Source organism: Manis pentadactyla, chromosome 14, assembly GCF_030020395.1.
Source record: "Manis pentadactyla isolate mManPen7 chromosome 14, mManPen7.hap1, whole genome shotgun sequence".
Lineage (NCBI taxonomy): Eukaryota > Metazoa > Chordata > Mammalia > Pholidota > Manidae > Manis > Manis pentadactyla.
In genome coordinates, this window is record NC_080032.1 from 84,047,536 (window position 1) to 84,106,208 (window position 58,673).

Below are 58,673 nucleotides of genomic sequence, written 5' to 3' on the forward strand. Positions count from 1 at the left end.
GGTGAAGCAAATTATGGCATCTCTACCCAATGGAATATGATATTCAATCATATGTTTATTAAGTGTTCTAAATTGTTTTGGAAAATGCTTATGCCCTGATGTCATGTTATAAAAATGGGTTATACTGTGTTTATAATATTGAGGATTTATAATGTTCTATGTGCCTTACATGTATTCATTTACTTACTGCTCAAATAACCCTACAAAGTAGGTCACTAATATTATTCCACATTACAGCTAAGGACACTGACTTACAGTAATAATAAGTAAGATTATTATCATCCCAGATTACTGCAGTTAGAAAGTGAAGGGGCCAGAATTCAAACCTAAATTATCTGACACTGTTAACCACTATGCTTTGTTGCCTCATATGTAGTATTTTAGCTTCAAGTGAAATATATGGAATTTCCTTATTTCTGTATATATTTGTAGAAAAAGAACAAGAAAAAAACATACCAAAACATTTAATGACTACTACCTCTGGGTAATGGGATTATGAATGGTTATTTACTTTATTTTTCTTACTTTTCTCCATTTGAAAAATTTTCTAAAATGGGTGTATGTTATGCAGATCATCAGAGATAATCCTTTCAAGGAACTACAGATACTATTGGGACATTCTGCCTACATTCTAGTGCCAAGAAAATAAGATTTTAAAAAATCCTTTGATCCCAGAAGAGCATTACCAAAATTCTTTCATCTCCAACACACTATAAAATCATTTTATGGAAGGCGGAATTATTAGTATTAGTATTACTATTCTGTGTGCATATGTTAAGCACACAAACATAAAAAAATGACAAATATTTTTAGAGTACCTGGTAGAGCTTACAAAGTTCATTCACATAGTTGTTCACTTAATAAACCAGCATACTTCTGCAGTTCACACCCTTCCAACTATTAATATTACTCAAGATGATTGAAACATGCCCTTTGTTAATTGGAACTGAACGCTGCCCAATTCTTCCAGGGCTTGTTTTACAACATTCACTGAGGAAGGTGACCTTGAACCTACGTTTGCAGACCCCAGGCAGCATGTGTTTAAAAGAGCTGAACTGTGTTGAGTTGAATCTTGTCCTTCCCTGGCTGCGGTCCTCATTTTAACAGTGTTCTTTTCGAAGCTTTATTACGCAACCATGAAAATACTGAGCTGATGGTGAAATAAGTCAGGTGGAGGAAGACAAATGCCATATGATTTCACTTATTTGTGGAATATAAATACACAGCAAAACAGAATGAACAAAACAGCAGTAGATTCATAGACATTGAGAAGGGACTGGTGGTTACTGGTGGGGAGGGGGTAGGGTGAGTGGGTGGACAGGGCGAGGGGGATAAAGAGGCACAAAAATTCTCAATCATAATGTAGTTTGGTCACGGGGACAGTGGTACAGCATGGAGAATACAGCCAGTGATTCTGTAACATCTTCCTATGTGGACGGAGAGAAGCATACTAGTGACGGTGAGGATTTGATAATATGGGGAACTGTTGAACCACTGTGTTGTACACTTGAAACTAAAATAAGACTATATATCAATCAAAAAGAAAAAGAAAATACTGAGCTTAAGCCTGCTGATGGGAAGCAAGTAATGTGCTCATTGTTTAAAGAATTCATGCCTTCATGTCAACAGGGTGAGTTTGCACAGTTGAACCATAAAGTTTATGCTTATTCAACATAGTACTGGAGGTCCTAGCCATGGCAATCAGACAACACAGAAATACAAGGCATCCAGATTGGTAAGGAAGAAGTCAAATTGTCATTGTTTGCAGATGACATGATACTATACATAAAAAAACCCTAAATAATCCACTCCAAAACTACTATAACTAATATCTGAATTCAGCAAAGCAGCAGGATACAAAATTAATGCACAGAAATCTGTTGCTTTCCTATGCACTAATGATGAACTAGCAGAAAGAGAAATCAGGAAAACAATTCCATTCACAATTGCAACAAAAAGAATAAAATACCTAGGAAATAACCTAACCAAGGAAGTGAAAGACCTATACCCTGAAAACTACAATACACTCTTAAGAGAAATTAAAGAGGACACTAATAAATGGAAATTCATCCCATGCTCTTGGCTAAGAAGAATGAATATTGTCGAAATGGCCATCTTGCCTAAAGCAATCTACAGATTCAATGCAATCCCTATCAAAATATCAACAGCATTCTTCAACAAACTGGAACAAATAGTCCTAAAATTCATATGGAACCACAAAAGACCCCAAATAGCCAAAGCAATCCTGAGAAGGAAGAATAAAGCGGAGGGGGTGGATCTCACTTCCCAACTTCAAGCTCTACTACAAAGCCACAGTAATCAAGACAATTTGGTACTGGCACAAGAACAGACCCACAGACCAGTGGAACAGAATAGAGTCCAGATATCAACCCAAGCATATGTGGTCAATTTATATATGATAAAGGAGCCATGGACATACAATGGGGGAAATGACAGCCTCCTCAGCAGCTGGTATTGGCAAAACTGGCAGCTACATGTAAGAGAATGAAACTAGATTATTGTCTAACCCCATACACAAAAGTAAACCCAAAATGGATCAGAGACCTGAGTGTAAGTCATGAAACCATAAAACTCTTAGAAAAAAACATAGGCAAAAATCTCTTGGACATAAATATGAGCAACTTCTTCATGAACATATCTCCCCAGGCAAGGGAAACAAAAGCAAAAATGAACAAGTAGGACTATATCAAACTAAAAAGCTTCTGAACAGCAAAGGACAACATCAGTAGAACAGAAAGGCATCCTACAGTATGGGAGAATATATTCATAAATGACATATCTGATAAAGGGTGGACATCCAAAATATATAAAGAGCTCACGCACCTCAACAAACAAAAAGCAAATAAGCCAATTAATAAACGGGCAGAGAAGCTGAACAGGTACTTCTCCAAAGAAGAAATTCAGATGACCAATAGGCACATGAAAAGATGCTCCACATCACTAATCATCAAAGAAATGCAAATTAAAACCACAATGAGATATCACCTCACACCAGTAAGGATCGCCACCATCCAAAAGACAAACAACAACAAATGTTGGTGAGGATGTGGAGAAAGGGGAACCCTCCTACACTGCTGGTGGGAATGTAAATTAGTTAAACCATTGTGGAAAGCAGTATGAAGGTTCCTCAAAAAACTAAAAATAGAAACACCATTTGACCCAGGAATTCCACTCCTAGGAATTTACCCTAAGAATTCAGCAGCCCAGTTTCAAAAAGACATATGCACCCCTATGTTTATGGCAGCACTATTTACAATAGCCAAGATATGGAAGCAACCTAAGTGTCCAGCAGTAGATGAATGGATAAAGAAGAGGTGGTACATGTACACAATGGAATATTATTCAGCCATAAGAAGAAAACAAATCCTACCATTTGCAACAACATGGATGGAGCTAGAGGGTATTATGCTCAGTGAAATAAGCCAGGCAGATAGAGCCAAGTACCAAATATTTCACTCATCTGTGGAGTATAAGAACAAAGGAAAAACTGAAGGAACAAAACAGCAGCAGAAACATGGAACCCAAGAATGGACTCACAGTTACCAAAGGGAAAGGGACTGGGGAGGATGGGTGGGAAGGGAGGGATAAGGGGAATAAGGGGCATTATGATTAGCACACATAATATAGGTGTGGTGGCACAGGGAAGGCAGTAGAGCACAGAGAAGACAACTAGTGACTCTATAGCATCTCACTACGTTGATGGAGAGTGACTGTAATGGGGTATGTGGTGGGGACTTGGTGATGGGGGAATCTAGTAACCACAATGTTGCTCATGTAATTGTATATTAATGATACCAAAATAAAAATAAAAGTAAAAGAAAGTACACAGGAGAGTTAATGGAGCTCTGAGAGTCAACAACAACAAGAGTGAAACGTCCACATCCTGCTGGAGGTGCCTCCTGACACGCAGGACCAGCCCTCCCAGACCAGCCTGACCCAGTTCTCCGCAGTAAGCCCACCTGCCCAGGTGAAGGTAAAAGAAGAGCAGCGGATTACAGAGGGAATGCAGGCAGGCGGAGGATATGAGCTCATGAGGCATCTGTTCACTAGAATCAAGCCAAACCACAGCCCAAAGGATGCAAGCACCATGCGCTCTCCTCAGCCCCCAGAACCCACAGTCTGCTAACTCAGGGTGCACGGGGGGGATTCCTGCACTAAGAAATCCCGAGATGTGCTTTCTCCCCAGTGTGCGCACAGTGTCTTTCTCCCACCTTCCACAGTGCCCTGACCATTTGGCTGTAATCACTAGTTTATGTAAGTTCCCACCTAGAACATGAGATCTTCAAGGGCAAGGACTAGATCTAGTTCTCTGCATCTCTTAAGTGCATCTCTTAAGTGCCTAGATAGCACAATGTATTCTGTGTTTATCAAGTGAATAAATGGATGCCTTACATCTCAAAAAAATAAAGTAAATGAATAAATAGATAGATAGATAAAAAAAAGAGAGAATGGCTGTCAGACTGGATTAAAAAATGATCGTTTTCAGAATAAAACTAAGACACTATTTGCCTTTTTCACTTGGTTGACATTTTGCACTTATTGTGAAAAAGCAATGGTGGGGAAAACTGCTGGCTCCTTAGCCCAAGTCAAGGTAGTAGCACCAAGCTGCTTACAAATAGCCATTGTGCTCTTTCTTCACTGTCAGGCACTCACAAAAAAAGAGTTGGTTTTTCACTCAGGAATGCCCTTGATATTATTAATTTTATGAATCTAAATCTTAAGTACACTTCTTTTTAATACAGAGGATTCTTAGCAGTCTGCTACTCTGTCCTATTTTCATACAAATCACCTTTCAGGATTTTAATAAATGGTCAGTTCATTTTAGCTTGAATGCTGCTAGGGATAGAGAATATGTTCCTTAAAATAGTTTACTGGCAGTCATCTGTTCCTACTGTCACATCTCTGACCAGCTTCTGAGCACCCCCAGAGAACAGGTCCTGGATTGTCTGCAAAGCAAACTGTGCCATCTCTGACCGTGCCAGGTGCTACATTCTAATACCTTGGAAACTATTTGGTTAACAAAGCTGGAGATTTCATCAAAGTTATAAATGAGATGATACCAAAAAAGCCAGGAGTTTACCAAGTTAAAGATAATCAAATTCACAGTTTGTGGGTGTATACATCTTGTTTAATCTTATAATAAACCCATAAAAATTAATAAGCTACTACGGCTCACTACATAATTTCCATACACACATATATTTGAACACAGTCCCTAAGTTTATTTTCAGAAACTATAATGTGCACATCATTAATGCTAAGAACTATGGGAAATACAACTAGATATACAAAAATAACAGCCCCTAAGAAGCTGAGAGTTTGTACATTTCCTATAGACACAATAAGCTTGGGAATGACATGGAAAAACCTAGCCAATCTAATCCCTTAGCAAAAGTATAAAAGCTGAACAAGCCCAAATTTGAACTGGACAAACTAACGAAGGTAACTTTTACTCTGTCCATCACTCTTTGACTAAGAAGCGAACTGACTTTGCTTTTCTGACCAGTAACCACCGTGGCATGAAAGAACGAGCAACTTACAGGACAAAGAAACAAACAAAAAAGGAGCCAAGAATAAAATAGCTGATGCTCCGTTTAGAGTGGCATGATGTAAAAGTGCCAGGCATGTTTAGTATTAGTCACAACCCCAGGAACCAAAATTGTATCTGATGGTCTTTAAGGTTAAATTCTAGGAAAGAATGTTTCTGACAAAGTTGCATTTTTACATTCCAACTAATTGTCAAGGTTATTCAAGGCAAAAGCCAACTTGACCAAGTTCTCTGGTAGATCTTACTCATAAAGTGTGTCCCCCCATCAAAAAAAGGCAGACTCCGAGACACACATTCATGGCAAATGAGCGGTGGGTATTTTTATTGTTTATTTAGTGTTGGATGTACCAAAAAGCACAAAAGATGTCTCAAGCCTCTGGTGGCCAACACCAGTCATCTGTATCCCGGTGTTCAGCTTTCATAATAAGTCATTTACAAATGCTCTTCTCACTTCATTAAGTGTTCTATATTGTTTTTAAGCCTGCTCAGTATACAGGAAGACTATCATGTAGAAGTGTCCATTTTAAAAAGCAAAATGATGCGGGAGAATGCAGTCCAAGCTCCACAAGTGTTTAGTCTGATTTTTTTTTTCTTTTTTTTTTTTAATTTTTTATTAAGGTATTATTCATATAGACTCTTATGAAGGTTTCACACACACATTAGGATTTTTTTTTTCCTGGATAATTATTTTTTATTGAAGGGTAGTTGACACACAGTATTACATTAGTTCCAGGTGTACAACACAGTGATTCAACATTTATATACATGATCATTCTAGGTACCAGCTATCACCATACCAAGTTGTTACAATATTTTGACTATATTCCTTATGCTATACATTACATCCCGGTTACTTATTTATTTTACAATTGGAAGTGTGTATATATATATTTTGTGTGTGTGTGTGAGGGCATCTCTCATATTTATTGATCAAATGGTTGTTAACGACAATAAAATTCTGTATAGGGGAGTCAATGCTCAATGCACAATCATTAATCCACCCCAAGCCTAATTTTCGTCAGTCTCCAATCTTCTGAGGCATAACAAACAAGTTCTTACATGTAGAACAAATTCTTACATAGTGAATAAGTTACATGGTGAACAGTACAAGGGCAGTCATCACAGAAACCTTCGGTTTTGCTCATGCATTATGAACTATACACAGTCAGTTCAAATATGAATACTCATTTGATTTTTATACTTGATTTATAGTCTGATTTTTCTTTTCTCTCCGGTCTAAAGGCTTTGTTTGTACCAGTGAACTCTCTGGGCTGCAGAGGTGCTAAGTTTCAAGGTGGATGAATAATAACATCGTTGCTTCAAACACCTAAAACTGGAATTGCAGGAAGGTGCTCAGAGGCCGCTCATCCCGGTAGCACCCCCATGTGCACGGGTGGCTATTTATTGCCTACACACTGGTCCCTGTCACTTCTTCCACTAGGGAGTCATGAAAGGCCGCGGGGGACAGTCAAGCAGCAGCTGAGCAGTCACAGGACCATTTGCCCAGTGACATTTTCTAAACCAGTTTCCTTATTACTGAGAGACCCTTCTCATCCCCTTCCGTTTTCATGTTTTCCTAACTGTGGAGAACACAACTTTGGGCAGGCCAGAGGGTCCAGGGGGCTCAGGCCTTCAGAGTTTCGGGACTCCTGCATCTCAGCCAGTTCCTGCTCCACAGTCTGTTATGGGAAAGAAGGACAGACGAGACCTGGGGAGGCAAACGTTAGAGCTGGAAAACCACCTTTGCTAAGAAAAAGAATCCTTCTAGCTCTTTAGTTTGTTTGTTTGTTTGTTTTTGGTATCGTTGATATACATTTATATGAGCAACACTGTGGTTACTAGATTCCCCCCATTATCAAGTCCCCACCATTCAGTTTGGTTTTTGACATAACTTTAAAAGAACACAGCACAAGTTTATTGGGGGAAAACCAGCGGTCACCAAAAGGCAGTAAGAAAAAGAAATCCACCAGCCAGAGCTGGCTAACATCTCAGCGTATGTCCCGCCAGCCTCCCACTCTCTCGTGTGTTTTATTGTTTTTTCAAAATATGAGATCATTCCTCAAAGATTATTTTGTCTGGCTTTTCCCCACTCAATATCATGAACATCTTTTCTCATCAATAAATTAATCTTTACAAATGTGTACATATGGCTCTAGCACAATTTATTCAAAGACTATCCCATCACTGAACATTCAAATCTTTGTCTTTTCCTTTTTTTTTAATATTAAAAATAGCAAGTCAGCAAACATCCTTTAGCCAAAACTTTTTTTTTTTTTGGTAATTTTTTAGACAAAATTCTTAAGGCCAAATTTACCATTTTAAACATTAAAATATACAAATGTACAACCATCACCACTGATTTCAGAATATTCCTATCACCCCCAAAAGAAACCCCATACTATTAGCAATCACTCCCAATCCTCCCCTTCCCCCACCCCCTTCCCTGGCAGCTGCTAATCTACTTTCTGTCTGTGCTGATATACCCAGACTAGACATTTTATGTAACTGGAATCATGCTATATGTGCCTCCTGTGTCTGGCTTCTCTCACTTGGCAAAATGTTTTCAAGACTCACCCATGTTGTGACCTGTATCAGTACTTCATTCCTTTTCATGGCTGAATTTTCTTTATCCATTTATCAGCTGATGGGCATTTGGGTTGTTTCTACCTTTTGACTATTGTGAATAGTAATGCTATGAACATCTTTGGTTGTATGAGTTTTTTTACGAGTGTATGTCTTCAATTCTCTTGGATGGATACTTGTGAGGAAACGTCAAGCTGCTTTCCACAGTGGCTCTGCCATTTTCCATTCCTACCAGCACCGTATAAGGATTCAAATCTCTCCATATCCTCACAAACACTTATTATTTTACTTTCTAAAAATGATATAGCTATCCTAGTAGGAGTGAGGTGGTATCTCATTACGTTTTGATTTGCATTTCCCTAATGACTAATGAAGTTGAACATCTTTTCATGTGCTTACTGGCCCTTTGTGTATATTCTTTGAAAAAAATGTCTATTCAAATCCTTTGCCCATTTTTTAAGCGGTTGTCTTTTTATTGTTGGTTATACGGCTCCTTATGCATTCTGGACACTATGCCCTTATCAGATTTATTATTTGCAAATATTTTTTCCCATTCTGTGGGTCGTCCTTTCACCTTGGCAGTGTCTAATTAATTAAAATCTTGAAGAGTCTAATTAATCTAAATTAATCTGTATTAAAATTAAGAACATCCCTGTTAACTAACTCCACTGGGGAATCCTTTCACAATACATATACATGTAGGTATAAAATCTTTGTATTGCGCACTTTAAATATCTTGCAATTTTATTTGTCAATTATATGCCCATAAAGGTGGGAAAAAATAATCCCAACCTAGTTGTGTGTTTGAAAGTACTGGGAACTAGTACGAAAATTCAACAGTTCTCAGGTCTCAGTTCATCAAAACCTAGAGCTGACCAAATCAGGCATACCTTTATACACCACCCAAAACTAAAATAAAATTAAGAACGTGTTTAAAAGATACCATTAAGAGATCTAAAAGGCAACCTACAAAAATGGGTAAAAATATTTGCAACATATATATGTAGACACACATGCACACATGCCTCCAAAGGCCACATAACCAGAATACACATAAATATGTATTCTTACAAATCACTAAGAAAAAGGGATTATCAGGTAGAAAAAGAAAAAAGACGTTGCAGACATTTCATCCAAGGATAAAAGAACAGCCAATAAACACATGAAAAGGTACCTAACTGATCAGTCGTCAGGGATGTATGGATGAAAGCTAAAATGTGACCAGGGTGACTAAAATAAAGAGATGCTACATACCAATTTTTGGCAAGCATACGGACCAACAGGAATTTTCATACACTGCTGGTAGAGTACAAAATGGTATGAACACTTAGGAAAATCCTGTGCCAATATCTCTTAAAACTGAACATATGCATATCCTATGATATAATAATTCCACTGCAAATATACACCCAACAGAAATACGTCCAAATGTTCACTAGAAGACATGCACTAGAATATTCATCAAAGCTACCCAAATATCTATGAAAAAATGACAGTCCGTTCACATGATGGAATATTATACAATAAAGAAAATGATCTAACCTATACACAGCAATATAGATGAATCTCACAAGCAAGATTTAGGAAAACAAGCCAGACAGGAAAGACTACATGCTATACAATTCCATGTACATAAAGTACAAAACCAGGGAAAACTAATCTATATTGTTAGAAATCAGGGGAAGTAGTGACTGGGAAGAAACATGTAGGGTCTTCTGGAAAACTGTTAATGCTGAGCTTCTTAATCTGGACGCAAGTTACATGGCTGTGCTCAGTTACTAAAATCCATCTGGCCGTACGTTTATGATAGTGCCCTTTATATAGTACACTTTGATGAAAAATTTGAAAATAAATGTACCCAGGGAAGCTTTAATTTTTGGTGGTGAAGTTTGTTTCTTTTATTTATAAATACTTTAAAATTATTTCTTAGTTTCACAGAAACAAAATTATTATAAACTTCAAAAACAAAAGTATGATAAAAATTCAAATCATTTCTACTTGCAGAATTTTTGGAATTGTCATCAAAATTAGTTCTTCTCAGCTGGCCTCTTTGAACCTCTTTTCTCATCTGTAAAATGAGGACAACAGTAGAATTTATTAAAAACTCTAGTTTTAAAGTAGAGCAGTTTTTAAAAGCCAGTGTGATTTTTAAAGTGCTTAGTACAGTGCCTGGCACAAAATGCTCAGTAAATGGTAACTTAATATCTTCCTCTAAGCCAGTGCAACCGGTTAGAAGCACCTAAGTATCCTGTACTTAGCCCTGTCTTAGCATTTCTTACTATTCTGCAAGACTGCACAGCACCTGAGAGCAGGTTAGTATGTGTAATTCACCATAACATTCCCAGTGTCTGGTACGGAATAAAAACAGTATTTATTAAATAGGTGATTAAATAAATGCATTTCTAACAATTGACAACATCTAACATTTGTTTTCCCTGAAACAAGTTTTCTTGGTTTCTACCATCCACGAAAAATTTCTCCCAAAATATTCTGACGTGATTCTATTTCAAGAGAACCTCTTTCTACTGTTTCCTCATATTATTACCTGTCATGTCAGAGCAGCTATGGGACTTCATTTTTAGAACTGCTACATCTAAATACCTGATTTGCTACCTTCCACTCTCAACTTCCCTCAAAAAGCCTCCCAACTAAATTTATCTGTCCTGGCCCGTTTCCGAGCCCTCGATAGTTTGGCAAATGTAGAGACTTATCCTTGTAATAGACCAGTTTGGTAGTTTCTACTAATTTCTGTAGAGTTTCAACATGATTAAGAAAAAATAATTCGGGGCTAAGAATTGTGGGTGTCCAACTGAATGGGAAGCAGAGGAAAAAAACTAGAAGTCCCCAGGTAAAGCCAGGACTTTTTTCTTTTCCACCAGTGACAGGGAACACTTAATAACGTTGCTCTTGAGGAAGCATATCCCGTTCTGGAAACTACACCGCGCTGCGCGATACAGGCAGGGAGAGGAGACCTCACACGGTGAGAGGGCAAACAACCGCTTGATAGCATGTAATATAAGACAGCTCTGGTAACTGTCATTCCTCCCTACCCTTCAAATCTAGGAAATGTCTGCAAACCCACTTTCTCTAGTGTTCCACTGAAATATTTTCAAGTCCAAGAGATCAAACATCCCCTTCACCCAACCGTTTATCACTGTGGTCTGTAGAACAATGACCTTCAATATTTTTAAATAGAACTTATTGACATGTAACAGATGTGGAGAAAAGTACACAGCTCTCTCCAAACCTTTTTGATTCTCTCCAATTAGTAAAAAAATGAGTATGGGCCCCCTAATATGTGTCTTTTTATGTATTATGCACATGTAGTACTATGCTAATACTATATATGTGAAAACAAAAAACAGAAAAATATCAAAGTTCTCTTCACAGGAAAAGAAGTTTTGTAACTGTATGATGACTGACGTCAGACTGATTGTGGTGGTCATTTTACAGTATATGCAAATATGGAATCATTTTGCTATGCCTCTGAAACTAACATAATGTTACATGTCAGTTATATCTCAATTTTTAAAAAGGAGAAAAAAATAAGCAGAAATAGGAGTTCCATTTTTTATTTCGTATACCTCAATGCACCAGCCTTTCACAGTCCTTTGGAAACCTCAGCTGTACAGACAGAGGCAACAGGCTGCATTCACAACCAGACCAAGGAGGCTTGGTAACCTTTGCCCTCAATACTGTGACATCAACTTAATCTCTGAATATACAATGAACAGTCATCCTAGCTGTCCTAAAACTGTAGAACTATGGCCACAGTATTTATGAGAGCTAGGAATTGAGTCCCACAATAGCATGTGTTTACCCACAGTGGCAGTCTTCTGGGATAAGGGTATTTGGAGAACACAGGTATATTTCCATTCTTCTCTGTGATAACTTAGTCAACTGCAGAAAATGGTTAAGAGTTGGCCTTCAGTTCCTATTAAAGATTAAATTGTGTTGGTCCAAAGGAAATAGAAATAGATTCTCTAACCATTTAAAATGCAGTGATTATTATTAATACAATTATTAAATGCATTAATGTGACATTGACAGTAACCGCACTAGAGGCAGTGAGGATTTAATAATATGGGTAACTTGAACCACTGTGTTGTAAACTTGAAACCAATGTAAGATTGTGTATCAACGATACTTCAATAAAAAAATACATTTAAAAAATGTATTAATATAACCATTGAAAAGCTTGCTTTTAAGTTAAAATAACTAGTTATGACTGTGGACGAAGAATGCATTAGCTCCAGTTTTAGCTCTACACCTCTGACCATTAGGAAATTTTTATCTGTAAAATGAGGGTGCTAACCTGGGTGATCCTAAAACTTAAACTATTCCGAGTATTGTGCGTGTGACTAGCACCACCTCGTGGACATCCGTATAGTAACAGATGAAGAGGGAAGCCACACGGGCAGGATAGAAAAGCTGCTGGTTAAAATGGGAAGGGGCACGAGGCTTAGTTCTTGCAGTTCTAGATGGCGGCCTCTCAATAATTCACTTGCTGGGAATATATGAAACGGCTTTAGTTCTTCAGCAGCAGATGAAAATCATTTTTAACTATGACAGATTTCTTCCTTTCAACAATTGACCGACTGACATACCCAGCATGCTCTAGAAACAGCCAAAGTCCTTCCGGCATCCCTCATCACTGGCTTATTTGGAAAAGCAAGAAAACGTGAGAAAGACAACTTAAGTCTGTCTCACAGGAAGTTTAAGCAGCTGAGCCTCAGGCTGCTGGAGCCAGAAGCAGCCCCAGATCACGCATTCGGGGGGCCCTGTCATCAGCACCGGCTTAGGCGGGGGAGGAGCCGGCATGTCTGCTAACTGAATGACGCCCCCTCGGGGCTGTTGGGGCAGGCCGGGCGCGGCAGGTCGTGGGCCTGGCTTCAACCCCCTGGAGACCTGGGCCTTGAGGCTAAGGGTATGCAGTTGTATTTCAGCACGGTTTATGAATTGGTTCCGTAGTACTGATAAGAGCAGAGCCAAGTTTTACCCTTCAAAAGCCACCCGGAGCGCCTGCCGCGGCCATTTGTGCAGCTCAGACGCCCCTTCCCAGGGGCTGGGGCTCGGGTGCTGGCCAAGGGTGACCGTCTCGTGGTGAACCCATTTTCTCCGCCCAGCACTGCTACCTAAGAAAGCTTTAGGGTTTTTCTTTTGTGGAGGAGGTGGGTGTCCTGATGGGCACTGTTTAAGACCTGTGTTCAGGTGACTATAGATAATGAAAAAAGTACCATTCCTACTCTATCCAGCTAGACCTCAGTGCCAGAGATTAAGAGAAAATGATGACACAGACCTATCACAGTGTACCCATCACAGGCCAGGTCCTCTATGAGGCATTCTCTCACTTTATTCTTACTACAAATGTTTGCGTTATTTCCTCCAGTTTGGAAAGGAGGAAATGGGCCCAGAGAAAACGCGTCAGAGCTCATAAAGCTGTTAGGTACCAAGACCAAGATCTGAACTGAATGAAGCCTTCTAATTCCACTGTTTATTCACCTATGCCCTGGTGAAACCATTACGTTCATGAGCCGAACATGACCCCGGCACCCTATCCACACCTTTACCTCTCTGCACGAGAGCCACGGAGTAGTTAAAGCCAAACGCCAGTAAATGGCAAGAATGCGCACCACAGCCTTAGGGAGCTAGGATTTGCAGACTTGATTACATTCCTCAAGTGTTAAGGGACTTTTCAGAACACTCAGCAGGGCCTTAGACATACATAGACCCTTAACGAGTACAATTGTTTAAAATTCTGACAGCAGCACTCCCCAAATTATTCATTTAACAAAAGGGAGAAAAATGTACTTTAAAACAGAAAGATCCGGTAGATCTTAAGCAAATGATTGATCCCATGGTGGAGCCACTTGGCGTCATGTGCCTCCTGACGGGAAGCAGGAAGAGGCACCGCACAGCCTGTGTTCTATTCTTGCCAGGAAGTGTGATCCAAGACTACGAAGAAATCCACCAGAAAGAAATCCTGGATATGGGACCTTCCACAGCCGGCTTGGATACTTCAAAAGGTCCCATGCCATGGGAAGAAATAAAAAGCCGAGGACTCTTCCAGATGAAAACAGACATAACCAAACGTAGGCATGAAGCTCGACTGGCTCATGGGTGAGGGAAAGACATTTTCAGACACTTTGGTACAATGGGGGCGATTTACTGCATACACATCTGTCGTACAAGATGTCACTGAGTTATCGTGAATTGCCCTAGATGTGGCAATAGCATTGTAGTTTTATGTAGAATATCCTCATTTCTAGGAGACTGAATGTTGTGAAGTATTCAGGGATGAAGTGTCATTGTGCCACAATTTACTTTCAAATGATTCAGCAAAACAAATTAGATAATGGACCTGTGCTAAAATATTAAAAGTTGGTAGACCTAGGGGATGGCTATACTATTACACTTCCAACTTTTCTGTATGTTTCCATATTTCAATTAAAAATTTTTCTACTCATATTTTTAGATTATTGAAATTAAGACTATTAGAATTAATTCTTCTATGAACATAATCTCTGAAGACGTGAAGTTGTCATCAGTCAATATGTATTATGCTCCTACTTACATACTGACCACTGTGCTAGACTCTGGCCTATAGTGAACCAGACATAGTTCCTATTTTCATAGGACCCACTTAGCATATAACTGTGTGGGAGGCAGGGGGAAGGGGGCTGGGTGATTGATGGAAGCTTCCCCAAGTGGTGCCTAAGATAAAACCTGGAGGATGAACTATGTGAGGGTCTGGACGTTCTCGGTGAGAAAGCCATCAGTGATCCCTGGAGTGGTGGGGGCAGAATCAACACTGGAGGGATTGCAAAGGTGGTCGGAAGCAAAGTAATGTAACACTTGTTACATTAAAACAAAAACAAAAAACAAAAGACCTAATTGTTCAGGCTCCTATTTTAACTCTCCTGGTGACTTGCTGAAGAAACTTGAGATTTTTGAGTCTTAACTTTTGAGATTTAAGTATAAACAATAAACCACCACTCTTCCTTGCAGTTACAAAAAAAAAAAAAAAACGGTATCTGGGCAGTGTTAAAGCTAATGTAAACTATAGAAATACAGAGAACTGAAGTTCTAAAACAGAGTAAATTATTTTTCCCCCTTTCAGGCACTGAGACAAAGGGCAGGCTTTGCCAAAATCTTTTCAGGCTTCCTAAACCAAAGATTAAGCTTTTCTACACTGAAGCCTGCAATTTAAGTATGGCCAGGCCACCCTCCTCAACATACAACAAGCAGTTTCTAACGGAGGTGCCAGATATTTGAAACCTAAAGCATTCTCATGATCACAATGAGTAACCAAAACCCCACAGCTCGAGAAATTGTTAGAACCCTCAGATCCCTTTATTTGAGAACTTGAGAGCCTGTGAAATGATCTTTGACCCAATTTGGCTTTCTCCACCCCTTCCAGGTCACTGAGTATCACACAAAAACCATCGCCAGAGCACCACAATGCTTCATCTGGATAATCAGGAAAAACTGTTCCACGGACAGAATCAAGAGGCTCCCTGGGATCTTCTCTTCACTGCAGAGCAGACGGCGTTCTGTCTTTATTGCCTGGCAAGCTACCTTCATTTTTATATCCAGTTGTTCCACTAAACCTCTAGGAGACTATTTTCTCCACCGAAAGGTGATATACAATATGGACAACATAAAAATTAAAAAAACAAAAGGGTAGAACTTGCCCCTCATTTTCAGAAGAGACCCAGGTAATCATTTCCAAAGGCGTTAAGACAGCCTGACACCTAGAGCGGGGACAGGGTCGTTTGCCCAACAAAGGCTTTGGAGTCAGAAAAGCTAACTTCACTTACGTTACACGGCCAACTCCACTTACCTGTGAACAGCTTGGGTTTTTTCTTACTTTGCAGTTCTTTAAAAGATGTTTCAAAGTACCCAGCCCACAGTAGGTGCTTCATCACAGTGGGAGCGATTTTTCTTTTTACTTGCTACACAAAATGCTGGTGATGTAGGATAGAGGCCCAATTTCAAGTGACTCAATCAACAGAAAAATGAGATGCTGTGGCGGACAACTCTCAAGTTGTCTATCGTGATTCCCAAATACAGCTCTTGGAGCCCGTTGTGTACTCCTCTCCACTTGAGCATGGGCAGGACCTGAGAAAACTTGCCTTACCAGCAGACTGGCCCTGGAGACCAGCTGGCTTGATGCAGCAAGAGGCTGTGTTAAGGGGACCCCGGGAGGCAAAGAACTGAGGGGCACCTAGCCAGAAAGTCTGAGCTCTCTCTCCCAAAGCCATAGGAGATAAATTCTGCCAACCACCTGAGTGAGTCTGGGAGAGTATTCCCTTCACCTGGTGAGGATGCAACCCAGCTGACACTCTCCTGCAGCCTTGTGAGACCCTGAGCAAAGGACGGCTATGCTGTGCAAGACAGAAACAAATTTAAGCCACTGAATACATAGCAATAGGTAATTTAGGTGCTGTGATCCCCCCACTAGCCCAGGTTGGCAAGGTAATTTCATAGGAACTCAACCAGGTGCTGGCACTATCACCTGGGCTAACCAAAGCTGATTTAAGACCCAATAGCAGTATACGAAGTCCCACCCACAGGATCTACCTTTCCCAGGCAATAAGCAACCTGCTTTAAAAACTTTCACCTGGAGTACACCTCTCCATGCCTCATCATTCTGTGAAGTCAATGATTCTGTAAATTAAACTGTTACAGAAGTCTGGAGGCTCACAAAGGCCAGCTGCCTCAAATGGCTAGTAAGGGCTGAGCCAGGAATTAAGAGTGCCCAGGTCTGACCCCCGACCCCAAAAGCCATCTTTCCCTGTAACCGAGTTTTATAGTTTTTCTCACATTTCAGTGTTGCTTCCCACTATGCCCATAGAGAATAATAAAAACAACACATCAGACATGAAAACACTGGACACATTGTCCCTCATTGTTACAATCATCTTACCCACTATGTTAACTGCTGTATCAGTTAAAATGTCTTTCATTTTGAAGTCTATTTCTAAGGATTTTTTTTTCCTTCAGGGCTTCTTATACAATACTAAGGGCTTAAACTGAGTGTCTGCGAAGGCCTTCAAAACACTCTTTATTCTTATCTAAGAATGTCTTTCAAACAAAGCCACAGAACAGCTTCTTTTATTTTCTAATAAGACTAAATTTATTCAATACCCTAGTAAAAGTTTTGATTATATAAGTATCCAACAGTATAAAAAGTACAAAACAGATTTGTAGATTTCTAATATATTAATACAAAGTGCATGACTACATACAGTACATCCTACAGGCAGAGAGAGGTGGAAGGGGAAAAAGAAGACTGTGGTTGAGGTCTAGTAATAAATAAATAAATACAGAAGTAGAGATGATCCATATTATAGTATATTCTACCACCAATACTGCAGCCAAAATGTACAAAAAAATTTTTTAAACCTTTTCAAAAGAACTCAGGAGGAAGATGGTAATGGCTGGGACTCTTGGCATACACCTCAACGGCTGTGGGAGAGCCGGCCCGACTCACTGTGTAGTCTGTGCATATGGTGGCTTGTAGTTTTTTCCGAAAGAAGAAAATATAAAATTTTAAGTTTCAGATTAAGAACTATAAAACTACAGGGTGCCCATAGAAAGTGGCTCACTCCTTATTAGTTATACCATCCAATTTTTTTAATCCAGTTTCAAAAATAAGCATTGAGTCACGTTATTTGTAAGGCAGGCTGATCCTCCCTCATGAAATCTGAATTGGGGATATACTGTTCCTGAACTTTTAGAAAAGAGGCAATGAGGGCACTCTGGTTTGGGTTCAAGTAAGAGACTCTTAGTGATGACTTCAGTCTCGTAGAGCTCCGCGACCAGGATTTATCACCTAGTATCTCAGCATCAGGACAAAGCCTGACTAAAAGAAGCCAAACCAAAAGCAACCCACTCAGCATTCACACACACCTCTTTTCTTTTAGTAGAATTAAACTTTACTATAGTGAAAAAAACCCCAAAACCCTAATAGGCTAAAACAAGTCAAACAACCACTCTACACAGATAAAACCTTCACAAAGGTCAACTGAAGTAATCCAGAACTAAAACTGAATTGTGCAGATTTTCAATGAAGTCACCGGTCATGTAACACAATCGAGTCAATTATTTACACACTCAACAAGCCCTCTAAGAAATGTGCCCCAAGAAGCATTCACCTTTTCACTTGTGCCATCCTGAAAATTTGCACACCGTGTTTCTCAGATAACATTTTTATTTTAATAGTGTGTTCTCTACCATGTGGTGATGCTTTGGTACTGTTCACTTAGGACTGCTCATCCTGAAGGCCTGACACTTCCCCAAGAGGAACTCTGACTCTGCTGTAGAAGTTTCATATAAAGTCTTTATCAAATATCAGTACGGAGGGAGGTGACACAGGATGCAACATATACAGTCAAGTTACCTCTCTGTATGTTTAAAAATTACTCCTTCAAGGTTTTTGCAAGAGAGCTTAGTCTGTCCTGCTTTTAATATTCAGTAGTACAGGTTTGAATCATCAGAACCTAGGCAAGACCTTATTATTTCAAAATTATTAACAACTACCTCTAGGGGCAAGTCCATGTTACCGAGTTATGGCGAATTTATTACCATGAAGGAAAACAAGTATAGCCAGCCATTTTTTTTAAAATGCCCCAACCACTGCTTCTCAATATAGAAAGACTAAAACTACGTAAGTTATCATACAACAAATCCCATCTCTGTCCCCTGAAATTCCCCTAGTTTCAAATCATTAGAAGGGGATTAAAAAAAAAAAAAGACTTAAAGAGCACTTTACAGCAGCATTCAGCTTTCCTATGAAATACTCAGCATCTTAAATATTATGTACACTTTTTTTCTTTTAGTAAGCTAGACACTGGCTTCAGAGTTTGTGGAACTGGAAGAGAAATAACCCATTCAAAACTATTCTAGAAATTGTCTTTTGGCAGAATAGCAGGTAATCCAGGTTAAAAATATCAGGATTTGTTGCTCTGTTTCCTTTCCAAAATGTAGATGGTTTTCTGGTTCCCCTTCTGCAAACACCTCAGTCACCACTCCTGGGTGGAGATGGGCAGAGGCTCTGGGCCCTGCTCCTCTGGCTTCTCGGCAGCTGCCTTCTTATTGCTGCAGCAAGGCTTGAAGAGATGTGTGTCGATGAGGACTTCCCCAAAACGGCCTTTATAGATGATCCCACAACATATTTTCTGTCTAAAAGAAAAAAATGGAGAGGGCACAAAATAAATTAACATGCAGGAAAACAGGAATACAAAAGAAAAAGAAACAAATCTACATTCATCACCATAAATCTGACACAATCGAAAGGTTCCACTTCCACAATCTCAGCACATTCCAAACGAACGGGCTCCTTAGAGGGACCCCAATTAGCTAGGGAGTAAGAATTACCCAGGTGCTTTAAATCTCACACTGGAATCTCATTAAGCATTAAGAGGAAGAAGGCTTCTGGAACACAGTGGTTCCAGAGGCTGCTCCTAAAGTTGTAAACTGTTCCCTCCAAAAATCACCAAGTCTCAAAGAAAACCAGCCATAATCAACAGGCTGATTCAGCTAATGGTTTATTTTAATACTAAGTAGATAAAAATATATTCATGTATTAGCAAATATACATTAAAATTATGCATTAGAAAGTGACAACATACATGGATCACATGGATACACATGGTATAAAAATGGTCTCTCCCTATGAAGTCCCCCTGCACGCCCTTCTCCAATTCCACCCCATCTCATTCTCTCCTTAATATTAGGTATGCACCTTCATTTACCGCATGCACAGTATTCCACCAGGGGAACACACGATTTATCCATCCACGCTCCTTTGGAGGGGGAAATTTCTACTACTACATACACTCTGTACATATCACTGTGTCCAAAGGTTCTTTCTAGGTTGTTGCCATGATACAGAAATGGGAACATGTTTATCTTCACTCGAAAATGCCAATTACTTATCAATGTGGTCCTCTTCTATTCCAGTTTTACTAAAAGATTTTAAACCCTGAGATGAAACATTAAAATTTATCAAGTATCTTCAATGTACCACTCAGATGACAGCATTTTTTCCCCTCCTTTAGAAACTGTCAGTGTGGCTAACTGTATTATTTCATTTTCTAATGCTTAAACGAATCTTACATCCTGAGAATAAATTTAATCTGGTCATGATATACTGCTTCTTTGTCAAGTTACATTAGCTTCATAAAAGCCTTGGGGCCTGTGCCCTCTCATCCGTAATCTGAAATGGCCAGTCCAAGATTCATTTGTTTCTGGAATGTTTGCTAGCACTTGCCTATTTGGGCCTGGGATTTTTTGAGGGAACACTTTTGGCCAGAGAATCAATTTCTTCATTATGAGACTTCAGGTTTTCTGTTTTTTTCTTGAGCCAGTTTTGGTTAACTGTCTTCTTCTACTAATTATCTATTTTACCTGTATGTTCAAATTTATTGGCACACAGATGTTTATAATATCCTATTGTCTTCTAAATTTCTGCAACATCTATAGCTAAATCTCTTTTCTTACCTTAGATGCTCATGCATACATGACCGTACCTTTTCCTTGACCCAGTGTTTCCCTCTAGTATATTTTTTTTGGTCATGTCTTTTTCAAAAAAACAACTCTTGGCTTTACTGATCCTATCCACTGTGAACTGATTTTCTACTCAACTTATTTCAACTCAGTTCTGAGGATTTCCTTGCTTTTACTTTTTTTTAATACTGGGCTTCATTCACCTTTAAACTGGATATGTATCACTTCATTTATTTTTAGTGTTTCTTTTCTAAGAAGCATTAAAGACATCAACTTTTCCTCTGCTTCTCTGATTTCATATCTCATGTTTTGAATTATAGTATGTTTTGGTTATTTTTTTACTTATAAAGACTTCCTGACTTATACATATTCCCCTTGGATACATGGTTTCTTAATTTATAAACACATGGAGGTTTTCTATTATCATTTTGTTTTACTACTTACATTTGTAAACTCTCTGCCCTTCCCTTCTCCATAGGTTTTACACTTTTATTTTTATTCAATAATTACATAGTTCATCAAATTCAATTTATTTATTCTCAACAATGCAAACTCCTATCATTTCTATTACCTTAACTTACATTACTGTAGTTATATATTTCTTTTTTTTTTAACACCCACAACTACGGTCACTTTAAACTATCCGCGTTCATTTAAATTTACCTAAATATTTGCTGGTTTACTTATCTTTTTCAGAATTTTAATCTGGGGGTCTCTTTTCCCAATTGAATCCCTGAAGAATTTTCATTACTGAGGGTCAGCTTGGCAGCCAACTCTGAATTTTTTTTTCTAGTCAAAAGTCTTATGCCCTCTGTTCACAGGGTATTTTTGCTCCACATATATAATTCTAGGTTGACAGCTATTATCTCTTGGCCCATTCAAGATATTAATGTCTTTTCTGGCTTCCTTTGTTCATGCTACAAACTTAGCTTTGAGTTTGTTGTTCCTTTGAAAATAATGTCTATTTTCCCACTGCTTAAAGATCTACGTTGTCTTTCAAGTTCTATAGTTTTAATTCTATGTGTCAGTTTTCTTCACCCGTAAGATAACTGCTTACTATGTTGCTCATAATTTGTTAGTCTTCTTGGATCTGTGAACTAGAAAATCCTTAACCACTTTCTCTGAGTATTTTCTCTTTCCTAGTCCATTATCTTTTTTTTTTTTTACTTTGAGGTCCCATATTCACTTAGCATTTGGTCTCTGGTTATTCCTTATTAATTGCCCACTTATCAATGCATTTTCAAAAACTTAAAAAATACATATTTCTAGACATTTTACTTTTCTCAGTGGGAGAGGTAGTGGGAATGAATACCCAGTCTATTCCACTGTAAGAAATTTAGGTTCCCTAATATGACTTTTTTTAAATCAACAGGAAAGGCATACAAAAACCCAACTCTCAGCTCAATTCTTGCTTAATCCAACTCTAACCACGTGTACTATCAGCTGTTTACCAAATGCCATTTCATTGCTAAGTGGGAAACCGTTGCCTACAATTTAGGTTTGCTGGTTAGAAAGAGGTTTTCTGTTCTTTTACCTTTTCCAGTATGTGAGATCTAAAAAGGAAAAAACGGGCGTTCTGTTAGAGCCAGAAGCCATCTCTGTATCTGAGCCATCATCTGACTGGTTACTGTAACAAGGAGACTGAGCGGGAGAGGCACTTGAGGTGGTACTATGAGCATCAGAATCTGCAAGAGAAAAAAATGTGTAATTTCATTATATACAACTAAGCCTCAGCGTAAGAAAACTGAGTTAGTAAAAAGAAGAAAAAGGAAGGATGTGTTTTCTATTCACTACAATAATTTGAAGGCATCTGTATTAAAATGTTTCCAAAAGAAAACGACCTAAGCTTCCAGGAAGATGAGAGTATAGACACGCTTCTCCCCATTCCTCCTAATACGTACAACTAAAAACTCCAGGCATTACATAAAACAAACCTAAAGACTCTAAAAGCTGCCAACAGACAGGGAGCTCAAGACCCAGGGAAGAACACAATGGTGAGTCCCCTAGTTTTTCTTCTAACCTTGTAAATCCCAGGCGGCAGCACCCCAGTGGGTGCCAACCAAAAAAAAAAGAGGACCGATGCCTGCTCTCTCCATGAAGGCCCAGGAGGGGACAGCCCAGGAAGACAGGGACTCGGACTAGAGAGAGCCAACCCACTCCGGCCTAATGCCACAAACAAAACAGGCCCCTACCCCAAACCACCCTGGCAAAGACCAAGGGCAGAGCCTAGATTTCCCTCCTCGAGAGACTGCTGTGAGGCCCCCCAACACCTCCACTGGGATGGTATCAGAGGGGCCCTCCAGAGAAGCAGGACCTCCGGCATGGCCCAAGAGGAATGGGAGCAGCCCACCCAGTGGGGCCTCACCCCCATCCCCACCCCCAGCAGGGAGGAGCTACTCCCATCTCAGACGAAGAGTGGGAAACCTGACTTCTCCGACAGTAACAAGGGGGTGCCCTGCCTCCACCCCCCCGGCTGGAGAAGCGTCAAAAAGCCAGTTACAACAGAAATTTAAATGAGACCCAGAGTCTCATAACATAATTAAATGTCTAGGTTTCACTCAATCAAAAACTACATCATATCTGTAACCCAGATCTCAAAAGTGAATGAAGAGGCAAATAGATATTAACTTATCTGCCATAAAGTAGTCACGACAGAAGTACTTCAGTGAGCCATCATGAACACACTTGAAACAAATGAAAACACTGCCTCAGTAAATAGGTCTCAGTAAAAAAGGAAAAAAAAAATTGAAGTAGAACTGAAATTTTAAAGAAAAAATACAATAAATGAAATACAAAGTCAGTGAATGGGCTCAACAGCACAATGAAGGGACAGAGGCAACAATGAGTGAACTGCAAGAAAGAACAACAGAAACCATCCAGCCTGAATGACAGAGAAAACAATTGAATAGAGCCTTGGAGATCTGTGGGACTGTAACAGAACACCTACATTCGTGTCACTGCAGGCCTGGAAGGACAGAAGAAAGAGGGCAAGGGTGAGAAAGTACTGGAAGAAATAGGATGGCCGAAAACTTGCCAAGTTTGACAAGAGACAGAAACCTATAGATTCAAGAAGCTGAGCAAACCCCAAAGAGGATACACCCACAGAAATCAGTGCCAGGACACGTCATAACTCACCTTCTGAAAACTGAGGACACCAAAACCTTGGGAGCAACTAAAAGAAAAACGGCACCTTACCTCTAGGGGAAAACCATAGATCCTGGTTCAGTTAAGGAATAAAGACAATTCTTCAAATACAACTTGAACATCATCTAGGATATTTACCCTCAAAAGACTTCATATAAATTTACAAGGCTGCATGCAATTACTGTGCTTTATGGCTATATATCATACTATTGTTCCACAGCAACAGCAATATCATAAATAGTGGTTGAGCCTACCACACATCTTACCTTTAGCTAAAGACTTCCCCCTCCCAGGATAGGTGGCTACAGCAATCCTCCGATTCAGCAAACCAACCAAATATTAAGTATCTACTAGACATCAAATCCCATGTCATATCCTTCATGGGAAGAAACAGACTAAAGAAAACCTAAACAGAGCTCACAAGTGTTTTGTAGTAACAGAAGTTTATATAAAACAGCATAAAATCAGGTATACCTAAGAAAGTACCATGAGTGTTTTTAATACATTCACTTTGTTCCAATGTATGAATAGCTTAACTTCATAAGAAACAAACAAAATCCTCAAAGACTTGTATGCTTTAAAGGAATAGTCTACTGGAATGTTTAAAAGACTTTTCAGCTCTAAGCTGAAAGCTCACTACCCTAAGAAGCGCTTCATATCTGTGATCCACTTGAAAATGCTGTTACTCGACCATTTTCTACTTATAAAAATAGCAATTTCACATAGTTTAATCCAATACCTGGAATACTAGGATACAACTAACTATACAAATGCAGTTAGGGGGAAAAAACTCTTCTAGAATATAGATTCAGAAATCCCTCAAGGATCTGCAATTTTTTTAATCTTAAAAATAAGGTAGGATCTGGGAAGGCACAAAGAGGTATTAGATAGTACAGGGTAGACAGGGAGGATAATCAAAGTTATGCAAGCAGAACACACTAGGCACAGGAACGGACCGACTCAGCCCAAATATTCTTTGCCTAAAATAGGATCTCCAAAGACTTGCTAGATATTTTCAAATTTATTTTACAGCAACCAGAAATCATCGTGGATTTCAGAAAGAAGGATGACAAGAAGAATGGCTAACAGTTACACTGAAATGTTTTGTTTTACAAAACCCTTTTTTACTTGATTATCCCCATTTCTCTGATTAGGAAATTGTGGTTAAATGTTAAGTGACATCAGAGTCACATATCTGTAAGTGTCAGGAACTGTATCAAATCCAGATCTTCATTCAAGCTCCAGGTCCACTGCCTTTCTAGTACACCACAAAGGAAAGAACATCTCAAAAAAGAGGAATACAGGTCAGGTAAGTGCAGAATACATGGAAGCAAATAATTCACCAGAGGCAGGGAAATCATTTATGGGTGATGTATACAAATTCTAATTATCTCAAAACTATTATGTCATACACAGACACTAGCAGTTCACAACACACCTGAGAAAACCCGGTTACAGAGTCTCCCAAACCCACACACCTTTTCAAAGGGACTTATTTTTAGTGTTCATCCCCTCCACAATACAGCTTTATCAGAAAAATCTTAAATTACACTGGACATATTCCCTTAGATAAGGCAAAAATTAGATTATCACTTTCCCTATAAGTAAAGGGAGGAGGCTAAGAACATACATGAATAATCAATTCCTCTAACCTTCCAGTGGTAGAAGAAAAAATTACTATTTCCCAAATGTTCGTGAAAGCATCTAGTGAGAATGGAGGGTAAGTTAAAGTTGGTCTTTTCCTTTGTCTCCCCTGTGATATGTCGTTAAGAAAGGACATATATAATTTTATTTTACTATAAATATACTCAAAATATTTTAGCCGAAGATTACATATATCCTCAGAGTAGTAACTAGGACTAGTAACACCCGCTTACGAGGAGAGCACAACATTAGCAGAAGACCTGGGAGGACTTCAGAGACCTGGGCATTATATTTTCTACCCCAGCTACTGCAGAGCAAGCACAGGGCTCCAACTCAGACAAACTCAAGGTCAAATTCACGCTTCCACTCATTAAGACACCTGGGTCAAGGTTAAATCAACACTCCCTACTTCCTATCCTAATATTGAGGTAATTATGTATGTACAGTACTCAGTACATATACCAGAATGCTCAAGATGATAGGGCTTCTTTCCTCACTGTACCTATCAGTCAATTTAACTTTCCTTTTCCATTATTCTAAAACAAATATTGACTGAAGGTATTTTGTCTACACAGATTTTTTTTTAATCCTGAAAATTCCAATACAGGACCCATATCTACAACCCGTATCTATAGTTCTGGAAAAAGTTCTGGAAACAGTTTATTCCTAACCCATGTGGCCACAAAATCTGACCTGACCTGAACTATACAATTAGGTAGCAAAACCTGACTAGCCTGTAGACGTGAATACATACATTTTTGCTACAGAAACACTAATGTGTTTGATTTAATAGTGCTGCCTCAGACACCCCCTTCCTGCCTCCCTGGGGGAGGAGGAGTGATACAAATGTTATGTAATAATATTACATGCCCTGCATTTCCTTTTAAAATTTGAAATCTCATTCCCAGATACAGAAGTTACCACTAAGGTGCCCTCCCACCTCAACAACTTCCTATAAAGAGTCCGTGGACCTGATATTAGTCATTCCTTTCTCATTCCATCATCCCTCACAACACATACTGCCCGCTAAACCTGAAAAGTCCCGAGGCTGGCTTTACTGGAATATAGGTGTGATATGACATCTAAAGCTATTTACGAGAAAATCTGGGCTTTGCTCTCAGATTATCTACTAATTATGTATGCACTGTTCTGCACATCTCCAAGCCTCAATATCCTTAAGCATAAAATCAAGTGAACAAGCTTGACAAATTCATCTAGAAAATGAAAATTTGAATTTATTAAATTATTAAGTAAATGATTTAATTTTAAAAATCAATAAAGAAAGGAATCAGAGTGGTCAAAGTGGTCTCATCAGTTTGAAGAAATGGCCAGCTAGTGAAAGTCCTTTTATTCCATCAAAATCAGATAGCGTTCCAAGATTTCATAATAATAAAATAGTATCTCTACCAAGTCAATATTGCATTCCAACACTTTATAAAAGCAGTAAAAGAAAAAATGATCCCTACATACCAAATGCCCCACCCAGACAAAAATAAAAACAAAAGTACTCATCAGTATCAAACTTACTGTGACGTTTAAATTCCTTCTGCAGTTTACTGATCTGGTTGCTTTTTATCCTGTTTCCAGACAGAGTTTTCACTTTCTTTGGTTTCAATGTAGTCTTCAGACTGGGTCCTGCCCTCGCATCTACCACCTGGAAGAAAACACTGAATATTTAATACCATTTAAAAAATGACACCTCTGTATTCCTGCTCAACAAATGCCTATTTAAAGGAGTCAAATTTGAGAACCAGTTTTCTATTCAAGAATGTTTGACAGCCATGTGCACTTTTAATCACCACATGGTGTTAAAGAATAGTTTACCTAGTGTTTTTTTTTTTTCTTCAAGTAGTCAATGCCAAGAGACTGCTGGGCAAAAAAATTTGAAGAGATTGATGTATGGTGAGACCCAAGTAGGTTAAGAAATATGAAGCCAAACAACAACTAAAGTTTCTCCAGGATCATGTTTTGCAATTTTCCAAAAAGCTTTCATACACTTTTTATTTTACCTTCACTACAAACCATAAGGAGGCTATTTTTTGTTACTTTAAATTTTATGATGAAGGAAAATGAGAAATTAGGCATTTTGCCTGATTTCACCAGGCTAGGAAGTGGCCCTGGGTGGGCAGGGAAGGGGACAAGACACAAATCAAGGTTTTTAGATCTATGCTTTATGCTCTTTCACCACATAACCTTAATCTAAGGTCATTTACACGATGGCAATGGCATGTTCTCCCACAGTCTAGCCCTGTGTGGTCCCATTCTCATGCATTCATTCCCATTTCCTGTTTGCAGATTTCTACCCTTATGTAAAAAGGTTGCCATCACCTTCAAAACCACAATTTGGATTTTTCTCCAGATAATGTATTAATTACAGAAAAACTCACTTTTTTAAATGTTAACAGATATAAAGAAACCTATCATAATAATGCAAGATTATCAATAAAGGACAGTATAAGGCTAGTGTAGGAGAAAAGGTAATAAATAAACAAATACCTGATTAAAAACAAACAATCTGCATACATGTCATGCATCTCCTGAGAGCTAGTATATAGAAGGATTAAGTAAGACTTAACCGTGCTGTTCTGGTCACCCAAAGTTATTTTGTCAAGAATCTAGTATTATCATAAAGTGAACAGGCAAACAACCCACATTTACATACCAGTTTGATCTCAACTAGATTAAATACAGAGAGTAACAGTGACTTCCATGTAACTGAGGGATTATGATCTGTTACATACATTCTCACAGCAGCTCTATGAAACGGCAATTATCTTTGCACTTTATACATAAATGTGGCTTGCTCAAAGTTCACCACTTATAAACGGTGAAGGAAGGACTCAAATCCAGTTCTGATGCTAAATGCATGTGCTTGGTAGTACCAACAGGAGTTGGGATAAAGGTTTTCCTAAGAGATGAAAAAAGGATCCATGTCTATTAAACTCTAGGAATTTCTAGGTTAATATAAAAAATATGTGAAATGTACTATGAATCTCCAATTTGGTGATACTGGATATAGCCTTAGGGAAATGTCACACTGAGCTAGCTAGTTTGCTCCAAAACATGCCAAAAGGTTAAGTGATTTATATTTGAGCAACAACTAATGTTTTCCTTTATTTTTTTCAGACTTTTCCACCCTATGGACATATTACTTCCTAATTAGGAAGAAAACTGTTACTTTGGATGTAAAAGAGGTATAAAGGTAAGATGAAAGATGAACTAACATGATTCCAGTTTTTTTTTGATCCTGCTGGCAATTTCTTCCATCTTTTGACAAGCAGGACACAGGCATTGCAGATGTCTCCTGAACGAGTCTCATGCAACCTGGTAAGAAATCAAACCTTTATTATTAAAGAGTCCACAGATAATAACGAAGATTATCATCATTAAAGAGTTCATATGAGTACAGTTCTTTCAGAAAAACTATTTATAGTTTATAGATGCTATTTCTGATCATTCTGGATAATCCAATTCAATTGTTACTGTAATACATTTAGGAAATATAACTTTTAGACCAAGTCAATGTACTATAATTAGTCATTTTAAAGAATGTTTTTAAAATTAAAATATAGAATTTAAGATCTAAGATACTAGTCACCATGGTTTTAAACGATGCTGTCAAATTAATCTTTCTTGAAATGTGTAGACACTTCATAAGCAACAAAATGCTACCCTTTAAGTAAAATAATGTGTCCTGATGCTCTAGTTCCACAACAAACAAAACCAGAGAGGCATTGTAACTTATAAAAAATTATTATATCTGCATGGAGGGGAAGATCTATAGGACTAATCACCAAGCTGTTTTTTAATTATACTGAGGAACTTTGATTTACTACGTTTTCCCTGTACTGTAAATACAAAAAGAAAAATACTGATATTTATTATGAATAAAATTGGAAATAAATATATTGAGAAAATTTTAATTTAAAGAAGGCCACGTTGGTGGAGACTTTTTTGTCAACATTCAAAATAACTGAAGTCCAGGATTAACAATAATCAACAAATGTGGTAAGAAAAAGTGGTGAAATTAATTTCTAACATGGGATAATGGTTCAACATATACTATTTTATCAAGCATTTGCTGAAAAGTAAATTCCATTTTATTAATCAGACGTTTGTTGTCCAAGGATAAATGAGAAACAAAATTATAAAAAGCTACCATAATCTGATAGGTTTCAAGGCAGAACATTATGTCTTGTTAGTATCCTCAGCAGGTTGGGTTAAAATGTATTTCAATGATTTAGAAAAACAATACAAAGGACAGAAAACTGTTGGAGGACAGCTATTTTAAAATAAGAATAAAAGCAGCATTTTGAAAATCTCTTTATACATCCTGAAGTTAACAAGAAAAGGGTTTGTTTGGTTTTACCTACAAGGGGCTTCACAATTAATTTGCTAGTTCCTGAAAAAAGCCTGTCAATATTTAAGCACAAGGGTCTTAAAAAAGCCTAGATTTGAATATAAGTGATTTTAATTATTAGCACATTGCTCTAACCAATCCCCTTGCTTGGAAAATATTTCCATATGCTGGGATATTTTTCACTCTAAGAAAAAACATTAAAAAATGACACCTCTGTATCAGATGGACCTTACCCAAAACAACTCTGGAAGTCCTTTTCATAGCGTTTACTGTCGGTGAACCGAGAGCTGGAGGACTTGGCTCTGCAGATACAGCAGCCCTCTATGCTCCGGTACATCTTTGGCTTGTGAAAACCAAACATCTTCTCTTCTGAGCAATAGTCTGTAAAGCGAAGAATGGGTACAGCTTTGTTGAGGGCTATACCAGAGACCACTAAAGTGGAGCTCTGCTCTACCCACCCCCCGGCAGCAACCAGGTATTCCAGGACCAGCAGGCAGGCTCTGGCGAAGACCTCCTGGATCCACCTCCATTTCTGACAGCAGGCAAGCAGTATGAAACACACGGAACTGCTCAGTTGTTTAACAAGCCCTCTACTACCTCCTTGTACCCTCCTTACAAACACTTGTTTTAAAAGTGGGGGAAGGGAAGCATTTTTTTAAAGCAAAATTTTAAGTAGAAAATACAACAGACTTCCCAAAATCCTATAAAATGATGGAATCATACACAATGAAGGACACGTTCTAATATTTAAGCTAAGGCAATGCCTTTAATTTTGCACCTTTGCATTAATGTAATTCCCCTCTGGGGAAGTTTTGAGCATTTACCAAGATCACTATTTGATACTAAGCACACAAGTACCTCACTCACTATGCATCAACCCACAATGCTCAGAACTATGGGAAATGAGAGGGGGGATTTCTTCTGTGATAAATGGGAAGTTCTAAGCAGGCAAGTTGGCCCTGAATTGAAACTGCTGAAAGGAGGGTGTAAAATTCACAAGAATCCAAGGTCAGAATTCAATAATAATTTCATAAATCAGTAAGACAAATTGAGGATGAGCTCTTGTTGCCTGAGGTCTGCCCCTCAGTTGAACTCCTTTTTGGCGTTCTTCTTTGAGGCTCCGTGAGCAGTTAATAACAAGAGGCAGATGACCAAGAAATGTACAGTAAGATAAGGTGATTCCCATGATCAAAAAAGGCTCAACATCAAGCAAGGGAAGGAAGAGCCCCTAGAGCTAAGGACAGCAAAAATGTATCTGGCAGTAAATTTGCACCTTAGCTCTAATTAAGAATATCCAAACCAAGGGCCAACTCCACTGGAGTATCTGGTCTAAGAAAGGGGATAAAAAGGCAACAAATACAGAAAAGTCCAATGGGCAAGCCTAGAGGGGGGTATGTGTGTGTGTGTGTGTGTGTGTGTGTGTTAAGAGTACAACTACAAATCATCACAAAAGCATTATATAAAGCATCAATAAGAGAAAATTATTAGTACCAATTAATTTGTGCCCATAGTTTAAAGTTATAACTACACAGCACCATCCTTTAAAGTTCTTTTAGGAATATGCTCAAATAAATGAGTAAAACAAAGTATTTGTTTTAGGATGGATGATCTTGACCCCATTCCATTCCAATGCTAGTTTGTGAACCAAAGCAACTATTTATAAAAGTGATTCAGAGAAATAACCAAATATACAGGCTTTTTGTTTCTGTGTGTGTGAAAGAGATTGAAGGTTTCTGAAATACAGACATCATTTGTTTTTTAAAACACATTCTATTAGCAAATAATTAGCTCAACACTGACGCTTTCCTTTTAAGGGGCTACTGTACATTGTGTTCTTTCCTCCTTGGTAAGGGAGGCAGGCAAAGGAGGGAGATGGGGTGGGGCAGAAGACCACTGATGCATTTCAACAGTTATGTCTAAGTAACAGTTACTTCAAAATTTAAGAACTGGTAAAACAAGAAAACAAAATATTCCTAGTAGATTAAGTTAACTGTTTTTTATTAAATGAAATACTTGGGAATTTGATTTTCTTCAGAGGAAAATAAATAAGGAAGGTATTCTATAGTAGGCAAAAAATATAGCAAGGCCTGTGAAACAAGGCAAAACTTTTCAGTCTAACAACCCACACGATAAATGAAAAGACAATAGCCTGTTGAAGAAAATGGTCATGTGTTGCTTTGGAAAAAACAATGCCAAATGGCACAGGATTACAGAAACTTTAAAAAAGAAGTGCTAACACATAATGTGGGGGGGCAGGGACACGGGAAAGGCAGTTTATACAGAGAAGGCAAGTAGTGATTCTATAGCATCTTACTACGCTGATGGACAGTGACTGTAATGGGGTATGTGGGGCGAACTTGATAATGGGGGGGAGTCTAGTAACCATAATGTTGTTCAAGTAATTGTACATTAATGATATCAAAAGAAAAAAAAATTTTTTTTAATTGGAGAAGTCAGAAAGATTAAAAAATTTACAAGCTCAAAGAAAAAAAAAGAAGTGCTACAGAAATAGCAGTTACTGCTTTAATTTGCCCATTGCTGTTGTGAGGCAAAAATGTAAACTCTTTCTAGTCCTCCTACCAAACTGCAGGCTCTCCAAATTCCCCCCAGCACCCTCCATTTCCATCAAGGTCGAAAGTCCACAGTTCCTCTTACAGTTGCCAGGCTCCATCAATAGCTCTAGGAAACTTCAGCCTCCCTTCCCAGCAAGGACAAAGGAAGTACAGCCAGAAAGGCCAGTTCATTCCGTTAACACACAGAACAAATCCTATTACAACAGATAGATTACTATCTCTGCCCTCACCATCCCCTTCCCTCCCCACAAATAAAACTGCCATCCGAACTATATGGCATTCAGATCATCTCCAAGATGAAAACTACCTTCACGTAGGCTGGATTTGACCAAGAAGCCATCGTTTGTGCCAGTCAGCACGCCCGCAAGCCGTGAAGGAACACTAGGGCCACAGCTCAGCACTGAGAGAGCTCTCCCTTTCATCAGCAGCTCCTGTACATCAAGTGTTTATCTTCAGTACAATTTTCTTGTTTGGTGGGGATCTCCACAAAACTTACCCAACAAGTCCCCACAAGGGATGCCACTCTTCAGTTCGGGAACAGTCTTCTTAGACATCAGTATAAATAAAATAGCCTGTTGCCTTCTGACTGATCTGTGATCTTACGTTTGTCCTGACATATTTCTTCTGATTAAATATCTGAGAGGGATTGTAAATCCTACGGCCCACCCTCTTCCAGGCGGTGCTAAGCGCAGTGAAGTGGCAGGCACTTATCCTGATGCAACCAACACACAAGTGGCCCATGAACCTTTTTACGGATGATTACTTAATAAACCTATTAAACCCTTTCTGAGCTTATTCCCGCACTCGAGAGGCACCTGGGAATCTGCAGGAAATACACAGGGGTTTCATTTTGGGCTTTGTTTACAGCAACTCAGTTAAAGCAGTAGTTGGTGTTTAACCATTTTGAGCTTTGGAGAGCCCAGAGATTAACTGAAACTATTTTCACAAGATCTATGGTCCCACTAATGTTTTGAAAACAACAAATACCCTACCTAACCTCCAGAGGGAACTAGGGGCACAAAATGGCTCAAACCAAAGTCCTACATATTTTGAGAAGGTGGCAGGTGGGCATGGCACAACATGCCTTTAAACTTGGGATTTCTGTTATTTCAAAAAACCAGGCGGCTCTTTAGAATACTTCCTAGTCCCATATTTGTGCCACATTAAATGAATCCTTCAAATCAATCTATTCCATTTATTCAAATGACACTGTGAGCTATATAAAACTACCTGTAACTTCATCTATTCTCATAAGCATCACATCACTCAGCACCATGTTTTCACAGAAGGAGCTAATGCCACCTGCTTCCTGAGGGACAGTTACAGATCTGTGAGAGTGGACCCCATACAACCTCACCCTTACGTGTGTCTGAAGAAAAAATTAAGCTTTGAGATAAAGCCAAAAATCAGGACAGACTTAAAATGCTGATTAAAAACTGTCATTTTGTCTTCTAAAATTAGACAGCGGTGATGGTTGCAAAACTCTACAAATATACTGAAAGCCATTGAATTGTACACTTTAAAAGAGTCAATTTTATGGTATGTGAATTGCATCTCAATAAACTTGTGCTAAAAATAAAAATAGACGAAGTGAGGAATTCTCCTGTCTTTATTCATCTTTGTAACTTCAGCATGTAAAACAGTGCCAGTCACTTAGTAGGTATTCAATAAATGTGTGGATTAAACTTTTTTTAAAAAGTTGTCACTTGCGAAAATTAGGCTTGGGGTGGATTAATGATTGTGCATTGAGCATTGACCCCCCTATACAGAATTTTATTGTTGTCAACAACCATTTGATCAATCAATATGAGAGATGCCTTCACTATATACACGCACTTCCAATTGTAAAATAAATAAGTAACCGGGATGTAATGTACAGCATAAGGAATATAGTCAAAATATTGTAACAACTTGGTATGGTGATAGCTGGTACCTAGAATTATCATGTATATAAATGCTGAATCACTGTGTTGTACACCTGAAACTAATGTAATACTGTGTGTCAACTACCCCTCAATAAATAAAAAATAAAAATAAATAAAAATTTAAAAAAGTTGTCACTTGTAGTAACACTTCATGTGTTATATAAAGTAATGCCTTGACATTATTTCTTTGGCTACTGTCAGCCAAACAGCCACAAATTTTTAAAATACTCGAACAGTTAAAGACAAATCAACCATGTAGAAATTGTTGTTCTGTACAACTTAATTCAATCTCCCAAAGTTGAAAAGATTAAAGTTAACTAAGTCAGCAAAAACCATGAGAAATAACTGCAATTATATGAACAAAATACATTAAAAACAAAAGTTCCCTTCCAAGCTAAAAAACAAACAAAACAAAACAAAAGTTAATATTTAAAAATGCAACTATTAATTCTAAACATTTTGTCAGATTTGTTGAGATTTCTTCTACTTTAAATTTAAATAAATCTAAAGGTCAACTTAATGAAAAGCAGGGGATGGAAGTGTTAGTATTGAGGCAAGGAAAGGGTGGAATAACCACTGTGTATATCAAAGATCTAAAGGGGCCAATTCTGATCCAATCCAATCAGAGTATGAAGCCCAAGAGCAAGGACAAGGTCTTATTTTACACGTGATTCAACACACATAAGGGAAGTTCACGGAGTGCAATGTGATATAAATGGGAAAGAAAGGAATCTTTCATCACAGTAACCAATACCAAAAGGATGCTATTTAAGAAAATTTTCTGATAATTGCAAACTTAAATTCTAAACTTAAAGATGATCTCATATGTTTTAGCAATATTTGATTTTAAGCTCCAACTAGGAAATGCAAATTTTAGAGTTTTCAGTAACCTTCTTAATATGGAATTAGGTACAATGAGGTGAAGAACTTAATTCTGCAGAGTAGTTTGTCTTTCAAATCATATAAGGGTTTTAATTCAATGTTCAGGGAAAGGACAGGTTATTGTTATGATAAATGTAACATTAATTTATTTAAACAGATTTAGGCTTAACTTAGTTGGTATGCTTTGAAGGACACCAATAGTTCCTCCAATATAGTTAACTTCCCCAGTTCCACTTTCTAAATTCCTTCTGGGAAGTAAAGGCTTTTTTATATTCAAAAATGCCACTGGATGGACTAGATAGAGGAAAACTCAGAAGGAAATATGTCAAAGGTGACAAATCAACTTTATGGTTAATTTCACATTTGTCCATACCATCCTTGCAACCTCCCAAATTTAAGTATTCCTAAATTTAAGTGCTTTTAGTTTTCAGTAGACCAAAGCCCTAGAGCTTATCACTTTTTTTTTTCTAATCATCACTTTTCCTTTCTAAAAACCAACTGGCCTAGACTTAAAAAATATACAAGATTATGAAAGCAACCTAAATGTCCATAAATTCTCAGACTGGTTAAACTATGGTGTCTTCATACTACAGAATATCATTTCAGCCCTAAAAAGAATGCAGTAGATGTATGACGTGTGCAGGGAGGGAAGAGCCGAGATATCCTGTTCTGTGAAATAAGCAAGTTGAATTAATAGAGAGTCTAAGCCCATAGTATGTTTCTAAAATGGGACCTTAACACAAATTGGCTTTTCAAAATAAACTTTTAAAAACTAGTAACTAGTGACTGCCTGAGGAGTGCAAGAATTATGGAAGCTTACTTCTGTTTTACTCCTATAAGCTATTTTTTCCAGCAGGAGTGCCACGCCCCAATACCTTAGTTATCATCACACCTTGACTTCACTGAAAAGGAATCTGAAAAAGCCCAGAGAACTTAAATTTCCTCAAAGACCTACAGAGGGAGAGATGCACGTTAGCAAATACACTCCACAGGAGACAGTACAGAATGGACCAGTAAGATTAGAATAGACACACAGAGCAGAATGGGAAGGAAACTGCAGAGCAGAAACAAGCAAAAGGTTTGTAAAGCGGGAAGGAAGCAGCAATGAGCAAAGACAAAAGGACCCAAGCAACCAAAGACAACTTTGCAGCGAAAGCGATCCATTTCTTTAGAGCTGAACTTTAAATGACAGGATGATGGGAAAGGAAGAGAAATAAACATGAAAAAGCCCTTGTGCTGAAAAGCTATGAGGAACCTTGAGTTGCTGTTAACTGGTAATGCCACCCTCCACACCATTTTAGTCAATGGTAGGCTATCTTTAATCACATATAAGTACAGGATCCAGTAAACACTGGCAGTGTAACTGGAGCAACACTCTACACAAAAAGGTCAAATAAAACTGTTTTGTGTCCTCCCCGTGCTAGGCCGCTTGGTTGCAGTTTTCCCCAACAATGAGATGTGTTTCCTCGGAGCTTAAGGAGAGCCATGGAGCAATTAAACACTATTATTTCCTCTTATGTACTTCTAAATGATGAGCCCACCTCCCAGCATCAAAAGTTCTGAATTTCCTTATTTTATTGTTAAGGGACAAATTTTAACCTGCCTGGAGGAAAACTAAGAAAGGGGTGGTGGACCCCAACTTGTCTGCCAATAGCTTCTCCAAACATGCACCCCACCCAGTCTCCGAGAAATTGTATTTATAAAGGTGGCTGCCTATGGAATCCACACTTAGTATTAGAGCCTAGAACTCATCAGAAGTAAGTCTTCAGTTGAAATAGCACAGCCTTAAAACACACACACACACACCTCTGAGTTCTAGATACTATTGAAAACAAAATGCTAGGTCCTCCCATTTTAGTAGTGTGAAAAAATACTCGCTATCCTAATTCTAAATTCTAGATATTAAGAGCGATTCCAATGGACAAGAAAGTTGTAAAGGCTGGAGAGATGGTGTATTTGTTTTTAAGGGATGATTACGAGTTAGGAAATACAATTATTTCGAGTCTGGTGAAAAGGCACTGTAACAAGTCAAGTTGGAGTCCATTTTCTGCTTTTGTCTTTACAACTTAATAGGAAGTCACTTCTAATTTTATTTGACCCTCTGTAATATTAGAGTGGCTGAAATCTCACTTCTACTTTCCAGGGATGCTGTGAAACAAGAGTATGAAAATACCGGTGTATGTATACCCTTTATTTCCTTGACTTTATAAGACTTCATATTAAAGAATAATATAAACTCTGTCACAGGACATGTCGAACAACTTAAAGTGAGGGTAGACTCTTGATCTTGGAAGGTCTTCTTTTAAGCCCAGGTCTGTGAGAAAAGAGGAACTTAACCTTTTCAGGTAGACTTTAAGGGCATGAAACTGGACAATATTCCTTTCTGTGAAGCTGTTCTCCCATTTTCAAGCGGACAAAAATGTTAAGGAAGGGGGTATTGCAGTACACACTTGTTCTGACCCAAACCTCAGGAACATTCAATGAACTCAGATCCTTTTCTATTTCCTCACCTATAAAATAAGGATAAATCCCAACTCTCCTTAATAATATCCATAAAGCACCAACACAAGGGCTGGCAATCTAATAAACCTTTAAATGCACTGAATGGACTGTATTCTAATCTTCTCTTCCAAACATGTTCTTCTGTGTTCACTGATCTTGGTTATCATCCATAGTCACACAAAAAAGGCTGGAAGTCAACTGGGCTCTCTCCCTTCTCACCCTCTGCATGGCCACACCACTGTCCACTATAAAGTCCTTGGAGACTTTCCTCCTTTCTTCACTTCTCTGGTTCAAGCCCGTCCCATCCCAGCTGACTCTGTCCCTCATCGTGTTGCTTCAACTCCTGTCACAACCTCATAACAGACTTCCCTGTATCCTTCAAACAGGTGGTATCTTCCTAAAGTTCAAGTACTAATCAAATAATCAACCCTTCCAAGGTATCAGTACTGGCTTCCGAATAATATCTAAACTCCTTGGCAATAAATTCAAAGCTTTTCAGGATTTGGTGCTGCCTACCAGCCGTTTCCAACTTGCAATTCTGATATTCCCCAAACCAACCTTAATAACTAGCCACATCTCTACTCAGATTGTTATTTCTGCCTGAGATACTTTCTGCTCCATCCCCTTAACCTTGGAAACTCTTTTAAGAATTATTTACTTTTACAAAATCCTCCCATTATCTTATTAGAACACCTAACACACAGGATTTCACATACTTGTTCACTGCATTATCTCCTCTACTCAATGATAAACTGTTGTAGGGCAGGAACCAAGTTTCATATTACAACCAGGTGTTGACTGTACATAGTACACAGAAAAAAGTGGAATTTGCAAAATACCCCAAGAGTGGTATAGACAAAATAGACCTGAATGTATTCTTAAAGGCAAGGAAATGGTGCCTACAATGAAGATGTGAAATAAAAAACTGGTAATTTGAATAGTCATTTTTCTTTAACAATCAATTCCACAGACTTTATGGGGGAAAAAAACCTGTGAGGTTTAAAGATTTCCAGGAAATGTAAACCAAATGAATTAATTGGAGATTAGTAGTAAACAATTCAATGCTTTCACAACAATTAGCAGAAAAAACATTTATTGCTTATTTCAAGCAGGCTTGTGGGAGGAAGGGAGGGATTAGAATTGTGTAGGGTGAAATGAGTTATCAAAATAAGAGCAATTTAAACTCAGCATACATTAACAACCAATTAAAAGAATGTAAGCCAAATCAGACCTAAAATAATAGGTGGCAACAACTTAAATACAAAGCTAGAAATGAATTATTTTAATTCAATTGCAAATTTTCTACTTGAATGTGTCATAGCAAATGTGCCTGTGACTTATGTATTTCTGGTGCAAAAAGAGAACCTCCCTCCCTTGGAAACAAACTCCCCTTCTTTTGGAGTAGATACACTTCCAGGTAATTTCCATAATACAGGAAACCTTAGCTACAGATTCAATGTAAAGAAAAACTGGGCAACCAATTAACAGCAAAATATTTTCAGTTTATAAACCGCTCCCGCCTCCCAGCATCGAAACTATCCAGGACTCTTGCAGACAGGAGAAATCAGAAAGAAAATGGGATTTTCTAGATTTCCACAGGACTTTTTTGATGCAAAATGGTTGAATCAGAACTGGATGGGCAACCAGGAGCTGAAAGGCAGTGTCTGCCCAGAACCAGTTTCTGAAGGTGGGGGAGGAGACCAAAGACACTCATTCTTTCCATCCACTCAACATTTACCAGAGTATTTCCTCCAGCAACGTAACTGACCCAGGCCTCAGTTTTTGTCCTCTGTAAAATGTCTGCTTCCCCAAGTAGTGAGGACAACATTCATTATTTACCAAGCACATTACCTGCTCATTTACAACCCTATGAACTAGGTATTCTTTATTATTGCTATTTTTCAGATGAGAAAACCAGACCACAAAGTGACTTATTTAACATGATCACAGCTTTGGAACCTAGGCATTCTAACCCCAGGGATTTCTGAACTAACCTAGTGCCTCAACAAATGTGTTCCCTTCCTTCTCAGCCTGTTTTATTCCTAGCATCTCCCCAAGGAAAAAAGAAAATGTCATGTTTTTAAAGCAACCTACTGTCTGCATGGGAAAAAATAAATTCATTTCTACTCCTAACAGCTTATGTAGTTTAGACTTCATATAAGCTTAAGTTTTCCCCAGTGAATAACTTTTTAATATGGAAATCATCCTCAAATTGCTTGTCTGACATAGAAATCTGCTCAGTTTGGGCCCCATGAGCCAAGTTTTCCCAGGGCCTGATTACAACTCTGGGGGAAAACAATTGACCATCCATGTTCCAGATCTACTGAATTAAGAATAGGGTGCAACACAGCAGCCTTGAGGCCTGCTGCCTACCAAGGCTCTAGAATAAACCGTGTAGTGAACTTTTCATCTCTAGCCTCCCACAGAGTAATGCAAAGAGAAGGCAGTAGACTTGTGTGCCTTTCCTACTCTTCAACTCGTCCACCTTGACAAACTGAGCATCTCCGTCACACATACCATCTGATATTCAAAAAAAATTATTAAGCTCTATATATTTGAAATTTCCCAGTATATTAAAATTCTAGCTGTAACTCAGTTATGAAATATTAAGAAAACCAAAGAACCTTGGTGTTATTTGCAAAGCACCTCATATGCATTTTAAATACAAGACGTAGAGAAATAACTGCCCTAAATTGTTTAATCCTAAGTTTTTCATTCTTTTCCTGACGTGTTCTTTCTATTCACTTCAAATGTACAGTTACTAATATTGGTTGCCTTTAGGTATTTGTAATTTGGTCAACCAAAACTTGGAAGAAATGTGTTTAGTAACAAAGCAATGAATAACACAAAATGGATTTTGATTTGTATGGATTTCTTGGTTTGGGTGTGGCATCTAAGGACACCATTATTTTTCAGTAATGACCACTTTTAGATTCTAACATTGAAACATGACCCCAAGGAAGGAGAAATCAGGAAAGAAGCAACAGACACGGTGCTGCTTATCAGATGTCTAGACTGCAGGCAAACCCCAAATACCATAGAAGCACCCAAGTGTCAAACGATTTGAGCTATGCCTGGGGCCACATACAGAAAAAAAAAAAAAAGTTAGCTTGAAAAGAAAATCTAAGATAACCAGAAGATCAACCCCAGTGCACAGGAACTAGGAAGAAGCAAGCGGGGCTGGCTGGCTATTACCATGTGTCATCCCCCTGACCCTTTTCCTCCCCATCCCCCATATAAAATCTCCAAAGGCCCAACTCCCCCTACGTGACGGCTTCTTCAAGGTCATCCTCAGATAACGCAGTAAACGACCACCAAACACTGAGCCAGGCATACACACACTTATGGGCCAAGAAAGATCCCCATTCCCTAAATCACCAAATGCTTTAACTGCCATCAGGCTTTTCTCCAACTCCACCAGAAACAAACTACGAGGGTGTAATTTATTTAGATTGAGCAACTAAAAAACGTGTTCAGTTTTGCAATATAAATTATTAAAAGGCTTTGTTAAGTCTGGCAAACTCCAGTTCAAAAACAGGTGCTTTCAGTGCACTTTTAATGACAAGGTCAAATTTATGTTTAATTACTGAGAGAAAAACGGGAGAGGGGAGAATTTTCTTAACCTTCCTTAGAACAACGGGGAGAGGAAGGGACTGCTGGGGTGGATCTGTCTCGCACGGGGTCCATGTTTGCCTAACAGTGGTTCCTAGTCTTCCGAGTGCCTGTGGCAATCCAAGGTTAGAGCAAGGAAAAAAACACAAAGAACCCTACTAGGGTCACAGTTACCAGAACACACTGCACCGCCCTACACCCCGAGAAACCAACGCCCCCACCAAAACAAACCTCGCCCCCACCGGGTCCCCCTCCCACACGTAAACACAAAGGACACAGCGGCACGCACCACTCGGCCAGCCCTCACTTCCCTTTGTAGGGCAGCCGGGAGCCCCGAAACTTCCCCAGTGGGGCCCCGGGCGTCGTCGAGGCTGGGTCCCCGGGCGTGCGGGCGCGGTCCGGCCGCGGGTGAGGGTGCTCGCCGCGCTCGCCCGTCTCCCCGAGAGAGGCTGGCCGCCGCCTGCGTCCCCCACCGCCCCCGGGCCCCCCTCGCCGCTTACCCGCGGGCCCACGGAGGCGGCGGCCGGGGAGACGCACCGAGGCGGCAGCTAGAAACGCTCCCGGCGGGCTTGTCGGTAAACAAACTCCTCGGCTCGCGAAGAAAGTTCGCGCGGAGGGCCGCTCGCCGGGGCGAGGGCCGCGCGAGGCGAGCCGCCCGCCTCACCTGCGCCGGAACAACGGGCCCCGCGCCCGCCCGCCCGCGCGGCGCCTCCCGCAGGCCGCGCCTCCCGCACGCCGCGCCGCCGGGGCTTGTTCCTCCTCATGGCTTTGCCCTGACGTAATTCAAACATGGCAACAGTGCGACTTCAAAGGCGAATCCGCAGACCTCCCAGACGCAGGCTCCGGGCCGCGAGGGTCGGGCCGAGGGCCCCCCGCTCTCCCGGCCGCTCGGCCAGCGCAGCCGGCGCCCGAGCCCAGCGCGGGGGGCCCCGAGCCCGCCGCCCCCTCCCCGCCCGGCGCGCGGGGCGCGCTGCCTCCCCCGCGCCAACAGGGCGCCTCGCACAAGTAGCTCCGCCAAAGTTTCCCCGCGACGGGCCGAGGGACAGAAGCCCCTCCCGAGACTCGCCCGAACTTCGGGGGCCCGGGCCGCGCGGCCCCGCGCCCGGCGGCCGCCCCGAGCGACGGCGGGGCCCGCACCCGCACATGCGGCTCTTTGTTTTGTCCGGCCGGGCGCTGCCTACGTGCAGCATCAGCGATGTCGGATTGTTTCACAGGGGCGAGACCCGCGCCATCAGCCGGGGCAGGGTGCACAGCCCGCGGCCCTGCCCTCCGCCCTCCCCTCAGCCGCGAGCCCTTTCAATCCTAGTTTCGCGCTGTCCTCGGCGAGGAACGCCCGCCTGCCCGCCCCGCACCGGAGGGGAGTTGGCGACTTTCACTCTGCTTTTTAAACTGGCAGGACGCCATCATCGGCAAATCATTGTCCTGCCGGCCGGCCGGCCCGACAGCGCCCGCACCTCGCCGCCGGCCGGAGCAGGGCGCTCGGGCAGACCGGGGGTCGCAGCCCCGAGCACGTGGTCTGTCACGTTCGGCACAAAAAGCCGAGCCCCGAGTTCTCGCCCTCCTTCCGCGCCCGCGCCCCCTCGCGCTGCCGGGCCGTCCCAACCGCCCACGGCCGCCCCGGGGAGCCGCCGCCGTGGCGCCCCCATCCACGCCACAGGTGAACGGCCGCCCGCAGAACTTGGGGTTCCCCAGACGACCGGACGCGCCGCCTGGGCGCGGCCGCCGGGAGCCGCGCTGCTCGCGAGCGGCCGCGTGTCGCTCTCATTGTCGCAGCCGCATCGCTCCGGAGTCGGGCCGGCGTCGCCAGGCCGCGTGCACCCCAAAGGCCGGCTTCAAGCCCCGCACGCCCGCCAGCTCGCGAGGTGACGGCAACTTAGTCGCCGGGCGAATGGCGTTTATTGTCCCCCGTATCAAACACGCGCTGGGGGCTGCCATCAACTCCAACACGAGGGGCCCCAGCGGCGCCGGGCACCCCCGCAGCGCGCGCCCCCACCGGGGCGCGACCCGGGGGCCTCCGCGGTTGCCACCCAGGCGTCCTCCTCTCGGGCCTCGCAGCCACCGGGCTCCTCCTCGCCAGGGAGCACTACGCCAGCGAGGAGGCATTGTCACCTTCAATGCGGAGCCCTCAACTCCAGCGACTCCTCACCCGTTGCCAGGCTCCACTCGCGGCCCCCACCAAGACTTTCGGTTTGCCTCGAATACCGCTCCCCAGTTAAAAAAGACACCCTAAACGTGTGTTTCCAGAAGAATCGGAGGGTCTGAGGATCGCGAAAAGAGCGCTCCAAAAGATGCCATCTCCAAGACAAAACTTCCTGGGCGTGTGTGTGAGGAGAGGCCGGGAGGTGGGGGAGACGAGAGAGGAAAGAGCACTCCGCAATCAAAGCCGCGGGAGGCAGTTTCGCACCAGAGTAATGGTTCCAGGCACTCACCTTCCAAAAGCAGACGCTCCACGCGCAATAACGTTCCCGGGGTGCGGAGTGCACGCCAGGCCAACCCCCTCCGGTCGCTCCCTCCTCCGCCGCCGCCTTGTCCAGCAAGATTGTCTCCTGCACTTCTGCAGTTGCTACCGCCGGCCGGGAAGGTGTAGATTCCGCTTTCCCTCTGCGCATGCGCGGCTCCCCGTACAAAATTCTCCTGAATCGAGCTTATTTGCATACGGGCGCGCGCCCGTCCAGGGCTGGGAGGGGAGAAGGCCCGGCGACCGCGCGCGCCCCCGGGGCCGCTATTGTCCTTTTAAGGGGAGAAGCGCGCGGCGCGGGAAACGCGGCTGCCAGAGGGAAACGGGGGCGGGGACTGCTTACTACGGCTGACGTCACGTAAACAAACGCCCCCTGGCTGCGGGCGGTGGCGAAGGGGGCGTGACGCGACGGGAAAGGCGGAAAGGATACCAACCCAGGAGAACGCGGCGCTGCGAGACTTGCTTTTCTACCCTCAAGTTCTTGGGGTGCACCGTTTTGCGTTGAAAAATAGTTTTGAAAGCTGTTTGTGCAAAATTCTCACACCTGTACCCAGTCTCCAGCCTGAGGTGACACGAAAGGTGGTCTTGGAAGCATCCAGACTAAATTTATGCGTCTCCCACGTCTCCTAAATTTTGTTTGAATTTAGGTTTTTGAAGCTTTTTTTTTTTTCCCAATCCTCTGGGGCCAACAGAGGTTTCGTTTTAATGGGTCGTTTAATAAAGTCCCATTTTGACGCTCTATTCATTCGCTAACTCCCGCCCTCCCTCTTCAAAGTAACCCAAACCATACCAATCCAATTTTTTTCCTCCACTTTGGCCTGAAGATTTCAAGCCCGTTCGACCTGAGTGGTTGTTAATTTCCGTGGGAACCGTGTTGCTTTCCTAAAAGACTAGTCAGTGGAAAGCCAGTAATCTAGGGACGTGCATACCTCCTCTAGCTGCTGGTAAAGAATGTTCCACTCACCCAAAAATAATACCACTAACTGGTTATCTGGGGAATTAAAAGAGTAGCCAGTAAAGTGCAGGCTTTCCCTTATGGAATACATAACAAACCAACAATCTAAACGTTTCCTGCCCCAGGAGGAAAAAAAAAAAAAACCCACAAAACAAAACTGAAGTAACTCTTCTCAGATTGTCAGTGAAAAATGAAAAAAAGAATGATTGCGATACACCTTTATTCGGAGAACACACCTAACAGCAATAGACTCAGCCCCTGATTTAATGATAGAGGAAGGGTGGGGAGGGAGGAAGGACGTTTTTCCCAGAAACTTGATAATGTTCCCAAGGTACAAAACTGTGCACATCAACCATAAAACTTAATCATATGCTGACAAGATTCACTGCTTTCACTGTAGTGTCAACAATATGGATTTAAATAGATACTTCTGAAATGCTAATTTAATTCAACAGCCAATTCCCAGTACCTACAAGACAAACCCATTTCTGAAGTCTTCACCCAATGCTTCTTTCTTCTTTAGCTTCTGTAACATACTATTTCTGTAGCTGTTTATGGAAACTACATGTTAAATAAATACCTGCAAAGGAGAAAAAAACTACCACCACTCACTAAAATGTGAGCTCCTTAAAGGCAAGAATTTTATATTGTATTGATTTTTGTACTCCAGTGTCTGAAATGGTATACAACAGATAATGGACTCTGAATAACTGCTTGTAAAATAATGAATCAATGGACATTTTCCAATTTGTTATAGATTTATCTCACATCAAAATAGCTTTAGTTTAGAATTTCCATATTTAGCCTAAAATGAGTTTGGAAGTTGTAGTGATCACCTCAATTGATACAATTGTCTTTATCATAATAAATAAAGCAAAATAACCATAATAACTCTTTCTGAGCTTTCATGGTGGCAAACTGGACCCTGAGCATAAACTCTCCTTTCTGAACAAAATTTTTTAAAGTTTGACGGGTCCTCCAAAAATACTTTTGAATTGGCATATGCTTTTGAAGGTATGAAAATTGCAAGTATGATTATAGTTTTCAGATCAGACTTCAGTTATTGCTATACAAACATAGATATGTGAAAAATACATATGTATAAAATATGTATATGTAAATATCTGTATTTATATAAAATGTAAACATGTACCTTGAATGCCTTTTCTCTTGAACGTTTACATAAAGAATATATATTGTAATCCAGGGATATAAGAGGTTCAAATGTGCAAGCAAGGCAGGAATTGCTGTATTTAGGACATACTATTCAGAAAAGAACATACCTGTAAGTTCAGAGCTATTGAGCTAACACCATGCAGCATGACCTCTGTTGTCAAAGAAGTCAAGAAGTAATCTGGGTGATTTCTGTAGGAAAGGCAGCAACAGAATCCTTAAAAAGAAATTTGAGTTCCTTACAGTCTTAAAAAAAAAAAAACCTGCTATTTTTGAACAACCAGGTGCATTCCAAAGGTTCTTTTGTTCACTCGGTTGCTTGAACATGTTCTTACAGCTGGCTCTATCCAGGGCTAGTAGCTCATTTATGGGCTACTTTCAAATACTATTACCTAAGTAGCCCAAGTGAATTTTTCATCATAAAGAAAGAAAATAAGTAATTTATAATATACAAATTTGGATTATAGGAGATTGACTTATACAATTAGGAAAATGAGCATTATTTTTATTTTTTAATGATTATTAGTGCTATGTTGAACTCATACTAAGTTCTTGAATACTGAAATAGAAAATATAGTAACAATTGAAACTGAAATTGGAAAAAAGCTGCCTGATACTCTATTTAAACCAAGGACCTTGCTTATAATGTGTTGTCCCCAATGTAGAATTCCCTAAAGCTTGAATGTTTTCATTCATTGAGCAAACATGTAATGATCATAACAATATGCCAGAGAGTAAAACCATTTCAGTAGAGAGGCTTTTAAGACCCCCTCCCTGACCCCACAACATACCTCTTCTAATACATTTATATATATCTATATTTATTTGCTACTTTTTTTTCTGTAACATTTATTGCCTTCTTTTGAGGCTTAACTATTGAGCAACTTTATTATTTATTATAATATTCTTGAGTGGAGCATAAATTACATCTAAAGGACTGAAAAGGACAATTCTTGCTTGGTAATAAAGGATTTTATCAGCAATTTAGTAAGGTTAGTAATGACAACTCAAATTAATGATTGTCTTTTAAATGAATTCTGATACCCTCACCAGAGCAGGGTACCAACCACAAAAAAAGAGTTTGTTGAGCCCAGGCAAGAGCTGATCATTATTATTATTAAACATTGGGTTTGGGTCCTTAGCAGGTAATAGTTATAAGACTAAATCTTTTCCTCACACCAAAACAAGCCCGGTATTTTGTTACTTGTTTAAATCCTTTTGAGGTTCAACAGCAAGTGGTCAGAGCAAGTCAGATAATTTTAAGCTGTGAGATATAGATTTGGTTTGTGATCTAAACAATCTTCCAACAACCGTTGACAGCTGCCAAAGGTAATCTATTATTGAATAAAAAATAATAATTTCTCAAATTTCTGAGCTTAAAGATGTAAAGAATTGTCACAGATTATTCTTAGAGTAACTTCTGAATTTATACAAATTTTAAGTCTTATATTACTATCTTATGACATTTGAACAACATACTTTAAAAAAACCAAATTACTGGAAAAAAAAGAACAAGTAATTTTATTTTAAAAAAGACATCGACAAACCAGAATGAGTTCACAGGAAAGTGAATCAGGATGATGAAAGAAGCTGGAAACCAACACAAAAACAATAATTGAAAGAGGGACTATGTTTTGATTAAGCGAGAGAGCCATCTTTGACTATCTGAAGGGCCATCATTAGAAAAACGACGGGCTTATTTTTCTAAGCTTAGGAACCATATTAGTCTCAAAAAATCACCGAATCAGAAAAATTTCTAAACATACCAATAGTCCGAATATATTTCAGGATACTTCAGAAGGCAAATCCCCGTCCATAATGATGGTACTTGTGAAAATAAAACCAAGAGTTTTGTTTCAATTAATTACATTATTTACAATATAAAGCTTGCTACCTCTAAATTCCTGTTGAACTCTACGTCTCCATGGGATAAATGAGTAGTACCAACAATAAATGCCCCCAGTTCGAGAAAGGGTTATCACTGTGGCTGGAGAGGTTAGGAATGTCTTTTTGAAGAGAATGGGATTTGAGCTTGGACACGAATTCATTCATTCATTCATTCATTCATTCAGCAAATACTTACTGAATATCTACTAATGACCAAGCTCTAACAATAAAATGATGAGTAATGCAGAAATAATCTGTTACAGAATGTGGGAGGCAGGCATTCCAAATAACCATGCAAATACAATCTGGAGATAAGATGATTTTGTCTTTGAGAAAGTGTGTGAACAGCAGGAGTAGCTAGAAAATTGAGAGTGAAAATATTAAACTAGTGGCAACTTCAGAAACAAGTTCTTAGAGAAAGCCAAGTACTTGAGATGGTGGGGAAAGACATGACTAGGAGAAGAATCATGTCTTCGATTGAATAAAGTCATATATGAATCCTATTCGAGAGAAAAGATGGTGTCTGGTGCCAAATTTAATATTTTGTTTACAGTTAAATTTTTAAACTTTTTATTATGCATTTTAAAAATTCGATTTCTTGTATATGAATTTTTAAAAAATAGAATGCAATCTTGTGGCTTAGATGAGCAAATAGGAGTTATTCATTTCAAGGTTTCGGATGACATAAGCATTAATAATTTACCTAGATGTATTGTTAAGTTAGCAGTGCGTTAGGGTTCCAGAAATGGAACTACAAAAGCAGATGAAACAGAGGTGTACCATACTGTATTTGTGGCCATGATTAGAGAAGGTGGTATCGTCAGAGAATAAAACATATTCCATACTGTCTTCCTAGCTGACAAAGTTTAGTGTATGATAATAATTTAAATTTCCTCATAGGAAAATAACTAGGAAACATCCTCAGGTTTGTTGAAAATAGGGAAAGGTTTTACTATTCAATTTGTTGACAAGTAAAACGCTACTGTACTGCCAGTAATATAAGCTATACTTAAACTAATACTTAACAAGGTAGGATTTTGTGGAAGAGAATAGAAGACTCCAGGATCTTTGAAACTATTTCTGAGAAAATGCATCTTTAAAATTTTACCTCTATCATTTTTTCAGATCAGAAGAGTGTCCAGCTGTGTTAGAATGAATTTCAAATATCAAATAAGAATTTTCTATCCAAATTTTTGACTTGGAAAACTAATGTAAACAAAATATATTTTTATTAACTTCTACCATAATTGATAAAATATAGTTAAAAGAGAAAAATGTATAAACTTTCCTCTATTTTTGGCATGTCATGAATATTATTTAAAAATCATTTTTTTAAAGAAATGTTTTTATAGGAATGTTTTTAAAAGAATGCACCTAAAGGATGGAATTAAAGAATTACACCAAAAAATCCTGGAGTAAGGGAACTCAAAAGACTTCAAAGATTAATAAGTTTAACTACATAAAATTTAAGAATTTGTACATGGGCGAAAACGTCACATAGTCAACGGGGAAAGTCAAATTGAAAAAATCTTGCAAAATAAACAGATAATTTCTTAATATGAGTAAAGGATATAAAAAGGCAATTTACCCACAAATTTATAATTAGCAATAAGCATGTAGAAAGATGCTAAATTTTATTCATATTTATAAGATTTTTAAATAAATTTATGAAATTTTTAATGATTTTTGTAAATTTATAAATATATAAATAACTATTAATAATTTAATGTAACTAGAATGAATCACTTTTTATCTTGATTTGATTGCAAATAAATTTGTCTACTAATATGTAAGGTTGATAACCATATAGGAAAAGAGAAACTCTCATATTCTATTATTGGTAGTATAAATTATTCATTCTATTAAGATACCAGTTTAACATTGTCTCTTAATATGTAAAACTTTTTGTTTGACTCCACTTTTGGGAATTTTCCCTAAGACATATTCACACAGGGCACACAGGTATGTGTATAAGGATATTCATTTCGGCATTATTTGTAATGGAAATAACCCAAACACCCATCTACAGGACACTGGTCAAATAAATGATAGAACATCCATAAAATGAAATTCTATACTGCTATTATAAAGAATGAGGTTGCTTTATATACTGACATTGGAAGATATTAACACTCTATTAAGGGATCCAAAGGCAATTTCCAGAATGGTAAGGAAGGCATGAGTTCACTGAGGGGCAAAAAGGTACATAACAATATATCATGTGTTTTTTACATGCATAAACGGTGATTGCAAGGAGACATATCACAGTGTTCATCACAGTTACCTCTGGGGAGAGAAGTGAGAAAGAATGTGGGAGGAGTGATATTTATTTTATGTATTTTTTTCCTCTTCGAACTTTTAAGAGCATCAATTACTTTTATAATATAAAATATCTTAAGGTAGAAAAACACCTTTTAAAACACATGTTAAAAACAAACAAACAGATACATACTTGAAACCAATATAATACCGTATATCAAGTGTACTCCGAAAAAAAAAAACCATGCAGCCATTAGGAATACATATAACCTTGCTAAAAGTAAATTTGTCCATTATAGTTTAAAAAATGAATTACTGACGTAACTGGTAGCTTTTTGAACCCAAGATCCGTATCTGATTTGGCTTTAAAGCTTCCAAAATATTTTGTATGATACATGCATAGAAATAGTTAGGAAACTGTGCAGCCCATAAAAGCTCTCCTTGCCTTCTTCCACCCAAATTCCCTTCCTCCTCACCTCTAAATGTTTAAACCCTGCCCATCCTTCAAGGTCTGACTCGCATGCCAGCTCGGTTTCAGACATAATTACCATTTATTGATTGCCAGCTCTGGATCTAACATTCCTCTATGAGCTTCCACATGTTTTATCTCTCTTCATTGTTTAAAGTCTTCATGGTAATCCTGTGACATGGAGGTGAATCTTTCTTACTTACATATGAAGAAATGGGCCTTAATGGTTTTGAGGCTTAGGCAGTGTGACATGTGTCATAGTAACCGGTGGAGGTGAGAGAAGTCTCTTGAGCCCAAATCCCAGATTCATCCCACTTTATTCCCCCATGGACTTCTCTCTGATTTCTCAAACAGGAACTAATATTTTCCTTCTCTCAACTGCTAACATTTTATCAGTGCATCTTAAGGCACACATCACTCTCTGCTTTATTTATTCATGTACAGCCTTGTGTAGGCATAAGACAGTGAAAGCTAAACCTAAGAGCTTCAATCCTTGAAGGGCAAGAGAATCACCTGTGAATTTTTTTTCCAATTTTTAAAATTATGGTAAAACATAACATAAAATTTGTCATCTTAACCATTTTAAGTGTACAGTTCAGCAGTATTCATAATGCTGTGCAACCATCCATCTCTATAATTCTTTGCATCTTGTAAAACTGGAACTCTATACCCATTAAACACTAACACCCCATTCTCCCTTCCCCCAGCCCCAGCACCACCATTCTACTTTCTGTCTCTATGATTTTTGACTATGCTAAGTACCTCATATAAGTGGAATCATACAGCATTTGTCTTTTTGTGAATGGCTTATTTCACTTAGCATAATGTCATCAAGTTTCACTCATGTTGCAGAGTATGTCAGAACTGTCTTCCTTTTTAAGAAACAGCTTTTGATTATCCATTCATCTGCTGGTGAACACTTGGTTACCTCCATGTTTTAGCAATTGTGAATAATTCTGCTGTGAACGTGGGTGTGTACCCACAAGTAGAATGACTGAATCAATGGTAATTCTATTTTTAATTTTTTGAAGAACTGCCATAGTGTTTTCCAAGAGAACTGTACCATTTACATTCCCACCAACAATGCACAAGGGTTCAGATTTCTCCACAATCTCACTAACATTTGTTATTCTGTCTTTTTGATAGCAGCCATTCTAACAGGTGTGAGGTGGTACTTCACTGTAATTTTGATTTTCAGTTCCTTGAAGATTAGTGATACTGAGCATCTTTTCATGTGCTTATTAGCCATTTGTATGTCTTTGAAAAATGTCTAAGTCCTTTATGCATTTTTTGTTTGTACTTATTATTGAATTTTGGGGATTCTCTATGTAAGTCCAGATATTAATCCCTTATCAGATACATGATTCACAAATATTTTCTCCCATTCTTTGGGCTACCTATTTACTTTGCTGATATATTATTTCTTTTGTTGCCTGTCCCTTTGGTGTCATGTCCAAGAAATCATTGCTAAATCCAGTGCATGAAGATTTTGCCCTATATTTTCTTCTAGGAGTTTTGTAATTTTAGATCTTACATTGAAGTCTTTGATCCATTTTGAGTTAATTTTAGTATATGATGTTGGGTAAGGATCTAACGTCATTCTTTTGCGTGCAGACATCCAGTTTTCCTAGCATCATTTGTTGCAAAGATTATTCTTTCCACAGTGAATAGTCTTGGCACTCTTATCAAAATAATTTCACCAGATTAAACAAGGATTTATTTCTGAGCTCTCCATTCTATTTCAATGGTCTATATGTGTCTTTATGTCAGTACCACACTGTTTTGATTACTGTAGCTTTGCAGTAAGTTTTGGAATCAGGAAGTACGAGTCCTCCAGCTTTGTTTTTTTTCAAGATTGTTTTAACTATTCAGAGTCCTTTATGATTCCATGTGAATTTTAGGGTGAGCTTTTCTATTTCTGGAAGAAAAAATTGGGACTTTGATACAGATTGATTTTGTGGATCATTTTGGGTAATATTGACATCTTAACAATATTAAGTCTTCTAATCCATAAATGTGGGATGTATTTCCATTTATATCTCCTCTTGTTTCTTTCAGCCATGTTTTGCAGTTTTCATTTTACAAGTCTTTCACTTCAGTGGTTAATTCCTAAGTGTTTTATTCTTTTCAGTGCTATTGTCAGTGGAATTATTTTTAGAGTTTCCTTTTCACCTCCCTTGGAATAGTGTATTCAAATAAAACTTCCATTCTGGAAGAAAAAAAAAAAGACATGCTACCCCAAAACATGGCACCTATGCATACTGAATATTTTAAGCTAAAGGAATTTGAGAAAAAGGCAGAAGCAAGGTCATTCTTACCTTACCCCCGCCCCCTTTTCCCCTGAAACAGGTCATAATACTCATGTAAGAGATGCCTCCCTTAACATGAAGAAAAGGAGCATCTTTATTCCACAGATAAAGGGACACCAAGAAGAATCTGAAGGAACAGCCTTGCTAAACTTCCCTCCCTTTCTGTGCTTACCTCTCATGTACTCTTTGATCTTCATATTTCTTCATGATTGTCTACCCTTTATCAAACCCAGCATGAAAATACTCAGGCTTAACTGTTTCTTTGGGTCTTTGTTTCCTTATGAAAGCTCTATTGTTGCATAAAATTTAAATAAATTTGTATGCTTTTCTTCTGTTAATCTTTCCTTGTATTTAATTTTCAGACAGAACTAGGGACTTGAAGAGAACTGAAGGAAATTGTTTCCTCCTTGACATCTGTGAACAGAGATAATTTTACTTCTTTTTTTTTTTTGTCTATTTCTTTTTCTTGCCTGTTTGCTCTGGCCAGAACTGCCACTGCTATGTTGAAAGAAAGTGACAAACGTAGGAGCCCTTGCCTAGTTCCTGATCATGAAAAAGGCTTTCAGTCTATCATCCCTAAGTATGATGTTTGCTCTGGGTTTTGCATAGATAGCTTTTATTATGTTGAGATTTCATTCTATTCCACTTCTGTTGAGGGTCTCTATCATGAAAGAGTGCTGAATTTTATCAATGCTTTCCTCTGCACCAACTGTGATGACCATGTGGTTGTTATTGGGGTTTTTATATTTATTTTTTTATTTCTTGATAAGGATTTTATAGTTTCATTTCTCATGTGAATGTGCCTGCATGTGAAGAAAGCACGTACCCCACAAGCCCCCGCACTGGGTCATGGCATAAAATATTTTCCTTATAACAGATCATGGTCACGGAGGCTTGGAAAACACTCCTCTACAAGTTCCTTGGTCTCAGGGACTTCAAAGGAGCCTGCACACCACAGGCACTCAATCTGTGGAAGGAATGATCCCTGTTTTGTAGACGAGGAAACTGAGTCTTAGCAAATTGAAATACCTTGCCCAATGTCACACTGTTAGTGATTGGGAAAACAGGACTCATTGGGGTAACCTAAGGAACTGGGATCATTTCCAGGCAACATGATCACCCACAGCAACGCGAAGGGCATGGTATGCTTGTGCAGCCAAAAATAAGCTGTGGCACTTCACCACGGGCCCCTTACCTCTCTGCGCAGGGTTCTGCTTCTTGGGTCTCCCAGGCACTGGTGCCCGCCTCTTGTATCCCTCAGCCAGCTTCTGTTTTTCCAGGCTTTCTGATCTGAGTTTCAAGTGGGAGACCTCCCTGGTCTGCTGAATCACCAACCTCTTCAAAATCGGAGTCTTGGTCTAGTTGTCTTGACTCCTTTTTCCCTCGGCAGGTAACCTGGGTTTTGAAGGTGTGGCCTGCTTGCAGGATATGGTTCTTAGTTTGCTCAATTTCTCGCCTGTACTTTTCCAAGTCTCTCTCCACTGATTTTCACTTTGCCTCTGTAGCTGAAGTGTGATTTGTGTTTCTTATGCTCTTGTAGCGTTTCTTCTTCAGCTTCTGATTCTGTTCATCTAGAAGTTTCTCTGAGTGTCCCAATATGATGCAAAAGAAGTCGGTGAATAAAAAAGGACAAGACGGCTTAGATTCCTTTCTACGTCTGGTAGTGTTAGCTTCCAATTCTCTCATGTGTAAAGGGCACGAGCAGGTGGGGTGCAGCGAGTAAGCCTCGTGAGCTTCAAGCTTCCACAGTGTAGGGTCGAGATGCCCCAGCTGCTGCACCAGCGCCATTTTCCCCACTCCCCACCTCCTGCTGCTTGTGTCTATTTTTTTGTATTTTGGATCAACCCTGTATTCCAGGAAGAAATCCCACTTGGTCATGGCATATAATACTTTTAATATACTGCTGAATTTGGCTTGCTAGAATTTTGTTGAGGATGTTGGCATCAATGTTCAGAAGGGATGGTGGTCTGTAGTTTTCTTTTCATGTAGGTTTTTTGTCAGACTTTGGTATCAACGCACCTGTGAACTTTTTTAAATGCTCAGAACAATGGAATCAGAGTTTCTGCAGCTGATGCCCGATGAACTACATTATTTTAAACCCTGCAGTGGCCATTCTGATGCACACCGAGGGTTGAGAGAGGACTGCAGGGCTCACCCGCACCTAACTCATCTCTGCATTTCCATAGTGCCCTGTGAAAGGCAGGTGCCTAATAAATGTTTGTTAAATCACTCATAATTTATTAGTGATCTTCAGAAATCCAAATGTAGAATCAGAGCTGCCTCTACAGGAAGAGAAGGCCAGGTGACTGAGTGGTAGGGTCACTGTAAGGATCAGGTGGCATAAGCCCTAAAAAGGTAGTGGACTACACAGTTTCAAAAAAGACAGATGCACCCCTATGTTTATCGCAGCACTATTTACAATAGCCAAGAAATGGAAGCAACCTAAGTGTCCATCAGTAGATGAATGGATAAAGAAGATGTGGTACACATACACAATGGAATATTATTCAGCCATAAGAAGAAAACAAATCCTACCATTTGCGACAACATGGATGGAGCTAGAGGGTATTATGCTCAGTGAAATAAGCCAGGTGGAGAAAGACAAGTACTAAAGATTCCACTCATCTGTGGAACATAAAAACAAAGCAAAAACTGAAGGAACAAAACAGCAGCAGACTCACAGAACCCAAGAATGGACTAACAGTTACCAAAGGGAAAGGGACTGGGGAGGATGGGTGGGAAGGGAGGGACAAGGGGGGACAAGGGGGGAAAAGGGGCATTACAATCAGCACACATAATGTAGGTTGGGGGGGAAGGCAGTAAATACAGAGAAGACAAGTAGTGACTCTAGCATCTTACTATGCTGATGGACAGTGACTGTAATGGGGTATGTGGGGGGGACTTGATAATGGGGGGAATCTAGTAACCACAATTACATGTTGCTCATGTAATTGTATATTAATGATACCAAAATAAAATAAAATAAATAAGAGGTAGTGGACTACAAAGGTAAAAGGTGAAGCAATTAGGGGCCAAAGGTGTGCTCGAACACACCTTAGATGTTAACTAGGAGCAGCCATAAGGAATGAGGAAAACAGGCTTATTAGGTTATCCCTGCAGGCTTTGTCTTATGATGGCTCTGCTCCTTTCTCTTTTTTCCTTTGAAAAGCACCCTTATTTTAACCAGATCACACTTGCATAAAAATGATTACATTACATTGGAAGACCAAAGAGTTTGCCTTCACTCCCCCAGATTCCCCTGAACTTGTAACATAGCAAAAGAGGACGAGTTCATGCTGGCAGTGCTTTGAAAAAGGATGAATTTATCTAGGATGGGGAAGGGGACCTAAGGGGACCACAGCAGGAATGTGGCTGAACAGGGCTAACACCATGAAATATGTTGTTCCTTAGCTAAGGAATTAAGGGAGTCCATTTTTGTTAGTATCTCTGCCTGTTAGCCAGATACTTTTATAATAACAAAAATACCCTGTGTGCACATGTATATGTGTGCATGTGTGTAAGATTCGCTGATGTTTCACCTTTTCCCACTTTTTATATTAACTATCTGTATAACAATTTAGAAATCTTGTTGGAATTTGTAGTTAGATTTGAACTGAAACAGGCTGCTTTTATTACATAGGGATAATAGAGCTGACACACAATTAGTATATACTTGAGTTGTCTTTCATAATGTTCACAATAATAATCATTAATAAATATCTTTATGCACATAATCTGCTATATGGTAAGGAAACACAATGTTATAAAATGGACTTCCTACTCTTAATGGGCTTCCAGCCCCATTAGGGAAACAGAAGTTACATAAAAAGTAAATACTCAAAAAGTAATACAGGCTCTACAGTAAATAAAATATACTCACCGTTATTGCTATATGAGTTCAGATGGCTTGTGCCCTTAAGGAACTTGTAAGGAAACCAGACAGGCAAATAAATCATGCCAGCCTAACATGGTAAAGTACTCACGAGCTACCAAGGAAGCACAAAGCTGGAGTATTTAGCCCAGCCTGGCGTTCAGGGAAGACTTGGAGAAACGCCGTTTGAGTGGTTAGGAAGGATAGATATGGGGCTGACCGGTGAACCAACACGGGCAGGGCTTTACAAGCTACAGGAACGGCCTAAGAAAGAGTGCGTACGTGGAAACAGCATGGCATGTTGAAGGAACTTGCTGAGTTATTATAGTGCCAAGGGCAGGTTCCAGAGGGCCTGCGAGCCACGTTAAGAGAGGCTTGGACTTAGGCTTTAGGCAACGGGAGCCACTAAAAGCAGCGAGGCAGGAGTGTGACATCATTAGATGCATGATTTTAAGTATCTGACTCTAGGTGCCGTGTGGAGAACGGATTGAAAGGAAACCAGACCAGAGGCAGGCCAGTCGCTTAAGATGATAATACTAAAGTTGAGGCTAATTATCATTAAGGGCCATAAATGGATAAGAACGGACAGGAAGAGGGCAGATCTGGGAGGCTTCCAGGAGGGAGAACTGCTTGGTTATTGGCGGCACGTATGTGAAGGGGGCTACACAGTCTAGACTAAGTCCCGTGTCTCTCATTTGGATGGTGGTCACATGAACGGAGAAAACGCGAAACGAACAGGCTGAGAAAGCAAGATGGTCAGATAGTATCCGAGGAAGAAAAGGAAAGAGAAGTAGAAGCTAGAGAGGGGTGAAAGGTCAGGGGAAGGTTTTTGCTTGTATGTTCTGTGACGTTCTAGTGTGTGAATAACTCGATCATGCTCAGAAGCCGAGACTCGGCCGTTATTTTATGCTCCTTTATAATGGCACTCCGATCAACGTCTGCTGAGAGAATGGGAAGAATGAGCTGAGAGGAAGAGACTGGAGCTGAAGACACAGCACGTCTGATCAAGTCAGGCCCCCGGGAGGAGAATCGGGGCCGCAGGGGGCTGAGCCGGCCTCAGGCAGCACGAGGATGCCTCACCCTCTGCGACTCTCGGGAAGGATGTGGCCGCGGTGGACATGGAGCTACATTTTTGGGAGTGGAAGCGGCTCAGATATCTGCTGCTTGACGACCTTGATTTTTCTCAATGAAATAGGGGCAAGTTGGTCTGTTTGAAAGTCAAGCATTTGACTGGATTGAGAAGAACTGTGCGGGAACCACCGCCCAGTGGGAAGGAAAAGAGTGTTTTCAGAGGATAAACGAGAGGGTTGTTGATGGGGGTTGAGGGTTCCACTGAAATTGGAGATCATAAATCGGAGTGGTGACCTTCTGCGGGTGCCTGAGTCCCAGCCCCCACCCCTGTTCCAGTGGGACTCAGGAGTTCTAGAGACAACAGGTAACAGCACAGCAGGAGAGAAGACATGGCTGCAAAGAATGGAAGATGCTGGAGAGAGCGGTTTAGACGCTTGACCATGTAGGTGGTTGAAGTCAAGGAAGAAAGACGGGGTGAAGCAGTAGGCTCAACGATGGCCCTCCTGACACCTTGACCTTAGGCCAGTGAAACTGATTTTTTACTTATGACCTCCAGAACTATAAGAGAATAAATCTGTGTTCTTTGAAGCCACTAAACTTGGGGTCATTTGTTCCAGCAGCTATAGGAAACTGTAATTTGTTACAAGCAGTGAAAGAGGACTTATCAGAGAAGCTGGACCTTACAGGGATGGCAGGACATGCAGCAAGCAAAGGTGCAGGGATGGGAAACTGGGTGGTAGAAAATTCAGACAGGGAGAAGGTGACACTGCCGCCAGTACACTCAGGGACCAGGAGACGAGTCGGCTAGCACAAACGACAGGGCTGGGAAATGAGGCTGAACTGGTAGGAACACACTAAAACGCTGAGTCCCCAGATGGCCTTCTTGATGGCTTGGGCTGTGTCCTGCAGGCTCT

General features: G+C 39.8%; 1 protein-coding gene across 3 annotated transcripts; it reads right to left on the minus strand.

The window, feature by feature from the left end:
• Positions 1–17,264: 17,264 nt before the first annotated feature.
• SINHCAF (SIN3-HDAC complex associated factor) lies at positions 17,265–43,926 on the minus strand. 3 transcript variants are annotated; one of them, XM_036889420.2, is made up of 6 exons: positions 43,737–43,926; positions 30,047–30,194; positions 28,678–28,777; positions 26,981–27,107; positions 22,200–22,350; positions 17,265–19,339 (listed from the first exon to the last, which is right to left on the minus strand). In XM_036889420.2, the coding sequence occupies exons 2-6, from the start codon at positions 30,172–30,174 to the stop codon at positions 19,180–19,182; spliced, it is 666 nt and encodes a 221-aa protein (XP_036745315.2). In that variant the 5' UTR covers positions 30,175–30,194; positions 43,737–43,926; the 3' UTR covers positions 17,265–19,179. The 3 variants fall into 3 exon arrangements, with proteins under 3 accessions (XP_036745315.2, XP_036745317.1, XP_036745316.1); XM_036889422.2 differs by lacking the exon at positions 43,737–43,926 and adding an exon at positions 43,454–43,640; XM_036889421.2 differs by lacking the exon at positions 43,737–43,926 and adding an exon at positions 41,808–41,959.
• Between the last annotated feature and the right edge of the window lie 14,747 nt (positions 43,927–58,673).

What these genes read in the sequence shown, in the direction of transcription:
- SINHCAF (XM_036889420.2), bottom strand. Translation starts at nt 30,174, where the DNA reads ATGTTTGGTTTTCACAAGCCAAAGATGTACCGGAGCATAGAGGGCTGC. An exon ending in GACTTCCAGAGTTGTTTTGG is followed by an intron (nt 28,778 to 30,046) that starts GTAAGGTCCATC and finishes ATTTCTTACCAG; the next exon opens with GTTGCATGAGACTCGTTCAG. An exon ending in GATCTCACATACTGGAAAAG is followed by an intron (nt 19,340 to 22,199) that starts GTAAAAGAACAG and finishes TTTTTCTTTTAG; the next exon opens with ACAGAAAATATGTTGTGGGA.